The 60,948-nt window shown below is 44.4% G+C and overlaps 1 protein-coding gene across 2 annotated transcripts; it reads left to right on the top strand.

The window, feature by feature from the left end:
- Positions 1 to 408: 408 nt before the first annotated feature.
- LOC139406529 (leucine-rich repeat and immunoglobulin-like domain-containing nogo receptor-interacting protein 3) lies at positions 409 to 44,446 on the top strand. Of its 2 annotated transcripts, none has more exons than XM_071149208.1 (2): positions 409 to 829; positions 39,118 to 44,446. In XM_071149208.1, the coding sequence occupies exon 2, from the start codon at positions 39,168 to 39,170 to the stop codon at positions 40,986 to 40,988; it is 1,821 nt and encodes a 606-aa protein (XP_071005309.1). In that variant the 5' UTR covers positions 409 to 829; positions 39,118 to 39,167; the 3' UTR covers positions 40,989 to 44,446. The 2 variants fall into 2 exon arrangements, with proteins under 2 accessions (XP_071005309.1, XP_071005310.1); XM_071149209.1 differs by lacking the exon at positions 409 to 829 and adding an exon at positions 30,437 to 30,484 and having other exon boundaries at positions 39,118 to 41,800.
- Positions 44,447 to 60,948: the final 16,502 nt, after the last annotated feature.

Raw genomic sequence — 60,948 nt, 5'->3', positions numbered from 1 at the left:
CCTGGAGGTAAAGTTATCTCCTCATTCTCAGCTTCTGAGCTCCCAGGGGGCATAAAATGTGACTCCTATGTTGCTTGTCTGGGGTTATGCAGAGGATCAAGAAAAAAGTATATTTCCATGTTCAAGCAATCTCAAATGCAATGTATTGAACCTCTCTATCTTCCATCATTCCATTGCCATCTGGCCCTTTGTGGATGAGCTAAACCTTTTGTCTATGTTTTTCCTGTTTTCCAGACTTTTGAGATGATCCCTAAGCCGTTAGTTGGCTAGCAGAGTGAGTTGTGAAGCTGAACAGCCGGAGTAGTGGAGAGGCAGCAACAGCACAGATGTGCTCCACTGAACAGCAGCAGCAGGGCTGTCTCTCTCCCTCACACACACATGCGCACACACACACACTCACATGCCCCTGTAGTGAAAGAGCACACCATCACCAGCTCAGGCTGTCACAGTGGCAGAGACACAAAGCCCTGTGCCCAATGGGAACCAGAAGCTGACTCTGGAACACAAAGAAGAGAGAGAGAGGGGGAAAGAGACTTCAGTTGCCTTTTCATCTGCAGAGGCAGAGGGAAGAGGTTGATGCACTATAGATAGCGGGAGCGAGGGGGAGCGAGAGGGGGAGCGAAGCAATTGCAGTCAGGCTCAGTTGCTGCTGTCAAAAGCTGGAGGCTCAGTGAGTATTATCATAGGGAAGCTGGTGGAGCAACATCACAGTCCAACACACACACTCTCTGGACAGACGGACCGCAGAACCAGAGACGCACAGGCAACACACACACACCGAGTGAGGACCAGGCTTGCGAACGTGGATGGACCACCGGTCAAGATCTGGGTAAGACAACTTCTACCATGCAAAAGCCACACATTCACACAGGCATGCACCCAGCACAGACATTGAACACATGGGATCTCCATAGCACTTGGGACAGGACTCCCTGTCACTGACATCCACCTGTAATCAACTGAAGGTGTAATAGCATTAATTCATTAGGATGTAACACCACATATTAGATTGGAGCTAAGTGAATGGATACTGTATAATCATCCTCTTTTGTCTCCCTGCCTTGTGGATTTTTGTGCGATTTCCTATCACATCAGTGTCATCCCATTCCCAACCCTTCTGTTATCACTTCCAGAGGCTCTGTGTGTTGCTTCTCCATCAGCCTCAGGTCAAAGTGGGTTTGTGCAGTCATAACAGATTGTTTTCCAAGGAGTTAGACAGACATCTGATGTTATTATCACTTTGGGTGGGTATTTTCTCTCTGTCCCTAAAACGTGTCTTCTGTATTTGCTTCCTCTGTACCACCACATTCTGCCCGTGTCTTTGCTCATCCTCACACAATTAGAGCTTGATTACCAGGACAGAGAGGAGGCTGCACCCGGGATCGACCCCGCAGGCGTCTCACTGTGAGGGGGATGTGTTGTTGGACTGACTCCCTGTCCTGCCACAGTCAGACTGACTGGCTTAGTGGGACTGACTGAATGACTGACTCTGGAGCTCTAGGGCTTCCAGCCGCCCTAGTCAGACAGACAGACATGCAGTCAGACAGACAGACAGACATGCAGTCAGACAGACAGACAGACATGCAGTCAGACAGACAGACAGACATGCAGTCAGACAGACAGACAGACATACAGACAGACAGACAGACAGACAGACAGACAGACAGACAGACAGACAGACAGACAGACAGACATGCAGTCAGACAGACAGACATGCAGTCAGACAGACAGACATGCAGTCAGACAGACAGACAGACATGCAGTCAGACAGACAGACAGACATGCAGTCAGACAGACAGACAAACATGCAGTCAGACAGACAGACAGACATGCAGTCAGACAGATAGACAGACATGCAGTCAGACAGACAGACATGCAGTCAGACAGACAGACATGCAGTCAGACAGACAGACATGCAGTCAGACAGACAGGCAGTCATGCAGTCAGACAGACAGACATGCAGTCAGACAGACAGACATGCAGACATTCAGACAGAGACAGAGACAGACAGACAGACAGACAGACAGACAGACAGACAGACAGACATGCAGTCAGTCAGACAGACATACAGTCAGTCAGACATGCAGTCAATCAAACAGACATTCAGAAAGACATGCAGTCAGACAGACATGCAGTCAGTCAGACATGCAGTCAGTCAGACATGCAGTCAGTCAGACATGCAGTCAGTCAGACATGCAGTCAGTCAGACATGCAGTCAGTCAGACAGACATTCAGACAAACAGTCAGACAGACAGTCAGACAACAGGAACAATAGCTGCTGGTGAAACAGTCTAGTTCTCCTATCCAATCTGCCTGCCTGTATGCCTGGACTTATTTCTGATGCCCGTTTTTATTGGTTTTCCTGATGGATTTTTATGTGAGAGATGAGATAAGATGCAATGAGACAAGATGATACTTTGTCTGTTATGGGATATTGGATGGGATATTGGTTAATCAGAGACAGGAGAGCACCGGTAGCAATTGCACTTATAACCCTCAGTCAATTGCGTTTAACAGCACCTAGCCACAGGATAACCCTGCCCATCCATAATGAAATGGCCTAATGAATTGTTATGGCACCCATGGTGCCTCCAAGTGCAATGTATCCATTACGCCTACGGATCTCTGCCATCTCCCGCTGTTGCATATAAAGCTGTCCACTGTGTTCAAATGTGACATTACATCTCCTCAGCACTGGCAGAGCCGAGCCTCATTGTTTCCCAGCATGGCTTTGAGGCCAGTAAAACAGCCATGCATCCCCTGTAAGCAAACTTAGAGCACCACTACTGTCACAGTGGGCAGAAGAGAATGGGGGAGTGGAAAAGTGGTGGAGGACAGCAGAACACTGCCCCTGTGTGCTGTCAAACGCCTGAGGGCTACTAGTAGCATGTAAGTGGCAATAGTGAAAATATCCAGTTCGCTCTTGAAATATGGGCATTCCGCTTTAGTTGACTTCCCACTCTCTCACCTCTTCAGCTGCATAATGAATGTTCAGAATGACCTGTCCTGAACCAACTGCAGCACTGTGAGTCGGCAACATCAATCATACCTTAAGAACATCAAACCTGGTTCACAGCTCATAGAGGTCATTGAACAGATAGGCTCCTTTCAACATTTTTATTTAACCTTTATTTAACTAGGCAAGTCAGTTAAGAACAAATTATTATTTACAATGACGTCCTACCCCGGCCAAACCCTTATCCGGATGACGCAGGGCAAAATGTGCGCCGCCCTATGGGACTCCCAATCACGGCCGGTTGGTATACAGCCTGGAATCGAACCAGGGTCTGTAGTGACACCTCTAGCACTGAGAGGCAGTGCCTTAGACCCCTGCGCCACTCGGGAGCCCAATATTGTCAACCTCTGTTACAGTTTTACGTGTCAGATTGTCATTTACTACATTGCCTTGTTATGAAGGTGTAATACGTACAATAGAGATGTAGTGATTGGAATTAGCACCATTATGTAACTTCATTCGGTATTGTACTATGATGTCTTTGGATGTCCACCAGCTGGTGACTAAAGCCAATAAAGGAGATTACAGAAGGAGCCCTGCTTGTGTTCGCAGGCAATATTCCTCAGTTTTGTCCCACCACCACAAACCATCATACCACACCTATCCACCGGTCATTCCACCTCCTCCAACCATAATGCATTTCCTCTGTTCCCGCTTTGAGCGGAACCCTTGTAACAACATGGCCGGTTCATTTGGCATCTGAGCTAATGAGTTTGCCTGTGACCCCTTTGTAGCACCCAGAGCATCTGCCAACGCAGATACTACAATAGCAGGTCAGAACAGAGGAGAGAGTGAGACAGGGATTTGTATTCCTTGGGGGCAGCGTTTTGATGTCTTTCTGGTCTTGGCATGAAAGAGAGTGGAATGAACTAGTCATGTCTTTACAATAGGGCTAAAAGAGAGAGCTAGGATTGATTTGTAGTGGTTTGTATGCTTTAGCTGGTTCACTGTAGCTGGTTATCATATCTATAGGCTATTTCTGTTCCATGGTCAATGTAATTAATCTGCTACAGCCTGGACTGTTAATCGCTGATAAGTAATTTGTTAATGGTTGGTTTCTCATCACATTTCAGGGATGTCAATTATTGGTCAACCATAAACTTCATTCCTTACCCAAACACAGCCTTTAAAAACAAATAACTAATCCTGTTGTTTTCAGAAGGTTTACAAAATGGCAGAAGATAGAGGCATGGAAGTGTGAGAGGCTGACAGTTAAAAACATGAACCTGTAAGTGTAACTGAGCGTGGCCGCAGAGCCGGTAAATCACCTAGTGGGCAGTGGGGAGCCGGAGGAGGGGGTCAGGGGCTGTGAGTTCATTTCATTTTATGTATTTTCTTTGCCTGGCAGCTCGACTTGAAATAGTGTGACTTGCTGGCCATAAAATATATCTCTCTCCAGTATGGATGTACATGAGTGGGTTGTGGGGGCAGCAGGGTGAGTTATACAGGCTCTATGCTACAGTAGCTGTATCACTCATCGTAGGCCATAGCCCCTCTGGCATTCCTGTATTAGAATACCTGTTTACTGTGGCCTTTGGGGGACAATGGCTCAGGTTCATCTTTGTCTCTCAGTGGGCCTGTTGCTTGGGCCCGCTCTTTAATTACAAAATGAATGGTCTAGTCATCAAACAAGCCACAAGCTGATTGTACCATTGTGCCATAATCTGATTGATGTGAGGGCACAGGGTATCTGATTACCCTACCCATGGTCTGCCCACCACTTGTCAGCTGCAAGTGGCCTTAATTTGATAGATTTGTGTTTGTCCAAAATAGCTATTTTATTGCTTAAATGTTCCCACACACAGCCCCGACCCTGGCGAGAAGTTATAATAGAACCCTTTTGTCTGGTGTGACCAGACTTAAACCGATTGCTGGTCTGATTAATCGCTTTTCTTATGAAGCATTTTGCGCACGTTAGTTAATAGTTTACAGGGTATTAGACTGAGCTGACTGAGCTTGGGACCGGCAACCTTCAGCAGGGGAGCTGAGTAAGTGTGATGATGAAAGGTGAAGATGGATGATCAGTCAGATTGTGCTGGAGCTCAGCCATCCACCAGCATTCTCCTCAATCAGCCTCTCTGTCCAATGCATGACTCTTATCTATCATCTAAAGCAGGAGATCATGGTATCAGTTCAGAAGCATGCCATCTTTCCTCTGTGTTAAATAATAATGAGTCAGTTCCTCAAATCGTCTCCGGAGGAGGCAGCAGATACAACAGCAGCAGGAGAGCAGAGCAGGCACAGCTATATAGCAGCAGGATGTCGGGTACATTTATATTTCATATAAGTGCTATGGCAGAGTGTGGTAGTGAGGACAGCTAATGATGGAAACTGAACCCAGCTATTTCCTTCATTATGCCGGGTTAATGTATATGTGTGGGGCGGAAGGCAGAAGGAGAGATGGAAGGCAGCCTCCTCGTCTCCCTAAGTGTCCCAAGAGTTGGAGTGTATTTTTAGGGTCATGTTTTTTACAACTCTATCTGTATCTGTGTCATTTTATAAGGCTGCTTACGAGCAGGGGGAAGGGACCTATACCATTCTCCAATTCCAGTTCTTTCTGGATGTTTTGAACGAAGAAATCAAATGTGGTCCTTTGTGTCTGTCTGTACATTTTGGTGACATTTGGATGGTGAGAACCTTCTAAGCATTTTGATGACAGTTGGATGGTGAGAACCTTCTAAACAGGCTGCCTCATCCTCAGGGAACATGAATTCAGCTCAGAGAGAGTGAGTGGAGAGAGTGGAGCTGTTTGATCAGAAATATTGTACCTAGGCTTTTTCATTTCCTAGGCTTTTTTTATTTGTATTTACGACAGCAGGCAGCAGCTACAGTCGTGGCTAAAAGTTTTGAGAATGACACAAATATACATTTTCACAAAGTCTTCTGCCTCAGTTTGTACGATGGCAATTTGCATATACTCCAAAATGTTATGAAGAGTGATCAGATGAATTGCAATTAATTGCAAAGTCCCTCTTTGCCCCAAAAACCTTTCCACTGCATTTCAGCCCTGCCACAAAAGGACCAGCTGATATCATGTCAGTGATTCTCTCGTTAACACAGGTGTGAGTGTTGACGAGGACATGGCTGGAGATCACTCTGTCATGCTGATTGAGTTTGAAAAACAGACTGGAAGCTTCAAAAGGAGGGTGGTGGTTGGAATCATTGCACTTCCTCTGTCAACCATGTTTACCTGCAAGGAAACGCGTGCCATCATCATTGCTTTGCACAAAAAGGGCTTCACAGGCAAGGATATTGCTGCCAGTAAGATTGTACCTAAATCAACCATTTATCGGATCATCAAGAACTTCAAGGAGAGCGGTTCAAATGTTGTGAAGAAGGCTTCAGGGCGCCCAAGAAAGTCCAGCAAGCGCCAGGACCGTCTCCTAAAGTTGATTCAGCTGCGGGATTGGGGCACCACCAGTACAGAGCTTGCTCAGGAATGGCAGCAGGCAGGTGTAAGTGCATCTGCACAAATAGTGATGCAAAGACCTTTGGAAGATGGCCTGGTGTCAAGAAGGGCAGCAAAGATGCCGCTTCTCTCCAGGAAAAACTTCAGGGACAGACTGATATTCTGCAAAAGGTACAGGGATTGGACTGCTGAAGACTGGGGTAAAGTCATTTTCTCTGATGAATCCCCTTTCCGATCGTTTGGCATCCGGAAAAGAAGCTTGTCCGGAGAAGACAAGGTGAGCGCTACCATCAGTCCTGTGTCATGCCAACAGTAAAGCATCCTGAGACCATTCATGTGTGGGGTTGCTTCCCAGCCAAGGGAGTGGGCTCACTCACAATTTTGCCTTTGAACACAGCCATGAATAAAGAATGGTACCAACACATCCTCCAAGAGCAACTTCCCCCAACCTTCCAGGAAGAGTTTGGTGACAAACAATGCCTTTTCCAGCATGATGGAGCACCTTGCCATAAGACAAAAGTGATAACTAAGTGGCTCGATATTTTGGATCCATGGCCTGGAAACTCCCCAGACCTTAATCCCATTGAGAACTTGTAGTCAATCCTCAAGAGGCGGGTGGACAAACAAAACCCCACAAATTCTGACAAACTCCAAGCATTGATTATGCAAGAATGGACGGCCATTAGTCAGGATTTGAGACACTTTGAGACAATGGGAATGACAGAACGGACTCCAACCCAGGGTTGAACTCGTGGTCCAGTCAATAACGGGGTTGTGGTTTTAGAGCCAAGAAAAATCCCAAAACAACAGGAACATGGGAGAAATCAATGAGGAGAAGCTGTATAGCCTCACTGTGATTTCCTGAATCCCGCAGATTAACAGGAACAGTGCTGTGGGTAACTCTTCCAATAGAGCGGCCGTCCAGTGCCCTAGCGTCCATGGGAACAGAGAGGAGTTGAGTGGGGATACCTAACTCAGAAACTAGGGTAGCGTCCATAAAACTCTCATCCGAAAACAGTTGGAGCTCATCCTACAGGAACATTCCCTAGGCGATAATCCAGCTCTGCCCAGTTGCACAGTCTCAGGAGTAACCGACTCACTCATCGCCAATGATTCTCGAGGGAACTCGGGTGGCTTCGGTTCTTCTCGGAAGTGCACACTTCGGGGACCTCCGGATTCCTTCAGAGGTGAGCAAGCAGCAGCGGATGAACAAATGTTCCCGAGACTCAACCTCCTCTCACTCCGGCGTTCTCGTAGACCCCCATCAATCCTAATCGTAATGGCGATGAGGGAATCGAGGTTCAATGGTAGCTCCTGCGCTGCGAGCTCATCTTTTATTTCCTCCGACAGTCCATGAAGGAAGACATCGAACAGAGCCTCCAGATTCCAGGCACTCTTGGCGACCAATGTGCGAAACTCTAGCGCGTAGTCTGTCACACTACGGGAGTTCTGATGTACTTTCAGTAGTTTTCGTGCCGCCTCTCTCCCTGGCACCGGCGAATCGAATACCTTCCTCACCTCCACAATGAAATCTTTCAGGTTATGGCAAACGGTGGATTGTTGCTCCCAAACAGCCGTCGCCCAGGAGAGTGCCCTTCTGAACTTTAACGTAAGTATTTAAAGCTATCTTTGATCGATCCGAAGCCAGCATATTGCTCCGAAGGAGGTTAAAGGGGTCCTCGGGGAGCCGGGGTAGGCTGAACAAACCCACCACTAGTAGGGAAGTTACTGAGTGGCTGGGAGGTCTCAGGTGTGGCATGCTGCTTGCGAGCTAATTCACGGAATTGCTCTGTTAATGCCTTGAACCCCTGGTCGTGATGTTCCGCCAGAGATCGGAACCCCTCCATCAGGTTCGGAAGTAGCTTCTCCTGTCTCTTAATGGTAGTTCCCTGCAGGGAGACAGCGTGATGGAGCTGGTCCAAGTCTGCTTGGTAAGTCATGGCCAGTTCGTACTATAACGACACAAGGTGAGACCCAGATGCAAATACAGGAGGCAGATGGTTTGAGCTCTGATATTTATTAGAATCTAAGGGTAGGCAAAAGGCGTGTCGGGGACAGGCAGGAGTTCATAGCCAGGGCAGAGTCCAAAACGGTACAGGGCGGCAGGCAGGCTCGAGGTCAGTGGCAGGCAGAGTGGTCATGCAGGCGAGCTCACATTTAGGACAGGCAAGGGTCAGAACCAGGAATGACGAGAAAAAGAGAGACTGGGAAAAAACAGGTGCTACGAGAAAAACATTGGTTGACTTGTCAAACAAGACGAACTGGCACAGACAGACAGAAAACACAGGTATAAATACACAGGGGATAATGGGGAAGATGGGCGACACCTGGAGGGGGGTGGAGACAGCACAAGGACAGGTGTGACAAGATCATTCATTTAAAAAAAATTGAATCTAAAATATTGTTCGGCACCAACAGTGCACACACTGCATATTTATGTTTGCCAACACACATGAGAGAATTTGACTTCACTGACTGCTTATACAGCAGAGTAGAGTGAGGAGAATACTTTGGTTCTGGAGTGTGTGTGTGTGTGTGTGTGTGTGTGTGTGTGTGTGTGTGTGTGTGTGTTTTTCTTGGATGGCGTTCACTGTTCTCTCTGTTTGACAGGTGTACTCTCGTCTGTGTGTACTGGGTTGCCACACTCTTAAGGTTAAGAGGACAGAGTGCCTTTGGACCACTGGGATATACTATGAATTTATCATGCACAAGTGCCTCTCTCCACTCCAGCATGTCATTGGTTGAAATGAATTATTCAGCTTTCTTAGAAATACACAACCATCACAGATTCATAGATTGGTCGGTTGTATGGCAGTAAACTGTCAGAACCTATCCTGTCATCTTCTCCAATCACCCCCTCTCTCGCTCGCTCTTTTTCTCGCTCTCATCTCAGATCAGTTGATCTCTCGTCCTTCGGATGAAGAACTACCTTTCTTCCAAATGTGGTGAAGGCTGATTGGTGGATGAGTCGGGATAAACATTGTGTGATGGCATGGAGTTTGCTGTTTGTTTGTTTGTGTGCTTGGCTGTGCTGTTTGTTGACACTAACTGCCTGTGTGCTTTTATACAGCATACTGTTTTATCCCTGCCCCAGTGAGTTCCTGTGTGATGTCAGAAGAGATCTGCATTTGATGTGCAGCACCCAATTACCCAGAGATCTCATTGTACAGAGTGGACCATGGCATGCTGCCTAGCCAAGCCTGTGGGAGGCTATGAAGGGAATATGGGATCTCTGTTAGCAGCTGCCCCAATCCAGGGTCAGTGAAATTACATGCTTAGACTGGTTTAGTGTGATTTCAATAGACAGTTTTCGTTTTACTCTGCTGTGGGCATAGCATTTAGTTGATTATCATAGCGCTAGATATGCTACAGACTGTCACCATTGTTATTTGAGACTCAATTGTTGGCCTTTTGCTGGCATTTTCTATAAGGCAAATACTCAATAATATATGATCTACTGTATGTTGCAGATTAAAATGATATATGATTGTAAAAACATATGATACACGTCACATAGTACTATTCCTGTTCCTGTTGGGAGGCAGGACCAAGGTGCTAGGGTAGGAATCACATACTGAGAGAGAGAGAGAGCGAGAGAGCAGCTGAGTCCTCCTAAGCTTTCATCTGGGAGAACTCAGAACCTCTGTTATTTACCACGGCTCAGTGTTACCTCTCCATGGAGCATTAGGCAGACTTTAGTATGGCCACTGCACAGTGGGGTAGGATTTCTCTCGAGCTGAGATTTACACCAGAGAGACAGGAGAGAACACCTGTCAAATACCCATCCAGCCACACACGTCTGCACTCTCTGCCGCGCTTCAATTTAGACAAATCCATTTCTTCCACTCTCTCCTTCCCTGGTTCTATCAAGTTGTATAATCCCTCAACTTCCTTTAAATCAGGGGTGGGGAACCTTTTTGCCATCAAGGTCCATTTGGATACTTGTAAATTAATTTGGGGGCCATATTATTAAAATGTGCTATTTTCTGCTTTATTCATGTTTTAATGTGACTTTAATCACTGACATTGGTTGTATAGTTTAAATATGATGTTGCTTGTGCCCTTGAGTATTTAGACAAGTGCTAGTCCTATTTAAATAAATATTAGCATTGTAAATGTTGTTGTTATTATGATTACTTGTTCAAACTCACCTCTAATGCGATGGCTGAAACTGATTATCTTTGACGATCGTATGATGTCAGCTGGCAGTGAAGATGACGCTACTCTCAGCCGAGAATTAGTTTGGAAAAGAACTTCTCACAGCAGTAGGTCGTCCCGAACACAGGTGCACATTTAAGTGCATGTCTTCTCAGAACAGGAAAATACTCAGCACTAACATACATTTTGTAGAACTCAAGGAGAGGGAGGTTGTTGTACCTGGCTTTGAGCTCGTCATTGCTTTGCAGCTCAATGACTTCGTGTTGTAGGCCATCCTGCACATCCGCTGGTTCGACGTTAAACGGGGTTGCAAATATGTTCATCTCCAGTTGTTTACTTTTCACATCCTTATACTGCTCACAAAATGCGTTCGCAAGCTTTCCACATTCACCAGCATATTCCGACGTAATCTCAGGCTCTTGTCCTTGCAGAGTAGGAAAATGCACTGTGTTACCCCTTTCTAGTTGGACTTGCCACAGCTTTAATTTCGCTTTGAACAATTTCACGTTTGACAGCAGATCGCTGAGAAGCTGCTTCGGCTAGTGAAGCTTCAAGTCAGACAGATACTTGGTTATGTCCACCATGAAGGCCAAATCACACCACTTGTCATCACTCAGTTCTGCGACAGGTTTCCCCTTCATCTCCATGAATTGTTTTACTTCCTCCTTCAGTCCGTAAAACCGTGAAAGCATGTTTCCACGGCTCAACCATCCACGGCTCACAGTGGTAAACCACATCACCATACTCCGATTCAAGATCAATCAATAGCTCCTTAAACTGGTGGTTGTTCAGCCTTTTGCTTTTGATAAAATTGATGATCGACACTACAGTTGCCATTACGTTGTTCGGCTTCAGGGGCTGTGCACATAGACTTTCTTGATGTATGATGCAGTTGCATACAATTAAATCACTTGGATCAAGACTGAGGCAACTCATTTATTTTTTCACTAATGCTGTTAACCCCTTTTTTGAGCCAACCATGGCTGGCGCTCCATCTGTAGTAAGGCCACTTAGTTTTTCAAACTGTGACTCAAATTTGCTCATGGCCGAGACAAGTATCTCAAACAAGTCCTTGCCTCTGGTGGTGCCCTGCATGGCTTCCAAAGACAGCAATTCCTCCCTTGTGTAAAACTCAGCGGTATTCCCACGCACAAAAATTGCAAATTGGGCAGTATTTGTTATGTCAGTTGTTTGATCACATGCCAAAGAGAAAAACTCAAAATATCTTTGCGGAGTCCGTCAATGTTTTTTCGAAATCTTGTGCCATGTCAGTTTATCCGCTCCGGGACGATTCTTCGAGACAAACTGACACTTTGGAACAATTTAACTTTGTCTGGTGCTAGCAACTCTGCAGTGGCAAGGAGACACTCTTTTACAAATTCTCCTTCTGAATGAGGCTTTAGTTTCTTTGCGATAAGCTCACTCACTACAAAACTTGCTTGCATAACATTTTCCCCATCCAAACGAGTTTCCGTAAAGGCGGCTTGTTGGGCACCCAAACACTGCTGAAGAGCAATGACTTCATCCACATGAAGTTGTCCTTGCAACTCATTCAGTTTAGCATGTTTCGAGCTGTAATGACGCTCCAAATATGCCTTTTTCATTACTGCAAGTGCATCCCCACAAACTAGGCATACAGGTTTGCCTTTCACTTCGACAAAAAAATATGAATTTGTCCATTTGTCTTGGAAAACGCAACACTCTGCATGCACTTTTCTTGTCTTTACTGTAGCCATTTTCTGATGTACAGGGGCTTATTCTTGTGGAAAAACGACATCTAGAGCTTTTTTTAATATAAAAAATGATATTTATGAATTGGCTCGAGGACCTGATCAAACGTTCTCGTAGGCCGTATAAGGCCCGGATGCCGGACGTCCCCCACCCCTGCTTTAAGCCCTCTCTCTCCTATTCTCTTTGTTTCTTCAGTTGTTTTTATTATTTCTTTCTTCGGGAAAGACTGCTTTCTCTCTTCCTCTCTGTCATCCTGCAGGCTTGTCTCTTTTCTTACCCCTTGTTGAAAATGTTCCTTTTGATTTTCACTGGATCGTTCATCTGTTGTTTACTCTTCATGGTCAATCGGTCTCTCCACACCTCTATTTTCTCTTCTCCTATTCTCTGTAACAAGAGGCGGTATCAAATGGTGTTAAATGTATTTCTCTGTAGACGTGGCCCAGATACTTCATTTGAATTCACTCCTCCGCAGTAGCGGTGCATGGGTAAAATCACTGGGGAAACCAAGCCAGAAAAAAAAAACATATTACAACATGTGTTGTGATAATTGCGTTGTTTGCTCTATAACCTGTTAGTTCATATGCCTTGCGACAGTATGTGCCAAAGGCCGAGACAATAAGAAGAGACAGTGGCAGAATAAATTCAACCACAGCTTTTTGTTTCATCAAAAACCAGAGAGCAACCAGGAGATGCCTCCACTATTCCAGCAAGTTTCACATTTTAATGTCACATGCACAAGTACAGTGAAATGCCTTTTTTGCAAACTCAAAATCCAACAAATGTAATAATCAATAACAATGTAATACCAGAAGAAAAACACACGAGAAATAAGAAATATATAAGAACACAATAAGTAAGTAAGTAAGCATACTATAATACAGGGTCAGTTCCAATACCATATTTAAAATGTGCATGGATACTAGAGGGATGGACGTAGATATGTACAGGGGTAAGGGGACAGGGATACTAGAGTGATGGAGGTAGATATGTATAGGGGTAAGGTGACAGGGATACTAGAGTGATGGAGGTAGATATGTATAGGGGTAAGGTGACTAGGCAGCAGGATATAAGATAAACAGAGTAGCAGCAGCTTGTATGTGAGTGGGTGTGCGGGTATGTAGAGTCAGTATAAATGTATGTGCATTATTATGTGTGAGTGAGCAGATGATGTAGTGAGTGTGTGTGTGAGTGTGTAGCTCCTTGGTCTTACTGACATTGAGGGAGAGGTTGTTGTTCTGGCACCACACTGCCAGGTCACTGACCTCCTCCCTGTAGGCTGATTCATTGTCACCGGTGATCAGGCCTACCACTGTCGTGTTGTCAGCAAACTTGATGATGGTGTTTAAGTCATGTGTGCGTGCCCACACAGTCATGGTTGAACAGGGAGTACAGGAGGGGACTAAGCACACACCCCTATGGGGCCTCTGTGTTGAGGGTCAGCGTGCCTGAGGTGAAGTTGCCTACCCTCACCACCTGAGATCGGCCCATCGGGAAGTCCAGGATCCAGTTGCAGAGGGAAGTTGTCCCATCCTAAGCTTGGACGGGACAATGGTGTTGAATGCTGAACAATAGTTAATGAACAGCATTCTTACATAGGTACTGTATTCCTCTTATCTAGGTGGGTGAGGACAGTCTGGAGAGCAATTGAGATTGCGTCATCCATGGATATGTTGGGGCGGTAGGCAAATTAGGTGGGTCTAGAGTGTCTGGGATGGTGGAGTTAATGTGTGCCATAACCAGCCTCTCAAAGCACTTCATGATTACAGAAGTGAGTGCTACAGGGCGGTAGTCATTTTGTCATGAAGACAGAAAGGATGGTAGTCATCTTAAACATGTGGGGATTACAGACTGGGACAAGGAGATGTTGAAAATGACTGTGAATATGTCTGCCAGCTGCTCTGTGCATGCTCTGAGAACGCGCCCTGGAATACCGTCGGGTCCTACGGCCTTGTAAGTGTTGATCTGATTAAATACCATTTCCACGTCGGCCTCGGCGAGCGAGATCACCCAATCAACTAGGTCGGGGACGGCCCTCACCCCCAGCACGATGTTGTTGTTGAAGTGTGCATAAAATGCATTGAGCTCGTCTGGTAGAGGGGCATCGTTGGGCAGATTGGGGTTGGGTCTTTCTTTGTAATCCATAAATGGACTGTAGCCCCTGCCACATGCGGCGGGCATCGGAGCCTTTGTAGTATGATTCGACCTTATTCCTATATTGTCCTTTTGCTTGAGTGATTTTTTAGTGATTTTTTTGAGTTTGATGACTCTGCGGAGGTCATAGTGGGACTTCTGTACTTATTCCTGTCCGCGGCCGTAGCCTCAGGGATGTCTATGATAGCTCTCTGTGCGGTAGCCCTGTTCTTTAGATTAGCACCAACCTCTGTGTTAATCCAAGGTTTTTGATTGGGGAAGCGGCGAACCCTCACCGTGGGGACAACGTTGCCGATACATTTTTTTAATGAAGCCGGTGATGGAGGTGGATAGCTCGTCAATGTTATCGGCAGAGTGTTTTAACATATCCAGTCATCACTAGCAAAGCAGTCCTGTAGCATAATCTCTGATTCTAGTGACCATTTCTCAATGGCGCGAGTCACAGGTACTTCCTGTTTGAGTTTCTGCTTGTAAAGAGGAAGCAGGAGTACGGAGTCATAATCTGATTTGCCGACACAGGAGGGGCCTTGTATGCTTGCTTGTGGGTAGTATAACAGTGGTCTAGGACTTCTTTGACCTTAGTGGCAGAGACATTTTGATGGATGTTGGAAATCACATGTCTTAGTGACAAGGAACTAAAATTGCTGGCGACCAGAAAAGCAACCTCTGGATGTAGGTTTTCTTGCTTGTTTATAACCTTGTTCAGTTTGTTAAGTGCCAGCTAGTTTTTTTTCTTATCCTGAGGTGGAATGTAAACAGTCACAATAACAGCTGAAAACTCCAGCGGGTCGACACTGGAGTTATCACACCAGTTGGAGCTGATGTAGAGGCAAACCCTTCCCCCCTCGATTTCTCCGACTCCACTGTCCTGTCTGCCCTGTCCGAAATCCTTGTTTCAGAAAAGCAAAGAATATAGCATTTTCGAGAGTCCCGTTGGTAGCAAATCCACGATCGGGGGTCATCCATCTTATTATCGAGTGACTGTACATTAGCCAGTTGAATAGAGGGAAAAGGTGGCCGGTGTTCCCTTCGCCTAAATCCCACCAGGCCCCCCCCTTTGCCTCTGTAACGCCGGTGTTTTGTCTTGGGTAGGACCATTTCAACTTCAACATTTCACCATCATCAAATCACCTATGTTTAGTCTAACACAGTGACAACTAAAAGATACCAAAAGAAATTTAGTCCAATCAATGTCAGCTAAATGATGTGGCTGTCCGTGGTTCGATTTTTGTGTGTGCACATTCATGCAAGTTGAAAAAACATGTTGACTCACCCTACTTGTAGAGAAACGCCAATGCCGTCCTCTCTTTCAGGTTGACGAAACAGTCTATGACTGTCATATAGTACATGCTTTTATTTTGTTGTCCTAAGCTTCCTGGCTAAAATGCTTGCTCGCAAGCCTAAATTCCTTTCATGGGCAACGTTAGCTAGTTAACATTAGCCTTCTACATCTAGCTAGATATTGAACTTCCATCCTCTCAGGCCAAGGGCAAAATGCATTTTATGGTTGAATCAGAATCGCTGTTATAATCATTGGCCAGTACGGAGAATTAAGTAAAGTCCAAATCCCAATCTCCAGCCATGGCTAATTTAGGAAAGGGACTATTTTAGCTTGCTAGCTAACCACCGGAGGACAACACAACAAGATGTTTCTATCAATGATGTATTTCTCTGTGATAGGAGTGAAGCCAAATCCAAACTGAATTTCCTCAACACCTTTTTTTGTGTGTGCCAGGACCATTCACATTTGAGCTCACTCAGTTTAGCTCAATGCTGATTGGCTACTATTTTATACTTTTATCAAGAGAGCCCAAATGCTCGCTGGCTTCCCTTGCATTCAGTACTACGGGCAGCAACAATGACCAGACACTCTTTATGACCAGACCGCATCAAATAGATGGCCTACACATGGAGAGACAGAGGGGCGCTGTTTCGCTCTTTCGGATGCTTTCTCCAGTGATACATTCAGTCTCTTGCAAACTGAAAGAAAATTATGAAAACACAGAGAAGAAAGATACATCATTTAAAATAAAATAAATTGATTGGTAAATTTTTTTAAGGAGGCCTGGCTCCCCTTCACATCCATGAATATATGCCACTGCTCCTCCATAGCCCTTTTACCAGATGGGTTTTCCTCTGAAATATGTTTTCCTCTCATTTGTGTATTTGGCTAAGCATGTAATAGATACAGTAATTATGTTTGCAGATTAATTACCAATCACTATCTATGATGTAATTAGAGATTTTCTTCCCTATGTGCCTTGAGAAAAGTTTGCGAAGGTTTTCTGTGGCGCTTAATTGCATTAGCAGTCAGTGTAATTAACGTAATCTTGTCAAATAGCATTGGCATGAAGACCTCATTATTTGGCATTATCAAGACATATATGTTATTAACACTCAGAGTGTAGCTCACTAAACAAATACATAAATAATCCAACAGCATTACCTCATAGCAAAATATTACATCAATGCTGGACTGTGAAGCGGACCATATTCTGCCTTTTTGGTGAACAAACAAAAAGCAAAATGCAATTTCCTTTACAACTGCACCTCAATACTTACCTGTTGTGTTTACTGTGGCCTGGACTGTACTGGAGTCATTTTGGATCAGTCCAAACTAGGCTCCACCCAGCTCAACCAGTTTACATCAGACACGTCTCTCCCTGCGTACCTTGGTCACAGTGCTACGTGTCCCTTGTGATTGAATGAGGGGAGTTCCCCAAGGGATTTACAATGATACCATCAACTTAATTCTCCCAGACGTCAGAATTTTGTGGCCTTGTGACCCACTAGATACATTGTGCTGGCTGGTGTGCATGAGATGGGGAGAACAGAGATGAACCAGTCAAGTAGCTCGTGTAAAGCTAAGTTAGCGAGTGTGCAAAAATAGAGTAAGGGAATGGAGACGCTAGCTAGACACAACGATGATTGTTTCCGGAGTGGAGGAATATGGGAGGTGGATGGATGAACTTGAAAATGGTGAAAGAGAGTAGAAACAAAAAGGGCTAAAGTTGTAAATGAACATAGGTTTTTGATTGGATTACGATACACTAATGATGATGCTTTTTTTGGGCGATCCGTTTGAAGTATCTAGGATGCATTAGGAAAGCTGGAGTTCGGTCAGAGTGACTAGAAGTGGTTTAGTTTGGATTTGTTGTGTGTCAAAAGAGCAGAAGCAGAAGGCATTATGGCTCTACAAACTACTGACATAAAAAGTGGTAAGTTTAGATTGTGGGGGCAGAACACAGATAAAAGGTGTCATCTCTGGCGTCACGTTGGATGTTGAGGCCTCGTGGGTTACAAGGAACATACCAGGAGTAGTTGAAGCATCTGAACCGTGTAGTGGAAAGCCTGCCGGTGTCATTGATGTTGGATGAACAGTATCTCCTTTATCATGTGAAGCTGGGATATGTGAGGTACGCGGTGAGTTTTCAAGTCCAAGCCATTTTGCCGGAATTGCAAAAGGTATGGCCATGTATCAAGTGTGTGCCGGAAGGAATATTGTTGAATTCCCAAGAGTGCCCGGTTAGGGTAAAGGAGTATGAAGTGACAAGGGTCAGGGCCGTACAGCAGGTCTCCTACATGGAGGCACAGGAAGTAGTTAGAGGAGCGAGTGGAGCTGAAGATAATAGTGGTGGATGCCCCACAGCCTGTGGAGATTAAGGGTTGTTCAACAGCTGAGGGAAAGTGATCAAGAAGAAGGTGGATATTGTGGCATTTTATTGCGCATGTGATTAATTGTACTGCCCAAACGAACCAGAAGTCCCAGAAACCGGCTTTACTTTTATCTGCGGCTTCTCAGGCCCTAGAGCCTGTTGACATTTGAATCTGACTAAAGGAGAACATTGATTTATTTTTTGTTTATTTTGTATTTTCCTGAATATACACCTGTAAAAATATAAATGTTATCTTTAATAACACCCCATACAATACAGTGGGTGGTGGCAGGCACCTCTAACATATGTTTCTGGACAGCAATAATACCATAATCCCAAACTGTCCTGTCACTAGGGGGGCAGGCAGCATAGCAGAGACACAATTTTGGATATTTAACCTTTTGTTCCAGTGTTTAGACAGTTTTCTGTGTGTGTCATTTTCCTAGAGGCTGCCAGCTGTCCACAATAGCTGTCTGTTTTGGCAGCGGTGAGATTACTAGGGGTGTAGAAGGCAGAGTGGGCCGGGCGGAAAGAGCACCACCGGATTAGACGGAGTACATTGAAGTAGGCCAGGCAAACATGCCGAGGCTAAAATATGGACAACAGAGCCCGACATTCCATCACAATAACATTATATAATAATCCTTCTGTGTGCCTCAGATGTGTGTGTGTGTGACAATTTTAAATAATTGGTCAGTAGTAGTTATTGTCTGAACTGCAGATTTTGCTGTTTAGAATTAACATTTAGAAAAAAAATTATATGATTACATTTTTATCTCAAGGGTAAAGACAAAGCTCAAAATAATGAATCATATTGTACATCTGTAACGTCCTCCGTATGGAATTGTGCAAAAGAAAAGTAAACAAAAACCAATCCCTCTGAATATAGACTAAAATAGCCGCCTGTATCTCATGCTGTTGTCCTGTCATTATGCTAACTAGGAGTAGGCTATTGCTTGAGAGGGGCAATCAGGTGACCTATTCTGCTTTGGTTTTTGAGCCCTACTGCGCAAGCAGGCTGTGAGAGAGCCTTTCATGTGGGTGAGGGCCGGAGTATCAGGTGTTCCCTATGTTGTTGGTAATGAGAGCCCAGGCTCAGCCTCAGTCTGTCAGCACCTCTGGTGCAGTGGTGACCCATTCCCTGGGGCCCCCTGTTGTCCCCTGTGGCCTTGTCCACCTCTTGTTGGCCCTTTACTCTTCCACTCTGCCCTTCAGTCACCTTCTTCCTCCTCCTCCTTCTCTCCCCCTCCTTCCACCCTCATCACCCCAGGTCAGTACTGCAGGGGGCCAGTCTGCAGCAGGATTGCTGTGTCCAACAAGCCACTCAACCTTGACAACCAAAGTCACTTCACCAACATGTGCCATCAGTGGACACGATGTAAATGTCACTTTACCTCTTAAAAAGGATGTTTTTGACATAGTTTGCTTGAATTTTCTTTAGCACCTTGAAATTTGAGTTTTGCTCAATAAGCAACCTGACATCTGGTCCTCTTTGGAAATAGAGCAGTGTAAGACCATTAATTTAACTTGGAGGGTACTTCTGTTCTCTCAATTAATGGCTTTCCAATTCAGTACTGGTACATGAGAGTGTATGTGGATGGCTGTTGTGAGTGAGATCGTTTATTGTTCAGTTTAAAGTGCTATGTATTTTCCCTAAGTGTCTTTGGCATGAGTTTGTGGATTACGACTAATATGTTTTATCCAGCTGAGTGACTTCCTGTGTCACTTCAGAGGGAAACGGCATCATCTGTAATATATTTTATATTTCATACTCTGAGAGCCAGCCTGATCAGGTTGGGTAACCATAGTACCTTTGTAAATACTTAGATTTTTCTTTGCAGTTCCCTTTAGGCTTCATAATAAAGACAAAACCACTCTCCTCTTAAAAGGGAAAGGGGATACCTAGTCAGTTGCACAAATGAATGCATTCAAGTGAAATATGTGTCCAACATTTAACCCAACCCCTCTGAATCAGAGAGGTGCGGGGGCTGCCTTAATCGATGTCCACGCCATCGTCGCCTGGGAAGCAGCTCTTGTTGGGGGTTAACTGCTTTGCTCAAGGGCTTAACTGCTTGCTCAAGGGCAGAACGGCAGAGTTTTCCACCTTGCGTGCTATTACAATGTTGGAATGCGTTGCATGCACAAGTAGCAGTGAAATACAGATCTTACTGAAACTAGATCAATATCTCTGTGAGCTCAGTTAAGCTTAGAAGTCTGATGGACAAAAGAGTGGCGTATAGACTTTAGGGAGATTGACTGTAGCTCCGATAAGTGGTCTTTTCCTACACTAAACGGATGGCTGAGCTTGATAAGGCTAATGGATAAGCAATAGACATATTTATATACGGTCTTGCTGGCTCCTTGTCACAGTGGAATTACTTCAGCGTTCTCATGAGAACTATTCTCACCAGAGCATTTGATTGGACTTCCTCTTCTGGAGATGTCTTTGCATGGACTATTATACTGAGCTTTCACATTGCTTCTGAGAGTTTGCATCCCCCAGCATTTGCCCGAGCAAGAGGAAAGGGATTAATTTACATACCACTCCCTCTCTGGCAGACCTCTTCCTCAATGAGGTTTAAATGCAGTATTGGATTGCCTGAAATACTAGCCTGCCATTCATCATAGCAGTTTGAGAAATGGGCATGTAGCAACTAGTTACTGTAAATTTTCTCATGTTACTGACTCTCTATTTGACTCCTCCACTCATAGTTCTCAATTTACTGACAGAAGCTAAAGGAAGAGCCGGCCGTAACCCTCACAGATGCTCAATGTCTCCTGTTAACTGTGCTTAATTGCCCCTGTTGATTTGCTTGCAGTGAAAGCTATAGACTGAATGACGGAGAGTCCGAGATACTCTTAATGGACGCGATGAGAACGACACCGAGCGCCTGTGGGTCCCATCCGATTACATAATCTGTTACGTGTCACTGAACTGTCCTTGGCACCAATTAGAACCCAGAGAATGCAAAGAGAGTGTTCTGGCATTCCAGAATCCCAACTTCATTAGCTCAACATGGATCTGTTTGCAAACAAGGACTCTTCCTGTGACCCCGTGTGTACTCTCTCTGCCTGCAGACACTAGACACTGACCTTTAGAGGGAAGTGTGTGGAGATGGAGATGGTGTGTGTTTGACTGTGTGCGCGTGTGTTGTTGTGTCTCTGTCTTGTCATTAAATGGGAAGACTGTTATTTTATCATATCAATTCTCTATATGTAATTATTATTCCGTGATTAAACTAATCATGTACATTTTAATTAACTAGGAATTAACTAGGAAGTCGGGGCTCCAGGGGGAAATGTTTATAAAGTTTATATCCCGAATCGACTCTAAAGATGTTTTCATATATTATCAAGTACAGTCTCCTATTAATTAATTATTACCTTATCAGTTCTCATTCCAAACGTCGTAAAATTCTTGGTTGTCTGCATGGACCCAGCTTTTACTTATGAATCATCTATACACAAATTGCCTAAAATATTTATTTACTAACTAATTAAACAATTACAGAATATACAATACATAATAATAATATACAGTAAATACCATCCCTAGTGGACTAAACAAAAACAGTTTGGTTATAACATGATGGATTCAGAGAGAAGAGAAGGGGGTTTCGGAAGGAAGAATAAGGAACATGGGTCTCTATCGGACCTGGGAAGCTATTCTCACATAAATACATAAGCCACTAACGATCGCTCAGTTGGAAATGCAATGCATTGTATTTACGTGAAACTGGCTTCGATAGTTGAGCTGGTGTTGTGAGGCTCTGGTTTGTCCAGTTGATGTCCCCCTCGTCCTTTGTGGAATCTACCGGGTCGTCGAGTGAAAGGTTCACATGGTCTGAGAGGTCCATCTCACTCTGGAGATGCTTCCTCGTCGGTCATTGTTCTCGTACTAGATTTGCGCATATGGTCAGCTGCAGTCTGATATACAGTGGAAGTCGGAAGTTTGCATACATTTTGGTTGGAGTCATTAAAACTCATTTTTCAACCACTCCACAAATGTCTTGTTAACAAACTATAGTTTTGGCAAGTCGGTTAGAACATCTACTTTGTGCATGACACAAGTAATTTTTCCAACAATTGTTTACAGACAGATTATTTCACTTATAATTCACTGTATCACAATTCAAGTGGGTCAGAAGTTTACATACACTAAGTTGACTGTGCCTTTAAACAGCTTGGAAAATTCCAGAAAATTATGTCATGTCATAATTGACAACATTGGAGTCAATTGGAGGTGTACCTATGGGTGTATTTCAAGGCCTACCGTCACACTCAGTGCCTCTTTGCTTGACATAATGGGAAAATGAAAAGAAATCAGCCAAGACCCCAGAAAAAAATATTGTTGACCTCCACAAGTCTGGTTCATCCTTGGGAGCAATTTCCAAACACCTGAAGGTACCACTTTCATCTGTACAAACAATAGTATGTGAGTATAAACACCATGGGACCACGCAGCCTTCATACCACTCAGGAAGGAGACGCGTTTTGTTTCCTAGAGATGAACGTACTTTGGTGTGAAAAGTGTGAATCAATCTCAGAACAACAGCAAAGTAACTTATGCTGGAGGAAACAGGTACAAAGCATACTTCCAAAGGTGTGGCAAAATGGCTTAAGGACAACAACGTCAAGGTATTGGAGTGGCCATCACAAAGCCCTGACCTCAATCCCATAGAAAATCTGTGGGCAGAACTGAAAAAGTGTGTGCGAGCAAGGAGGCCTACAAACCTGATTCAGTTACATCAGCTCTGTCAGGAGGAATGGGCCAAAATTCACCCAACTTATTGTGGGAAGCTTGTGGACGGCCACCTGAAAAGTTTGACCCAAGTTAAACAATTTAAAGGCAATGCAATCAAATACTAATTGAGTGTATGTAAACTTCTGACCCACTGTGAATGTAATGAAAGAAATAAAAGCTGAAATAAATAATTCTCTCTACTATTATTCTGACATTTCGCATTCTAAAAAATAAAGTGGTGATCCTAACTGACCTAAGACAGGGAATTTTTACTAGGATTAAATGTCAGGAGTTGTGAAAAACTGAGTTTAAATGTATTTGGCTAAGATGAATGTCAATTTCCGACTTCAACTGTATGCTAGTTTAGTATGCACTTCTTCTTTAGATGATAAATAGTTCAGAGTTCATACCATTTCACATGTGGCGCAAGCTCTCACGTTTCCTGTCCGGAAGAGTTGAATTTAGCCCTTTTCAACGTGGAGGACAAGTCCTCCTGTTATTTGGAACTGAGGTGACTTTTCGTCACGGAGGATTTTATTCAGTGGAAAAGGGGTTGGTTCATCATTGCCAAGCACTGTCTATTGACTTGGGCGTGGCTACTGACTTAGTTAAACTTTACATGGAGGCCAATTATCTCATTTTAAAGGTTAACAGCACATTACATCATTTCACAAATAGTTTCATCTTTACTCATTCATTTTATACAAGAATTAGATGCAAGCCTCATAACTGAGGAACCTGTATAAACAGAGTTAGGATAATGTGCTTCTACACCTGCATTGCTTGCTGTTTGGGGTTTTAGGCTGGGTTTCTGTTCAGCACTTTGAGATATCAGCTGATGTACGAAGGGCTATATAAATAAATTTGATTTGATTTGATTTAATGTGGCTGTATTGTCTTTCATGAGGTCACAAACATGAAACAAAATGGACCGGGTCGTAGCTGGCTTCTCCACCGACCGTTTACACATTCTCTAAAATAGGAATATTGTTCAATTCTCAAATTCTGGGATGTAGTAGAATTTGGCGGGAGAGTTCCTTTGTTCTAAATCAAGTAACATTTATTTATATAGCCCTTATTACATCAGCTGCCTTACTACATCAGCTGCCTCAAATGTATTTATAAGCCCTTATTACGTCAGCACCCTCAAAGTGCTGTACAGAAACCCAGCCTAAAACCCCAAACAGCAAGCAATGCAGGTGTAGAAGCACGATGGCTAGGAAAAACTCCCTAGAAAGGCCAAAACCTAGGAAGAAACCACCTACAGAGGAACCAGGCTATGAGGGGTGGCCAGTCCTCTTCTGGCTGTGCCGGGTGGAGATTATAACAGAACATGGCCAAGATGTTCAAATGTTCATAAATGACCAGCATGGTCAAATAATAATAATCACAGTAGTTGTCGAGGGTGCAACAAGTTAGCACCTCAGGAGTAAATGTCAGTTGGCTTTTCATAGCCAATCATTGAGAGTATCTCTACCGCTCCTGCTGTCTCTAGAGAGTTGAAAACAGCAAGTCTGGGACAGGTAGCAGGTCCGGTGAACAGGTCAGGGTCCCATAGCCGCAGGCAGAACAGTTGAAACTGGAGCAGCAGCACGGACAGGTGGACTGGGGACAGCAAGGAGTCATCATGCCAGGTAGTCCTGAGGCATGGTCCTAGGGCTCAGGTCCTCCGAGAGAGAGAAAGATAGGAAGAAAGAGAGAATTAGAGAGAGCATGCTTAAATTCACACAGGACACCGGATAAGACAGGAGAAATACTCCAGATATAACAGATATAGCCCCCCGACACAAACTACTGCAGCATAAATACGGGAGGCTGAGACAGGAGGGGTCAGGAGACACTGTGGCCCCATCCGATGATACCCCCGGACAGGGCCAAACAGGCAGGATATAACCCCACCTACTTTGCCAAAGCACAGCCCCCACATCACTAGAGGGATATCTTCAACCACCAACTTACCATCCTGAGACAAGGCTGAGTATAGCCCACAAAGATCTCCGCCACGGCACAACCCAAGGGGGGCGCCAACCCAGACAGAAAGATCACGTCAGCGACTTAGCCCACTCAAGTGATGCACCCCTCCTAGGGATGGCATGGAAGAGCACCAGTAAGCCAGTGACTCAGCCCCTGTAATAGGGTTAGAGGCAGAGAATCCCAGTGGAGAGAGGGGACCCTCTATTGTGACCCTCTCTCTCCCATACTGCATGGTCAGTATGAGTCTCTGAGTCTCTGCAAGGAATTTACGATGTGGTTGTAAAGTCTTAAAACTGCCCACTGTTAGGAGGGGAGGGTGTTGTTCACATCTCAACTAGCCAATTCACCGAAAGGGTTAGGATCATGAGAGTGTGTGCAAGTGTGAATGACTGTGCATTTGTGTATTTGCACAAGTATGAGTGTTAATGTGAGTGTGAGTGTGGATGGGACTGTTTTCTGTCCTTTTCTGTCTGTGAATATGTGTAATCAAGTACTCTAGTGGCTTTTTTGCCCCAACTCTGTTTGCATCAATTCTAATGTGATGCCAAGTGAAGCAAATGGGCAATGCCCAGCCCGGGTGAAGTGATGACTCTTGACAGGGGATTGAGGCCAGCTGAGGAAGGCTGAATGCCAAGCAAGATGGCTGCTCTCACTCACTTTCACCCTCTTGCCTCCAAGCTATCTACAGTGAACAAAAATATTAACTCAACATGTAAAGTGTTGGTCCCATGTTTCTTGAGCTGAAATAAGAGGCCATACACACAAAAACATCCCTGTTAATGAGCATTTCTCCTTTGCCAAGATAATCCATCACCTTGACAGGTGTAGCATATCAAGAAGCTGATTAAACAGCATGATCATTACACAGGAAACAGCAGAGGGAGCACCCCCCCCCCCCCCATCCACATCAAAGGGACAGCAGTGGAGAAGGTGGAAAGTTTTAAGTTCCTCGGTGTACACATCACAGACAAACTGAAATTGTCCACCCACACAGACACTGGCGAAGAAGGCGCAAAAGCACCTCTTCAACCTCAGGAGGCTGAAGAGATTTTGCTTGTCACCTAAAACCCTGATAAACTTTTACAGATGCACAATCTAAAGCATCCTGTTGGGCTGTATCACAACCTGGTACGGAAATTGCACCGCCCTCAACTGCAAGGCCCTCCAGAGGGTGGTGCGGTCTGCACAACGCATCACCGGGGGCAAACTACCTGCCCTCCATGACACCTACAGCACCCAATGTCACAGGAAGGCCAAAAAGATCATTGAGGACAACAACCACCCGAGCCACTGCCTGTTCACACCGTTACTATCCAGAAGGTGAAGTCAGTACAGGTGCATCAAAGCTGGGACTGAGAGACTGAAAAATAACTTCTATTTCAAGGCCATCAGACTGTTAAACAGCCATCACTAACACAGAGAGGCTGCTGCCTACTTACAGACTTGAAATCATTGACCACTTTAATAAATGGAACACTAGTCATTTTAATAATGCCACTTTAATAATGTTTACACATCTGGCATTAGTCATCTCATATATATATATACTCTATTCTATACTACCTATACTATCTATTGCATCTTAACCTATGCCTCTGTCATTGCTCATCCATATATTTATAAGTATATATTCTTATTCCATTCCTTTACTTATATTTGTGTGTATTAGGTATTTGTTGTGGAATTGTTAGACATTACTTGTTAGATATTGCTGCACTGTCAGAACTAGAAGCACAAGCATTTCGCTACACTCGCAATAACATCTGCTAACCATGTGTATGTGACCAATACAATGTTATTTTAATTTGACAGGTCCACCCTTGAGCTTGGGACAATAAAAGGCCACTCGAAAATGTGCAGTTTGCCACAGATGTCTCAAGTTTTGAGGGAGTGTGCAATTGGCATGCTGACTCCAGGAATGTCTATCAGACCTGTTGCCACAGAATTGAATGTTCATTTCTCTACTATAAGCCGCCTGGCAGTAAGAATCTGGCAGTACGTCCAACAGGCCTCACAACCACAGACTACGTGTAACTACGCCAGCCCAGGACCTCCACATCAGTCTTCTTCACCAACAGGATCGTCTGAGACCAGCCACCTGGACAGCTGATGAAACTGTGGGTCTGCACAAACTGTCAGAAACCGTCTCGGGGAAGCTTATCTGTGTGCTCGTCGTCCTCACCAAGGTCTTGACCTGACAGCAGTTCTGCGTCGTAACCGACCTCAGTGGGCCAAATCTCACATTTGATGGCCACTGGTACGCTGGAGAAGTGTGCTCTTCACAGATGAATCCCAGTTTCAACTGTACCGGGCAGAAGGCAGACAGCGTGTATGGCGTTGTGTGGGCGAGTGGTTTGCTGATGTCAACGTTGTGAACAGAGTGCCCCATGGTGGCAGTGGGGTTATAGTATGGACCGGCATTAGCTACAGACAATAAACACAATAACATTTTATCAATGGCAATTTGAATGCACAGAGATACCGTGAGGAGATCCTAAGACCCATTGTCGTGCCATTCATCAATCAACATCACCTTATGTTTTAGCATGATCATGCATGGCCCCAAGTCGCAAGGAACAGTACACAATTCCTGGAAGCTGAAAATGTCCCAGTTCTTCCATGGCCTGCATACTCACCAGACATGTCACCCATTGAAAATGTTTGGGATGCTCTGGATCAACGTCTACGGCAGCGTGTTCCAGTTCCCGCCAATATCCAGCAACTTCGCACAGCCATTGAAGAGTGGGACAACATTCCACAGGCCACAATCGTCAGCCTGATCAACTCTATGCGAAGGAGATGTGTTGCGCTGCATGAGGCAAATGGTGGTCACACCAGATACTGACTGGTTTTCTGATTCACACCACTACTTTTTCTTAAGGTATCTGTAACCAATCTGTTGTCCCAGTCATGCGAAATCCACAGATTAGGGCCTAATGAATTGATTTCACTTATTTCTTTATGTGAACTCTAACTCAGTAAAATCTTTGAAGTTGTTGAATGTTGTGTTTGTATTTTGGTTCAGTGTATGTTAAGGTCCTGCACTGTACAGTGCACTCTGTCCCTCTGCCAGAAATCAATGGACATCCTTATGCAGGTATAAAGCTCCTGCTGTTCATCCTCAATGTCATCATGTTTTTCTACTGGCTGAAGATTTACTACCTTCAATTGTTAGCCATTATTCTGCCACATATTATAGGCTACAAAACTAATTTTAGTTTTCAATTCCTCGACAGGAAATGGAATGAAGGTATTTCAGGGTGGTTGAACAGGTACCATGTATACATAAACAATCAGAGCACTTCACAAAAATCATGCAGGGTCAAGGATGTCATTAAGTCATTACATTTGGTAATTGATGACCGTACTTTTCAAGAACAGACATTTATGTCATTTAGCAGATTCTCTTATCCAGAGTGACTTACAGTAAGTAGTGAGTACCTACATTTTCATTCTGGTCCCCCGTGGGAATACAAACCCACAACCCTGGCATTTCAAGTGCCATGCCCTACCAACTGAGCTACACAGGACATCCAAGTCCATTGAGTTCTTTCCAAATGGATTTTCTACAATGACTTCATAATCAAAGGCTATAAGAGGATATATTTTCTGGTTTTATACTGCAAGTTGCTCAGACAACTGTGTAATACAGTGGGGCAAAAAAGTATTTAGTCAGCCACCAATTGTGAAAGTTCTCCCACTTAAAAAGATGAGAGAGGCCTGTAATTTTCATCATAGGTACACTTCAACTATGACAGACATTATGAGAAAAAAAATCCAGAAAATCACATTGTAGGATTTTTTTAATTAATTGATTTGCAAATTATGGTGGAAAATAAGTATTTGGTCACCTACAAACAAGATTTCTGGCTCTCACAGACCTGTAACTTATTCTTTAAGAGGCTCCTCTGTCCCCCACTTGTTACCTGTATTAATGGCAACTGTTTGAACTTGTTATCAGTATAAAAGACACCTGTCCACAACCTCAAACAGTCACACTCCAAACTCCACTATGGCCAAGACCAAAGAGCTTTCAAAGGACACCAGAAACAAAATTGTAGACCTGCACCAGGCTGGGAAGACTGAATCTGCAATAGGTAAGGAAGCAGCTTGGTTTGAAGAAATCAACTGTGGGAGCAATTATTAGGAAATGGAAGACATACAAGACCACTGATAATCTCCCTCGATCTGGGGCTCCACGCAAGATCTCACCCCGTGGGGTCAAAATGATCACAGGAATGGTGAGCAAAAATCCCAGAACCACACGGGGGGACCTAGTGAATGACCTGCAGAGCTGGGACCAAAGTAACAAAGCCTACCATCAGTAACACACTACTCCGCCAGGGACACAAATCCTGCAGTGCCAGACGTGTCCCCCTGCTTAAGCCAGTACATGTCCAGGCCCGTCTGAAGTTTGCTAGAGAGCATTTGGATGATCCAGAAGAAGATTGGGAGAATGTCATATGGTCAGATGAAACCAAAATATAACTTTTTGGTAAAAACTCAACTCGTCGTGTTTGGAGGACAAAGAATGCTGAGTTGCACCCAAAGAACACCATACCTACTGTGAAGCATGGGGGTGGAAACATCATGCTTTGGGGCTGTTTTTCTCCAAAGGGACCAGGACGACTGATCCGTGTAAAGGAAATAATGAATGGGGCCATGTATCGTGAGATTTTGAGTGAAAATCTTCTTCCATCAGCAAGGGCATTGAAGATGAAACGTGGCTGGGTCTTTCAGCATGACAATGATCCCAAACACACCGCCCAGGCAACGAAGGAGTGGCTTCGTAAGAAGCATTTCAAGGTCCTAGAGTGGCCTAGCCAGTCTCCAGATCTCAACCTCATAGAAAATCTTTGGAGGGAGTTGAATGTCCATATTGCCCAGCAACAGCCCCAAAACATCACTGCTCTAGAGGAGATCTGCATGAAGGAATGGGCCAAAATACCAGCAACAGTGTGTGAACACCTTGTGAAGACTTACAGAAAATGTTTGACCTCTGTCATTGCCAACAAAGGGTATATAACAAAGTATTGAGAAACTTATTATTATTGACCAAATACTTATTGACCAAATACTTATTTTCCACCATAATTTGCAAATAAATTCATTACATTTTTTTCTCATTTTGTCTGTCATAGTTGAAGTGTACCTATGATGAAAATTACAGGCCTCTCTCATCTTTTTAAGTGGGAGAACTTGCACAATTGGTGTCTGACTAAATACTTTTTTGCCCCACTGTATATAGCTAGACACACACACCTACTATTTTCACATATACTCTACCACTTGTCTTTGTCTGATGAAGATGTAGGGTTGCACTACTAGTGCGTGGTCATCCCTCCACCATGTCTGTGATGTTGTGTAACGGGTAGACGATAGGGTCAGGGAGAGGATGTTCATTTAAGAGTCCTACTGCCGGTGGCTGCGCCTACATGCCTCAGGTGCCACATATGCTTATTTACTGTACCACAGCCCAGTCCTCTGTTTCCCTGTCTCTGTCTCTGGACGACCCTCTGTCACTAACTACAACGCTCCTCGCCTTGTCCTGCCTGCCCACACCCACATCTGGAAAGCACAGCCACCCCACTGGACAAAAACTGGTTGAATCAACATTGTTTCCAAGTCATTTCAAAGTCATCAATGTAAGGGCATTTCGTCTTACTTTTTTTACCCCACTTTTAACCTAAATCCAATGACATGGTGAAATGTTTTGTTGATGTCACAGGGAATTCACGTTAGTTGACAACTCAGGCAAATGCAAATCAAAACTAGACGTTGAACACTGCCTAGTGAGACAGGTGTCTCAACCCTCTACATTTACAAATGGCCTAGAGTGAAATCTGACACTGGAGGTAATTTACGAACGCACCCTTTATAGCATGCGAAAAAATATGTATTGCATTGAGTCATTTCAGAGTTGAATTATGTCCTTTATATTGTGGGAAAGAATATTGCTCCAAAAGGTTTTTAATAACAACAGAGAGATGAAACCACAGTGAGGTGATAATGAAAGAGCTACGATTTAGATGGAGGTTGGTAGTTGGTAAGACAACATCATTGGGTGCACAGCCTAGGAGGTTGGTAGTTGGTAAGATAACGCCATTGGGTGCACAGTCTAGGAGGTTGGTAGTTGGTAAGATAACACCATTGGGTGCACAGTCTAGGAGGTTGGTAGTTGGTAAGATAACGCCATTGGGTGCACAGCCTAGGAGGTTGGTAGTTGGTAAGATAACACCATTGGGTGCACAGCCTAGGAGGTTGGTAGTTGGTAGGATAACGCCATTGGGTGCACAGCCTAGGAGGTTGGTAGTTGGTAGGATAACGCCATTGGGTGCACAGTCTAGGAGGTTGGTAGTTGGTAAGATAACACCATTGGGTGCACAGCCTAGGAGGTTGGTAGTTGGTAAGATAACGCCATTGGGTGCGCAGCCTAGGAGGTTGGTAGTTGGTAAGATAACAACACCATTGGGTGCACAGCCTAGGAGGTTGGTAGTTGGTAAGATAACACCATTGGGTGCACAGTCTAGGAGGTTGGTAGTTGGTAAGATAACACCATTGGGTGCACAGTCTAGGAGGTTGGTAGTTGGTAAGATAACGCCATTGGGTGCACAGCCTAGGAGGTTGGTAGTTGGTAAGATAACACCATTGGGTGCACAGCCTAGGAGGTTGGTAGTTGGTAGGATAACGCCATTGGGTGCACAGCCTAGGAGGTTGGTAGTTGGTAGGATAACGCCATTGGGTGCACAGCCTAGGAGGTTGGTAGTTGGTAAGATAACACCATTGGGTGCACAGCCTAGGAGGTTGGTAGTTGGTAAGATAACGCCATTGGGTGCGCAGCCTAGGAGGTTGGTAGTTGGTAAGATAACAACACCATTGGGTGCACAGCCTAGGAGGTTGGTAGTTGGTAAGATAACGCCATTGGGTGCACAGCCTAGGAGGTTGGTAGTTGGTAAGATAACAACACCATTGGGTGCACAGCCTAGGAGGTTGGTAGTTGGTAAGATAACGCCATTGGGTGCACAGCCTAGGAGGTTGGTAGTTGGTAAGATAACACCATTGCATGCATTTTAAAAGCCACCCTGGCTTCCTGGCATCATTGTGTGCAACTAGGGGAGGATATTTCACATAGCATTACTGTGATGGAGTGTGGGTCATTGGAGGGTGACATTTAACTTAATGTTCTTTTGAGCAACAACTCTGTGGCGTTAACTCAAACTGACTTTGCTTAGACGGATAGATTGTTTGGAAGTGTTTGTCAAGGACCTCACCCAATCCCGGTTTAACCTCGGAGCAATGCTGTCTGAATGCTGCTCATACAAAATGTCAGCTTACCATTTGTCACCCAACAATGAGGTACCGTTTATAGTCAGTCAACGTAGTCAATACAATATTTTGTTTGTAAAAACAATGAAGAAAATAAAGATAAGACAATGGTTGCTGGTGAAGGGGCTGGTCTGGACCATTGTCTTGTCTATGGATCTAGTATCCATACGTTATCCATAGCCACCCATCTATCGTAGATTGTGAATCAGTGGTGGTAGTGGTATGGGTAGATGGGGGGTCTAATGACGCAGGTAAGGTTATGTCACTGTCAGTGTGTCATGACCGTGGACTGTGACATTTTTTCATTTGTATTATTCAGCGGCTGTTTCGAGAACCCCTCACATATAGAGTAAGGGTCTTTCTATAAACTAGGGTACCAGTGAGGATTTTCCTTGTTACAGCTGTTGATAAGTCATTGATAATTAAATCAGCAAATTGTTTTAATGTCATTACATTCAGATTACAACTTCACACATCATCATCTAATCTAGGAAGGAATTTTCCTAATGACAGTCAAGTGATGAACAGCTGGTGCGTGAAACAACAGTGCTGGAAATAAGGTGTTTGCGAGTAATGTCCAGAATATTTTGGAGTCTCATTTGTTAAGCCGGTGAAGACAGTTGTGCCTCGATCCACGTTGGATCTAATACTCCTAGCAAATGGATGTTGATAATCTGTTGTCTGCTTGATTTACAGGAGGGTCTCGTTTGATTTAACAGAATAAGCATCAAGGTAATAAGTTCATGTTTTCATATGTTTTTGTGTCACGAAGTGGACAGGATAGACTACCCAACGCTACGCTATCCTACACAAAGCTATCCTATAATGACAATGGATTACATGGCCTAGTGGGCTTCTTCACAACATTATCTGGTAATGAAATATGACAAATACATTTTGCTTTCCATGTTGCACCTGCAATTTGAAACAATATAAGGGGCTTGAAGTAGCCTACTTTACTTGAACTTGAATGTGGAGCTCAGAAATTCAAGTATTGGAAAGGCCTACCTTGAAAATCAGACATTTCCTCAATTCGGTGATTGAAAATGCATTGCAATTATTGTAGCCAATTTAGAAGATATCATTCTTGATCCATTTTTGTGAGAAATGTGGCCCCTTTCATTTTGTTTCCAGCTGCTTCAATTGAAGGATGTTGTACTACTCTGTAGCATTAGTGGCAATATGTATGTAACTTTTTGGGCAACCTAAATTCACATAGACATATGAGTTATAGATCTATTAATCTATGCTTACCGTTCTTAAGTTTTGTTTTTGCATAAACACCAGCTTCAAACAGCTGAAACAACAATATTTTGGGGGTAATGGAAAATATATTTCACAGCGGTTTAGATGGTACAATGATTCTCTACACTATACTAGCTTATTTTGTCATACAAACGGAAATTAGGCGAACTATTAAAGTTTCAGCAACTAGGAAATGGCAGATTTCTGCATAGTGCACCTTTAAAACCACGTGTGGTTGTTATGAGGATGACAGTGTTTAATGTTGGCTTCAACTTTGCTTTCCAGAGAAATTCTTCTATTAAAAAAGGAACCTTGTTTTTGGTCAGTTTGTCATTATAAAAACAGTGATGGTGATATTCAAATGGTGAGATGAATACTACCCCTATTCATGGCTTTGTTATGTGTGCCTGCGGCAGCCACATAGACTACAGAAAAATCGCAATGCATGTATCAAATCTATTTAGTCAGGCAATGTCCACATTATTTTTCACATATTTTAGAATGTAATCATATTTTGAATAACAATCCATTGGCAAGGTCCCCAGAAAATGCATTCTTCTCAAATTGGGAATTGCCTACTATTTGGGGAGGGGGGATAAAAGTTAGGCCCTATATGTCAAGTAGTATAAGTTGGCTCCATTATTTATAAAAAAGACCCATAAGCCCCCTCCCATCCCATCCTCTGTGTGCCATTGGGTTTCTCCATACGATACAAAGTAATCACTGATGATTTTAATAGAAAGCCTCTATAAAGCACCTCTTACTCCTCTTTAAAGCCTCTATACAGTACCTCAGTTCCTCTATAAAGCCTCTATACAGTACCTCTTAGTCCCTCTATAAAACCTCTATAAAGCACCTCTTACTCCTCTATAAAGCCTCTATACAGTACCTCAGTTCCTCTATAAAGCCTCTATACAGTACCTCTTAGTCCCTCTATAAAGCCTCTATACAGTACCTCAGTTCCTCTATAAAGCCTCTATACAGTACCTCTTAGTCCCTCTATAAAGCCTCTATACAGTACCTCTTAGTCCCTCTATACAGTACCTCTTAGTCCCTCTATAAAGCCTCTATACAGTACCTCTTAGTCCCTCTAAAGCCTATATACAGTACATCTTAATCCCTCTATAAAGCCTCTATACAGTACATTTTAGTCCCTCTATAAATCATCTAAACAGTACCTCTTAGTCCCTCTATAAAGCCTCTATACAGTACCTCTTAGTCCCTTTAGAAAGCCTATATACAGTACCTCTTAGTCCCTCTAGAAAGCCTCTATACAGTACCTCTTAGTCCCTCTAGAAAGCCTCTATACAGTACCGCTTAGTCCCTCTATAAATCATCTAAACAGTACCTCTTAGTCCCTCAATAAAGCCTGAAGAACACATGAACATAATATGACATCCATTATAGATCAGACAGCAGCCATCATCAGTCACAGTACTTTGCATATCGCCTGAGGACAAAAACACACTTACGTGTGCTATTTACCTCCTTGTCCATCTCCTCCGACCTGCCCTGTCACCATAATGTCCACAGTGGTTCCCCATACCACTCCTGGCCTGCTGTCCTCCAGTGGTGGCTGCGTGTCCTTGCCTGCTGTGGAGGGCCCAAGGCCCAGACTGGTAGTGCAGCAGTGATCCATCATAGGACTATGAGGTGGAAGGTAGAGGGGAAGTCTGGGAAATAGAGCCCATCCAGAGAATCGATTTTCATGCTGGCCTACTATGCCAAGTGCCCACGGGCTTCCCCATGCTGGCTGGGTATTACTACTTCTGATGATGGGACCTCAGAGAGAAGTACTGTGTTTTAGACTGAGGAGGACATGCTTATGTAAAGTGTGAGTGGGTATGGTGGTGGAGCTGAAATCGATGCGAGTCTATCACTTGCAGTGGAAACGCTGGAGAGATTAGATGATGTGCTGCCTGCTGGAGAGATTAGATGATGTGCTGCCTGCTGGAGAGATTAGATGATGTGCTGCCTGCTGGAGAGATTAGATGATGTGCTGCCTGCTGGAGAGATTAGATGATGTGCTGCCTGCTGGAGAGATTAGATGATGTGCTGCCTGCTGGAGAGATTAGATGATGTGCTGCCTGCTGGAGAGATTAGATGTGCTGCCTGCTGGAGAGATTAGATGTGCTGCCTGCTGGAGAGCACTACACACACCCACACCTCTTCCTTGCTACCTCTAAGCAGTATCCAACACCCACATATCCTTAAGTATGATCCCCAATTAGAGACAACGATAATCAGCTGCCTATAATTGGGAACCATACTCAATCCCAAAACATAGAAACAAAATGACTAGAACCCCCCCCCCCCCCCCCCTAGTCACGCTCTGACCTAAACACCATAGAGAACCAAGGGCTCTCTATGGTCAGGGCATGACAACTACTTAAGTCATATTTTGTGGACTCTGTACTTTACTTTACTATTTATATTTTTGACAAGTTTTACTTTTACTCCACTACATTTTCCAAATGCACACTCAATCATTCATGGGGGATGACATGTTTACGTTTGTCTTGTTTGGCAGAACTTCTGCAGCACCCTCTTGCCCTGTCCTCTCTTAATGTCCCTCATGTTTCATCATGTGGAGGCCTCACATTACAGGCCCTCAGGTCAGCCCTTCAACTCCATAACTCTGAATTGGTATCTGTAAATAAGGACAGACATAATTTGGTAAACAGCTCTTCTCATCTACACATTCTCTGAATTTGCCATCCACTTTGTCCGCTAATAGCTGTTATGCAAACACAGGTGAACGAGGAGAAGCGGACAAACGAGGCTGAGGTGAATATAGTGTTGCAAAGATAAAGACACAACCCCCTCTATAATCTAAATCTGTCTCTGTTTCTAACCTGTGCTTGGTACTTTGGAGCTGAAAAGCCACACTTTGCCAGAATCTCTCTGGGTGTTTTCGGGGGCTGCTAGGTAATTCGCTCCGGCCAGAGAACTGATCAAATCAAATTTATTTATATAGCCCTTCGTACATCAGCTGATATCTCAAAGTGCTGTACAGAAACCCAGCCTAAAACCCCAAACAGCAAGCAATGCAGGTGTAGAAGCACGGTGGCTAGGAAAAACTCCCTAGAAAGGCCAAAACCTAGGAAGAAACCTAGAGAGGAACCAGGCTATGTGGGGTGGCCAGTCCTCTTCTGGCTGTGCCGGGTGGAGATTATAACAGAACATGGCCAAGATGTTCAAATGTTCATAAATGACCAGCATGGTCGAATAATAATAAGGCAGAACAGTTGAAACTGGAGCAGCAGCACGGTCAGGTGGACTGGGGACAGCAAGGAGTCATCATGTCAGGTAGTCCTGGGGCATGGTCCTAGGGCTCAGGTCAGTTGAAACTGGAGCAGCAGCACGGCCAGGTGGACTGGGGACAGCAAGGAGTCATCATGTCAGGTAGTCCTGGGGCATGGTCCTAGGGCTCAGGTCCTCCGAGAGAGAGAAAGAAAGAGAGAAGGAGAGAATTAGAGAACGCACACTTAGATTCACACAGGACACCGAATAGGACAGGAGAAGTACTCCAGATATAACAAACTGACCCTAGCCCCCCGACACATAAACTACTGCAGCATAAATACTGGAGGCTGAGACAGGAGGGGTCAGAAGACACTGTGGCCCCATCCGAGGACACCCCTGGACAGGGCCAAACAGGAAGGATATAACCTCACCCACTTTGCCAAAGCACAGCCCCCACACCACTAGAGGGATATCTTCAACCACCATCCTGAGACAAGGCTGAGTATAGCCCACAAAGACCTCCGCCACGGCACACTCAAACATATGACCCACTGAAGAGATGAGTCTTCAGTAAAGACTTAAAGGTTGAGACCGAGTTTGCGTCTCTGACATGGGTAGGGTCACTGTATCCACACACTCCACGGTCTGTGTTCATCTGGCTGGCGCTGTACTGTATAGTATGGTCTCTTTAGGAGAAATGGGAGAACTATTGTTCTTGGCTGTGTGCCCCCCATAAGTACAATGACTTAATATATTATTCATTCGTTTTTACATCGACCCATGCCTGGGGAATTGCCATATGATATTACACTCCCATTGTTTATTCAATACCTCTGCAGCTTAAATTTGATGAATTTCAAAATCGCACAGGGCACATAGAAAGATATGCTAACAAGACCATCAAGTAGACCATCATTTTATTTTGCTCAAAATGACCTTGTATGGGCTTTCCAGGAAGATACCTTAACATTTAAAGGGCAATTAGATTGCATTGTGTGGTCCTTAAGCCTGGCAAAATAAATCATTGAAATCGATAGCATTTGCATTTCCTAAATATGCCTGACATGCATTTCCTGTGTCTCTTCAAAGCTGTACTGCACGAATGCATTTATCCCTTTAAACTGATCAGAAGACATTATTATCAGCTAGTTTTAGGCTGTGACAGGTCGACTAATGGGTATACTTATTCCTATGTCTCAAGATCAATTTAAATCAGAGCGTGTAGATCTTAGGAACATGAAAAGAATGTTTAAATCATCCGTGGGAGTTGAAAATCCTCAGACATTTTCTGTTTCCTCTCGAGTGTCACGGGTCCTCTCTGATCACACCCTGTGTTGTGTGTGTGAAGGTGTGAGGGGGTTGGGTGTGTGCATACCATATTGTGTCAGAGGGGAGGAGACTATAACACAGTGTTAGAGTTCTCAGAATTCTTACTAATAACCCCCCAAAGGAAATTACATTAATCTGGGACTTTAGCAGCATTTCTGTCTAATTGATTCATACATTTATGGCACACTGTGTAGAGTGCATATTTCATGAGGCGTTGCTATGTTTAACCATTCTAGGGCATGCTCCTCTGTTCAGGATTTCACTGTGTTCATTTATGGCCTGTAGTAAGTAGAGTATCTGTGTGCTCGGGTGACACACAGAACACATGGCTCGGGGACTTCCTCATGCATGAACTAATGGGAGTGACAGGTCTCATGGGGTTTTAATACATTTACTCCTTCGTAAGCCCACCATTTAATGAATATGATGTTATGGAACGCGTTAATCCTGGGATGTTTCATGTCAAAGGTATAAACTGGAGAAAATGATGGATTGAGGAAGGGATTAACGCTCTGATGCAGGTGGTCATTATCCTGTGGAGTGGTCTGTTATATGAGATCCAGGCAGAGTTCTTTCAAGCTTCAGAGAGACAATATGGAGATGTAATGGAAGTATTATAGTGTTGTGCGCTGGGTCGTAGCCTTGTGTGATGGGTGACGTTGCCTGAGAGCTACACTAAAGAGTCAGTTGAACACTATAACACTCGCTCCCGGATTGAACACTAGATTTTCTGCCCAGCGGTATTGCTTGATGTTGGAGCATGAAGGCATGACAAACAGGGTATGAGTCAGTTAGACAGAGTCTTGGTGTGATCTTTAGATCTTTAGATCACACCATTGTTTCTGACCTATTTATGATGAGTAAATGAACTTTTCACTCATTATCTTCTGGGGTCCTTCCTCTAAACAGAATAATAATTTACTGGGAACTCAGACCGGGTTTCCCATGGTGTGTAACCCTCTGAGACTTGACTCAGAGCACTAGCTGTAATTGTACTTCAGTGCGAAGTTAATTAAAACCAGTAATTGTAATTTTACTCATTTACAGGGTTTGATCTCAACTGTTGGAGGGGATATACATGCACTGATTTGTCTTTGTCTGTTTCATTCTCTCTCTTGGTCTCTGTGGACAGGTGTCTGGTGCAGTGATCCAGCCCCAGTGGTGCAAAGGTAGTGAGGGGACATGGCAGCCGTTCCAGGCCTGGGGTGGCCTGGCCTGCTACTGTTGCTGCTGACTACTGTGGCCTCCACTCAGAGCCAAGGCTGTCCCCAGCGCTGTGAGTGCATGGCCAAGCTCAAGTCTGTGGCATGCCAGGGCAAGCGCCTGTCTGCCTTCCCCGACGGCATCTCCTCGGACACACGTCTGCTGGACCTGAGTGGGAACAGGTTTCGCTGGGTGGAGCATGGCGACCTCCTCTCCTTCCCTCGGCTGGAGGAGCTGGACCTGAGTGAGAATATCATCACCGTCCTGGAACCCAACGCTTTCTCCAGCCTGCAGAGCCTGAGGGTGCTGTCGCTGAGGGGGAATCAGCTCAAACTGGTCCCCATGGGCGCCTTCTCACGCCTCACCAACCTCACCACACTGGACCTGAGCGGGAACAAGATTGTCATCCTGTTGGACTTCACCTTCCAGGACCTGAAAAGCCTGAGGAACCTAGAGGTTGGTGACAACGACCTGGTCTACATCTCCAACAAGGCCTTCCTGGGCCTGGTGGGTCTGAGGGAGCTCACCATTGAGAGGTGTAACCTGACCTCCATCTCCAGCCAGTCTCTGTCCTACCTCCGCAGCCTGGTCACTCTGCGCCTGCGCTACCTCAGCATCTCCTCCCTGGAGGACCAGAACTTCCGTAAACTGGCCGGGCTGCGGGGGCTGGAGATCGACCACTGGCCTTTCCTGGAGCACATCTCCCCCCACAGCCTCCAGGGCCTTAACCTGTCCTGGCTGTCGATCACCAACACCAACATCACCTCCGTGCCCACGGCCGCCCTGCGCAGCCTGCCCCACCTCATCAGCCTCAATCTCTCATACAACCCCATCTCTGTGCTGGAGTCCTGGGCCCTGAGGGACTTGGTCCGTCTAAAGGAGCTGCACTTGGTCAACACCAACCTGATGACGGTGCAGCCGTATGCCCTCGGCGGCCTTCGGCAGATCCACCTGCTCAACCTGTCCACTAACGCCCTGGTAACCCTGGAGGAGGGTGCCTTCCAGTCCGTCAATACCCTGGAGACGCTGCGTGTGGATGGGAACCCTCTGTCCTGTGACTGCCGCCTGCTCTGGATCCTCCAGCGCAGGAAGACCCTCAACTTTGAAGGGAAGTCCCCAGTGTGTGCAGGCCCCATGGAGGTGCAGGGCAGGGCCCTCAGCGCATTCTCAGACTCTGCCCTCTTTGACCACTTTACCTGCCAGAAGCCCAAGATACGCAACAGGAAGCTGCAGCCAGTGACTGCCAGGGAGGGCCAGGTGGTGTCTTTTGTGTGCCGGGCGGAGGGTGAGCCCACACCTATCATCTTCTGGGTATCTCCCCAGCGCCGCCGGATCACTACCAAGAGTACTGGACGTGTCACCGTCCTACCCGAGGGAACGCTGGAGATTCGCTACGCCCAGCTGACCGACACCGGCACCTACATCTGCATTGCCAGCAACGCCGGGGGCAATGCCACCTACTTTGCCACGCTGACCGTGAGTTCACTGCCTCTGGACGCTGCACTCATGGCCAACCGCACATACTACACAGGTGACCTCAACGAGACCAATCTGAACGACACCAAGGTCTTCCTCAAGTTCACCTTGGACCTCAAGACAATCCTGATATCCACAGCCATGGGGTGTTGCTTGTTCCTTGGCGTGGTGGTTTTCTGTTTCCTGATGCTGTTCGCATGGAGCCAGGGCCGGGGACAGCACAAGAATAACTTCTCAGTTGAGTACTCTTTCAGAAAGGTGGACGGCCCTGCAGCCAGCGGTGGACAAGGAGGGGCCCGCAAGTTCAACATGAAGATGATTTGAGTCAGAAAACGGCTCACTCTGTTTACTAGTAGACTCAGATGGGGACACAATAATAACTTTGGACTTTATGATTCGGATCCCTATTGGTTCAGAAATCAACACATTAGGTGATCTAAGACAATGTACTAAAACTTTGTTTTGTATTTGTAAATGTCTGTATCAACAAAAAGTAAATAGGTAAATGGATTTGGTACAGACACATTTTTTCTCATTTGCTATTTGTGTATTGTGGTTTATCTTGTGCAGAGGAGTCTGGATGATAGTTAAAGATGTCACTAAATCCCATTGACTGTTAAAATTCTAAACACAACACCCCTGCACAGCTCCATCTGTCTCTCTGCAGTGCACCCTCCCCTTTTAAGGTTCTTAAAAGAGGAGGGTGACCTGGGGCTCTGAGGTATGGGAACGCATGAAAAAAATGACCTTTATGTTAAAGCATCACCGCTTTTGCTTCCTGGCATAGAGCAGTATAGTAGAGGCACTTGTAGAAGTTGCACACATGGGGCAAACATTTGTAGTCTAGGGTCTGGGAAAAATGTGGCCTTTTATATTTCTTGCAATTCTACATAATTTTAGATGACTGGAGACTAGCAGAATATTTTTTATACCTCACAAATGATTAAATTGTCAGGCTACTTTGACACTTTGAATCTGAGATCAATAAAAACGACCTTGTCTTGAATCCATCAGTAGCCTAGGCCTAGGTTTGTGGAGACACATATTGTACAATATGAGGAGGAAAATATAGTCATAAAAAGGTTTCCAGTTTCACTGACTCAACCAATGATGAGCAGCTCACTCATGGACATGGCCGATGCGCTCGTGCCAAAAGCTTGTCCCTACAATCAGATTAGTATTGTCTTTTCGGCAGGATCCCTTTCATTTCCAACCTGTGTTTTCTCGCGATGGCATTTTAAATATTGCGAAAGGCCTGTTTTGGCTGCATGCTGTTCACTGACAGATTTGCCTCGCGTTCCTGACTCTCAGCATGCCTTGTGATTGGGCTACACACAATCCACAGCAAGGCTATTTAAAAAAATAGAAAAATATATTGATTCTCTGTAGCTAAATTATAGTCCAACTCCTGATGTAGTATTCAGAATTTTGTCATTTCTTTCTGAACATGGAGGTAATTCTATTACTTTGGCAAATGTATTTGAATTCATCATGGGTGCTGTGGCACCTTCAGCACCCCTCCTGCGTATATGATTCTATAAGGAAATAAATGATGAAGTGCAACTCTGGAGAGATGAGAGTTGAGAGGATCATGTCTATCAGAACAGGGAGAGGGAGAGAGCTCATAGAAAGTGAATCTCATTCTAGTTATGTGAGGGATAGATGCTGTCTTCTCTCTCTCACCGCAGCTCTGGCCATGCGTTGGTGTATAAAGGTTACAGTGTTGCGCCAACCATAAACCCCCGCCTGCCAACACAAATCAATTCTTAGAATATTAGGCACATTTTAACATTATGTTTTTCAGGGGGCAGCCAGGAGAATTACAAAGGAGAACTTGAATTAACTCTGATAGCTTTTATTAGGATTTTTACATTTCAAATAGTGAAAATGATTTGTCATGCCACGAGAGGTACCGGATCCTGATAAATGGGTTCTGGAAAGAAGCAGTCAAAAACTGAGAGGTGCCGGCTCGCTCAAATTACGCCCTGCTTAACAGTATTTTATATTGTACACTCCCAAGCTAAAACCATACAGAATGACTCCAAATGCAAACTACATTACAGGAGACGTCCAACCTCATCTGTCATTCAACAGCATTAAATGCTGCTTCACATTTGACTAGTTTCATTTTTCAAATGGATTTGTTACGTAAAGTACCCTGAATGACCAAGTGAAAAATATATAAACCTGGTGTACAGGTGAGTGATCACAAACAAAACCAGACACAATTTGCTATGGGATCAGATGGTGGTGGTGTATTTAGCAATAGTGACATGCCCTCAGACTGCACCCCATCTGAAAATGTATACAAAATGTTTTGTGTATGTATATTGTTGTTGTTGGGTGTTCAGATTTGTTGTCTCAGTTTCTAAATTACTTGCTATATAACCTTTGTTAATTCGTCATTGTCTGATTGCAACTCAATATTAGGCATGTGTTCTTAATGTTTTGTACCCCCAGTGCATTTTGTAATCTTTAAAAGCTTTTGTGGTTGATCATAATGTGTTGTAAGTCAGATTTTATGTGGATAATTCTAAGTATAATTTCCTAACTGGTAATACCCAGTAATTTAATTATTATCAGACACAGATTGCCTGGCACAGAGATTTGCCCTTTCTGTGCTTTCTAAACAACTTATAAAGGGCAAGCGTGCAGTGTATTTGATCAGTTTCCTCTTTTAGGCTTAGGAAAGCAGTGGGAAGCCTGGTGACCAGCAGTGACAGTGTTTCTCATCAGGACCCAAGTCTCAGAGATATGCAGGAAAATGCTAATGTGACAGAGACCTTGGATGCTGGAAGAGAGGTCACAATGGAATGGAGCTAGGCTGTGCTAGAGGGCCTTCCGTGCCCAATCACAAGGGCTGACATCATTTGCGTTCTGCAGATTAATTAGAATAGGATCAGAAAGTAGCAGTATTTTGTATATTTTGGAAGAGCAGTTATAGCTAAGGTTTTTTGAACCAGTAATAGGCAAAACTGTTTAATCATCCCTCTTAGCACTTTGTGCAGGTTCCTAGCACATACTGTAGTCAACATCCGTATTAGCACTGTGCAGCTGCTTAACACATAATCATTATTCTCTTTCCACACTACAGGAGAAAATTCGTATTGGGATTTAGGGTGCTAACGTAGCACGGGATGTGTGAAGCTTACTTCTCAGCCTGAAGTGTCACGATTTGCGCCAGCGAATAACTAGCATTTCGCACGGCGCTGACTTTTCAGGAGGACGGTCACGTGTGCTAGCAAGGCAGAGGTCCTGAGTTTGCGCCAGGTATGGACCAAATCGTGAGAAAGTGGTACTTGCTAAGCAAGCAGCGTGACATCCTTTACACACTAATTTCTGGTCCGTCATCGGGCTGATTTAAAGTTAATATCAACATCTGCCTGTCTATCTGTGGTTTGGCACTATGGCACGCTAGTTCACTGGCTCCATAGATCGTTCCCTCACTCAATGTCCCATTGCCAACAGTCCCAATAGTTTACCTTTGCAGCCCTCTGCTGGAAGAAGCGTAATCTACAGCATCGTCACTGTAGAGAGGTTCACTTCATTCTGAATATATGTACAACAACATGTAGAACAGAGAATCATGTCAGCTCTTCATTGCATTTCTATCTGCAATGTTCAACAACTTTTGGCAACTGATCCTGGACCTGAATGCACTGCACATTTAGCATCAGACCTTCATTGAATACTAATAATAAAATAACTACTTTTGTGTTCTGGGAAAAATAACAATATGATAAACATTCCTGCGCTTCAGCATCCTAAAGATTACATTGGTGTGGTTTACATTGTCCTGCAAATGTTGGGAGAATTTTGTATATTACTGTATGTTTCATATAAAAAAATACCCCAATTCAATTAAGCACCCTGTTTGTAACATATACAGTGCTTCCGAAAGTATTCAAACCCCTTGACTTTTTCCATATTTTGATACGTTACAGCCTTATTATAAAAAGGATTAAATACATTTTTGTAATCAACAATCTACACACAATACCCCATAATGACAAAGTGGAATCAGGCAAAATTTATATTAAAAAAACAACAACAACTGAAATACCTTATTTACATAAGAATTCAGACCTGTTGATCTGAGACTCGAAATTAGCTCAGGTGCATACTGTTTCCATTGATCACCCTTGAGATGTTTCTACAACTTGATTGGAGTCCACCTGTGTTAAATTCAACTGATTAGATATGATTTGGAAAGACACACACCTGTCTATATACGGTTCCACAGTTGACAGTGCATATCAGAGCAAAAACCTAGCCATGAGGTTGAAGGAATTATTCGTAGAGCTCCGGGACAGGATTGTGTCGAGACACAGATCTGGGAAAGGGTACCAAAAAATGTCTGCAGCATTGAAGGTCCCCAAAAACACAGTGGCCTCCATAATTCTTAAATGGAAGAAGTTTGGAACCACCAAGACTCTTCCTAGAGCTAGCCTCCTGGCCAAAAATATCAACCGGGGGAGAAGGGCCTTGTTCAGGAAGGTGACCAAGAACCCGACCGGCCACTTTGACAGAGTTCCAGAGTTCCTCTGTGGAGATGGGACAACCTTCCAGAAGGACAGTCATATTTGCAGCACTCCACCAAGTAGGCCATTATGGTAGAGAGAACAGACAGAAGCCACTCCTCAGTAAAAGGCACATGACAGCCCACTTGGAGTTTGCCAAAAGGCACCTAAAGGACTCTAAGACCATGAGAAACAAGATTCTCTGGTGTTATGAAAGCAAGATTGAACTATTTGGCCTGAATGCCAAGCGTCACGACTGGAGGAAACCTGGCACCATCCCTACACTGAAGCATGGTGGTGGCAGTGTCATGCTGTGGGAATGTTTTTCAGCAGCAGGGACTGAGAGAATAGTCAGGATCAAGGGAAAGATGAGTGGCGCAAAGTTCAGAGAGATCCTTGAAAACCTGCTACAGGACCTCAGACTGGGGGAAAGGTTCACCTTCCAACAGGACAATAATCCTACGCACACAGCCAAGACAAGGCAGGAGTGGCTTCGGGACAAGTCTCTGAATGTTCTTGAGTTTCCCAGCGAGAGCCCGGACTTGAACCCGATTGAACATCTCTGGAGAGACCTGAAAGTAGCTGTCCAACCGGACAAAGTTTGAAAGGATCTGCAGAGAAGAATGGGAGAAACTCACCAAATATAGGTGTACCGAGCTTGTTGCGTCATACCCAAGAACACTCGTGCTGAAATCGGTGCCAAGGGTGCTTCAACAAAGTACCGAGTAAAGGGTCTGAATACTTACAGTACCAGTCAAAAGTTTGGACACACCTACTCATTCCATGGTTTTCTTTATTTTCACTATTATCAACATTGTAGAATAATAGTGAAGACATCAAACTATGAAATAACACATATGGAATCATGAAGTAACCAAAAAAGTGTTAAACATATCAACATATATTTGAGATTTGAGATTCTTCAAAGTAGCCACCCTTTGCTTTGATGACAGCTTTGCACACTCTTGGCATTCTCTCAAACAACATCATGAGGTAGTCACCCGGAATGCATTTCAATTAACAGGAGTGCCTTGTTAAAAGTTAATTTGTGGATTTTTTTTCCTTCTTAATGCGTTTGAGCCAATCAGTTATGTTGTGACAAGGTAGGGGTGGTATACAGAAGATAGCCCTATTTGGTAAAATAACAGCTCAAATAAGCAAAGAGAAATGACAGTCCATCATTACTTTAAGACATGAAGTTCAATCAATATGAAAAGTTTCTTCAAGTGCAGTCGCAAAAACCTTCAAGCGCTATGATGAAATTGGCTCTCATGAGGACCGCCACAGGAAAGGAAGACCTAGAGTTACCTCTGCCGCAAAGGATAAGTTCATTAGTTACCAGCCTCAGAAATTGCAGCCCAAATAAATGCTTCACAGAGTTCAAGTAACAGACATATCTCAACATTAACTGTTCAGAGGAGACTGTGTGAACCAGGCCTTCATGGTTGAATTGCTGCAAATAAACCACTGCTAAAGGACATAAAAAAATAAGAAGATACTTGCTTGGGCCAAGAAACACGAGCAATGGACATTAGACTGGTGGAAATCTGTCCTTTGGTCTAATGAGTGCAAATTTTAGATTTTAAGTTCCAACCGCCATGTCTTCGTGAGACGCAGAGTAGGTGTACGGATGATCTTCGCATGTGTGGTTCCCACCGTGAAGCATGGAGGAGGAGGTGTGATGGTGTGGGGGTGCTTTGCCGGTGACACTCTGCAGTGATACGCCATCCCATCGGGTTTGCGCTCATTCGTTTTTCAACAGGACGATGACCCAAGACACCTCCACGCTGGACAAGAAGTAGAGTGATTTGACCAAGAAATAGAGTGATGGAGTGCTGCATCAGATGACCTGGCATCCGACCTCAACTCAATTGCGATGTCTTGGGATGAGTTGGACCGCAGTGTAAAGGAAAAGCAGCCAACAACTGCTCAGCATATTTTAGAACTCCTTCAAGACTCCTTCAAAAAAAATTACAGGTGAAGCTGGTTGAGAGAATACCAAGAGTGTGCAAAACTGTCATCAAGGCAAAGGGTGGCTACTTTGAAGAATCTAAGTTTAACACTTTTTTGGTTACTACATGATTCCATTTTTGTTATTCCATAGTTGTTCCATTGTTATTCTACAATGTAGAAAATAGTAAACATAAAGAAAAACCCTTGAATGAGTAAGTGTGTCCAAACATTTGACTGGTACTGTACGTAAATGTGATATTTCAGTTTCTTATTTTTAATACATAAATTTTTTTGTATATATATATGTTTTTGCTTTGCAATTATGGGGCATTGTGTGTAGTTTGATGATTAAAATATTTTATGTAATTCATTTTAGAATAAGGCCGTAACGTAACAAAATGTGGAAAAAGTCAAGGGGTTTGAATTGTTTGCCACTTTTCTACATAGGCCTACCTGTATTTGCGCAGTGCCTTCTGGTTAGATCAGAGCTGCCATATGATGTAGTGTGGGGAGGTCTCACTATTCCCTCTCCCGTTTTTATTATTTTAATTCCCCTGATAAGTTATGCAGTCTTATCCTACTTAAGGCAAAAACAGATGTATGCTGGTTGGGCGGGTAGGTGTATAAAGTGGAAAGGCATCACGGACAACCAACTTTTTGCCGCCAAAAAACTCTAACGTCCAAAAGAGAACACTGGAACAATATTCCTATCATCCAAATGTGGGGAATGATGAGAGGTGGTCTATGGAAAACTACTGTCTATTTTGTGATGTCATTAAAAATGGAATAAAAATGTTCTAACAAAAATATTGTAACTTGAACAGTATACACGCTGTACAAAGATGATGCGAGTGTTTTTGTTAAGATAGGAATTAAATGTTAGTTTTCAAACGAGATCATAGTTTTGATGATACTTTGCTCCAGTAAGTAGCCACATCCGAGGGAGCTCAGAGAGCGTGTCAGCATGACGGAACATCCCGTTTTTACCAGAGTGTATAAAGGATGAGTTAAGAATTAACATATCAGACCAGAAGGACTCAAGCTACAGCTTAGGTCTCTATTGGTTACAACCCTGAAAATCAACACGAGGTGAAGACGACAAAGTAGCCTCTCTAACAATCAATGTTACGGCTGAGTAGCTGTTCTAAGTACTGTATCTAAGAAAGTGAATTTAAGTAGGACCATCCTGTTACTCTCTTCAAACCATCGTCTACTACACTGCTCTCATCACCCTGCTGGGGATCATCGACCTGGCTGATGAGCTGTCTTCAGTGGACCACTCTTCCAGAACGAGGGAAATTAAACACCTACCTGTTAGTTCTGCTTCAGACTACAGGACAAGGCATTGAAGCCACAGCCAACTAAGAAGAAGGACATTATGGCCTCTTGTGGACAGTCAGAGCCTTACACTTAAGAGCTCAGGAGAAGGCCCAAAGGAACCCTTTCCACAAAGGCCTGGGCCCAACAGAGATAAACGGCAAAGGAAGACATTCAAACACGTAAATATGTTCATGACTTCTTATTCCAAATTGGCGGCGGTTCGGGGGCAAAGTATTGTGATTACTGTGAGCATAGTTCCAATTGTATTAGTGTTTTCTCTCTTTCTCCATTTTCCCCTCTCTTTTGATAAACAATCTGTCATGTTGTTGTTAGTCCACTAGGAACCTGTTTCCATCGTATGATGTTTCTATTCAATAACCTATATTATGTGTGTGTGTATCCTGTGTTATCATTTAGTTAGTTAGGAAATAAATAATAATAATAATAAATCAGTTTGTGTGGTACAGAATGATCAGTTAAGCTGGGGTTTGTGCAGATGCAAGAAGTACGTGACGTTCAGGATTATGAGACTGATATGAGGTAATGATTAGTAAATTACTGTTGTCAATATACAGTGCCTTGTGAAAGTATTCGGCCCCCTTGAACTTTGCGACCTTTTGCCAAATTTCAGGCTTCAAACATAAAGATATAAAACTGTATTTTTGTGAAGAATCAACAACAAGTGGGACACAATCATGAAGTGGAACGACATTTATTGGATATTTCAAACTTTTTTAACAAATCAAAAACTGAAAAATTGGGCGTGCAAAATTATTCAGCCCCTTTACTTTCAGTGCAGCAAACTCTCTCCAGAAGTTCAGTGAGGATCTCTGAATGATCCAATGTTGACCTAAATGACTAATGATGATAAATACAATCCACCTGTGTGTAATCAAGTCTCCGTATAAATGCACCTGCACTGTGATAGTCTCAGAGGTCCGTTAAAAGCGCAGAGAGCATCATGAAGAACAAGGAACACACCAGGCAGGTCCGAGATACTGTTGTGAAGAAGTTTAAAGCCGGATTTGGATACAAAAAGATTTCCCAAGCTTTAAACATCCCAAGGAGCACTGTGCAAGCGATAATATTGAAATGGAAGGAGTATCAGACTACTGCAAATCTACCAAGACCTGGCCGTCCCTCTAAACTTTCAGCTCATACAAGGAGAAGACTGATCAGAGATGCAGCCAAGAGGCCCATGATCACTCTGGATGAACTGCAGAGATCTACAGCTGAGGTGGGAGACTCTGTCCATAGGACAACAATCAGTCGTATATTGCACAAATCTGGCCTTTATGGAAGAGTGGCAAGAAGAAAGCTATTTCTTAAAGATATCCATAAAAAGTGTCGTTTAAAGTTTGCCACAAGCCACCTGGGAGACACACCAAACATGTGGAAGAAGGTGCTCTGGTCAGATGAAACCAAAATTGAACTTTTTGGCAACAATGCAAAACGTTATGTTTGGCGTAAAAGCAACACAGCTCATCACCGTGAACACACCATCCCCACTGTCAAACATGGTGGTGGCAGCATCATGGTTTGGGCCTGCTTTTCTTCAGCAGGGACAGGGAAGATGGTTAAAATTGATGGGAAGATGGATGGAGCCAAATATAGGACCATTCTGGAAGAAAACCTGATGGAGTCTGCAAAAGACCTGAGACTGGGACGGAGATTTGTCTTCCAACAAGACAATGATCCAAAACATAAAGCAAAATCTACAATGGAATGGTTCAAAAATAAACATATCCAGGTGTTAGAATGGCCAAGTCAAAGTCCAGACCTGAATCCAATCGAGAATCTGTGGAAAGAACTGAAAACTGCTGTTCACAAATGCTCTCCATCCAACCTCACTGAGCTCGAGCTGTTTTGCAAGGAGGAATGGGAAAAAATGTCACTCTCGATGTGCAAAACTGATAGAGACATACCCCAAGCGACTTACAGCTGTAATCGCAGCAAAAGGTGGCGCTACAAAGTATTAACTTAAGGGGGCTGAATAATTTTGCACGCCCAATTTTTCAGTTTTTGATTTGTTAAAAAAGTTTGAAATATCCAATAAATGTCGTTCCACTTCATGATTGTGTCCCACATGTTATTGATTCTTCACAAAAAAATACAGTTTTATATCTTTATGTTTGAAGCCTGAAATGTGGCAAAAGGTCGCAAAGTTCAAGGGGGCCGAATACTTTCGCAAGGCACTGTACCTTGCTTGCTCCTCAGTGAAGATGCTCTCATCTCTCCATCTGAGGTGAGAGACGATCGTTGGGACCACTCGTAAAATAATCCTTGATTAACTGTAATTCAGATAATAGTGGCAATTTTGTTCGAAATAATGACAACTAAGTAGCTAAATAAAACAACAAGCAACATCACTCCCGAGTGGTGCTGCATTCTTAGGCACTGCATATCAGTGCAGGAGGTGCCACTACAGTCCCTGGTTAGAATCCAGGCTGTATCACATTGTGATTGGGAGTGATTGGGAGTCTCATAGTCTGGCCCACAATTGGCCCAGCGTCATTGCAGGCCGTGGTAGGCCGTCATTGTAAAATAAGAATTTGTTCTTAACTGGCTTGCCTAGTTAAATATACAAAAATGAATCTGAGAAGTCAGCTTCAACGATGTGACCACGTTTACATGCGCACCAATATCCTGTTATTATTCAGAATACTCGAGCATTCTGTTTTTGTGTTGACGCATATAAACATCATATCCCGTTTACAATAACTTGAAAAGCTTGTGTCCCGGTTATGTGAAACCAGGATAAGATGCCTGGGATATGATGATCTTAGACGGGATACTGTGGCATGCAACCATCTTATCTCGTTTACTGTTTTTGTTAACAGTCTGCACAGGCTCAGAGGCACATATCATGGATGTTTTGCAGTCTATGGGGTTGTGTTACGAAATTTTCATCTGATTGTCAAACAAATCACTTCCAAAAGTAGGCTACATGCGCAGTTCTTTCCACCATAATAATTCCATAATAATTTATTTTTCTTATACTCCGTACTTCACCGTATAGCACAATGACTACTTTCACAAGTTTCTGCTTAAAATTCCCAACATTTGTTAGGCCATATTATAATTTCTGACATTTGGTAGGCCTTTTGTTTGTCAACTATAGTTAGATATATGCAGTTTCTCTTCTGTCAGGACTTGTTGCCCCAGAAAACTGAATAAAGTAGTGCTCACCAGAAAATTGTCTTACTTACATCAATAGAATGAATGCATTAATCTAGTTAACAAGTTTTTTTTTTTTTTTTTTACGAACCCGAGAGAAAACTCAATAACTCCAAAACAGTGGTAAGATTGGAAAATGTCCAATGTCATCAGTTTGACCGATTTTAAAACCATCAGGATCCTTAGAAACCGAATTGCCACCAACCAAGTACACCTTACTCAATTGTCTAAAAGATTGAATGACAAAATCTGGATGCTATCTTGCTAAGACCTACTACTAAGGTGACAAAGGTACAAACAAGGTTCTAGTACATGATGGTAGCACATTTCTCATTAATGAGAGGTCATAGAAGTCCAAGTATGACTAAGTGAGATGAGGGGGAGAATACCACCGCGACATGGAAGGAGATTAACTTCAACAGAACTAGTGATACATTCTGTGTATAATACAGATGTGACAACTTCGTGGTTAGTTAAATGTTACTGCTGTAACCACCAGAAAGACGCTTAGCCACATAACGGAATGGGGTTGGGGTCTCTATGAGTCACAGGCCAAGTTGTTTGTCTTTTAAGACCCCCTGATCAACTTCTAATGCTTCTTACTGTAGCCTATGTCTCAATTTCTGTCACAGAATAGAACAGTGACATCCCACTGGGCACAGAAGTCTATTTTAGATTTACATTTGGTTGAGTTGTCATTCAACTAACATGAATTCAACATGAAATCAACGAAAAAATTCACCATGACATTGGATTTAGGTTCAAAGTTGGGTGAAAAAAAGATGAAATTTCCTTACGTTGATGATTTTTTGCAAATCCAATCAACATCATCACATAGAATCATTTTGTTTAAATTACGTGGAAACAATGTGAAACCAGAATAAGATGCCTGGCTTTGCTAACTTTACTTGCTAACAATACATTTTTTTCCACCATGTCTCGATCATCAAAATGACACATCTCAATTGACTCGTCTTGCCAGTAGCTATCAAAGAGAAAAAGTCAAATTCATGATAATGTTAATTTTGAGGGTTATTTTGAACATGGACTATTTAACCTTAAAGTAAACAATGCATGTGAAAAACTTTTCGAATTGCTTTATTTTCGAATCCGAGCAAAGTATGGTGTTCTGTATTAAATGTTACTGTACTGCAATTTAAAGAAAAAGTGAATTGTCCCTCTATCAGAATAATGGCTTCAGTCAAACCTTGTCATCCCATCCCACTGGGAAAAAACTGTTTGAATCAATGTTGTTTCCATGTCATTTCAACAAAACAATTCTATGTGATGCCTTTGAATCAACATGGAAAACTAATTGGATTTTCAAAAAGTCATCAACATAAGGTAATTCAGTATTTTCTTCATCCAACTTTTTACCTAAATCCAATGTTGATTTAATATTGAATTCACCTTAGTTGAATGACAATCCTATGTTTCACAGAATCGTGGCTGAATAATGACATGGATATTCAGCTAGCGGGATATACGCTGCACCGGCAGGATAGAACAGCACACACCCTAAGACGAGGGGGGGGCGGTCTGTGCATATTTGTAAACAACAGCTGGTGCACGAAATCTAAGGAAGTCTCTAGATTTTGCTCGCCTGAAGTAGAGTATATTGTGAGAAATTGCAGGCCACACTACTTGCCTAAAGAGTTCTCAACTATACTTTTCATGGTTGTTTATTTACCACCACAAACAGATGCTGGCACAAAGACCACACTCAGTCAGCTGTATAAGGAAACAAGCAAACAGGAAACCACTCACCCAGAGGCGGCGCTCCAAGTGGCGGGAGACTTTAATGCAGGGAAACTTAAATCAGTTCTACCAAATCTCTATCAACATGTTAAATGTGCAACCAGAGGGGAAAAACATTTCTAGATCACCTGTACTCCACACACAGAGACACGTACAAAGCTCTCCCTCGCCCTAAAAATCCGACCACAACTCTATCCTCCTAATTCCTGTTTACAAGCAAAAATTAAAGCAGGAAGCACCAGTGACTCGGTCTATAAAAAAGTAGTCAGATGAAGCAGATGCTAAACTACAGGACTGTTTTGCTATCACAGACTGGAACATGTTGTCACCTTCTGACCATCGTTCGTGTGTGTTTTCCTTGTTTTAGTGTTGGTCAGGACGTGAACTGGGTGGGCATTCTATGTTGGATGTCTTGTTTGTCTATTTCTATGTCTGGCCTGATATGGTTCTCAATCAGAGGCAGGTGTTAGTCATTGTCTCTGATTGGGAACCATATTTAGGTAGCCTGGGTTTCACTGTGTGTTTGTGGGTGATTGTCCTTAGTGTTAGTTTGCACCAGTTTAGGCTGTTTCGGTTTTCATTACGTTTATTATTTTGCACTGTTTGTATTTAGATTCGTGTTGCTATAGTCACAATAAACATGGACTGCAATCTACACGCCGCATTTTGGTCCGACTCTCCTTCTCATACAGAAAACCGTTACAGAATCACCCACCACAAAAGGACCAAGCAGCGTGTCAACAGGCAGGAGCAGCGCGAGGAGACGCGCAATAAGGATTTCTGGACATGGGAGGAAATCCTCGACGGGAGAGGACCCTGGGCTAAACCAGGGGAGTGTAGCCGCCCAAAGGTGCAGCAGGAGAAGAGGCAACAGGAGCAGCCCAAAGAGGAGGTATGGACATGGGAGGACGAATTAGAAGGAAGAGGACCCTGGGCTCAGCCAGGAGAATATCGCCGCCCCAAAGAAGAACTGGAGGCGGCGAAAGCTGAGAGGCGCAGATATGAGGAGGCAGCACGACGTAGCGGATGGAAGCCTGAGAGGCAGCCCCAAAAATTTCTTGGAGGGGGGCTAACAGGGAGTATGGCTACGTCAGGTAGGAGACCTGGGCAGACTCCCTGTGCTTACAGGGGGGCTAGAGAGACCGGACAGGCACCGTGTTATGCAGTGGTGCGCACTGTGTCTCCAGTGCGGGTGCATAGCCCGGTGCGGTATATTCCAGCTCCGCGTGTTGGCCGGGCTAGATTGAGCGTCGAGCCTAATGCCATGAAGCCGGCTCTACGCAGCTGGTCCCCAGTGGTCTCCTTGGGCCGGCTTACATGGCACCAGCCTTGCGCTCAGCGCTGCCGGAGTCTCCCGCCTGTTCAGAACTGCCAGTCTGCAAGGAGCTGCCAGTCTGCAAGGAGCTGCCAGTCTGCAAGGAGCTGCCAGTCTGCAAGGAGCTGCCAGTCTGCATAGAGCTGCCAGTCTGCATAGAGCTGCCAGTCTGCAAGGAGCCGCCAGAGCTGCCTTTCTGCAGGATGCCGCCAGAGCTGCCAGTCTGCAAGGAGCCGCCAGAGCTGCCAGTCTGCAAGGAGCCGCCAGAGCTGCCAGTCTGCAAGGAGCCGCCAGAGCTGCCAGTCAGCATGGAGCAGCCAGGGCCGCCAGTCAGCATGGAGCAGCCAGGGCCGCCAGTCAGCATGGAGCAGCCAGGGCCGCCAGTCAGCATGGAGCAGCCAGGGCCGCCAGTCAGCATGGAGCAGCCAGTCAGCATGGAGCAGCCAGAGCAGCCAGTCAGCATGGAGCAGCCAGAGCTGCCAGTCAGCATGGAGCAGCCAGTCAGCATGGAGCAGCCAGAGCTGCCAGTCATCATGGAGCAGCCAGTCAGCATGGAGCAGCTAGAGCAGCCAGTCGACCAGACTCTTCCAGATCTGCCAGTCGACCAGACTCTTCCAGATCTGCCAGTCGACCAGACTCTTCCAGATCTGCCAGTCGACCAGACTCTTCCAGATCTGCCAGTCGACCAGACTCTTCCAGATCTGCCAGTCGACCAGACTCTTCCAGATCTGCCAGTCGACCAGACTCTTCCAGATCTGCCAGTCGACCAGACTCTTCCAGATCTGCCAGTCGACCAGACTCTTCCAGATCCGCCAGTCGACCAGACTCTTCCAGATCCGCCAGTCGACCAGACTCTTCCAGATCCGCCAGTCGACCAGACTCTTCCAGATCCGCCAGTCGACCAGACTCTTCCAGATCCGCCAGTCGACCAGACTCTTCCAGATCCGCCAGTCGACCAGACTCTTCCAGATCCGCCAGTCGACCAGACTCTTCCGGATCCGCCAGTCAGCCAGGATCTTCCGGATCCGCCAGCCAGCCAGGATCTGCCGGATCCAACCACCTGCCTGAGCTTCCTCTCAGTGCTGAGCTTCCTCTCAGTGCTGAGCTTCCTCTCAGTGCTGAGCTACCCATCAGTCCCGAGCTACCTCTGTCCCGATCTGCCCCTCTGTCCCGAGCGGTCTTTAAGGAGGGTAACCTATCTAGGGACGCTAAGGAGGTGGACTAAAACTGTTATGGAGTGGGGTCCACGTCCAGCGCCAGAGCCGCCACCGCGGACAGATGCCCACCCACACCCTCCCCCATAGGTTTAAGTTGTGCGTCCGGAGTCCGCACCTTGGAGGGGGGGTACTGTCACGTTCTGACCATCGTTCGTGTGTGTTTTCCTTGTTTTAGTGTTGGTCAGGACGTGAACTGGGTGGGCATTCTATGTTGGATGTCTTGTTTGTCTATTTCTATGTCTGGCCTGATATGGTTCTCAATCAGAGGCAGGTGTTAGTCATTGTCTCTGATTGGGAACCATATTTAGGTAGCCTGGGTTTCACTGTGTGTTTGTGGGTGATTGTCCTTAGTGTTAGTTTGCACCAGTTTAGGCTGTTTCGGTTTTCATTACGTTTATTATTTTGCACTGTTTGTATTTAGATTCGTGTTGCTATAGTCACAATAAACATGGATCGCAATCTACACGCCGCATTTTGGTCCGACTCTCCTTCTCATACAGAAAACCGTTACACATGTTCCGGGATTCTTCCGATGACATTAAGGAATACACCACATCAGTCACTGGCTTTATCAATAAGTGCATCGAGGACGTCGTCCCCACAGTGACTTTACGTACATACCCCAACCAGAAGCCATGGATTACAGGCAACATTCACACTGAGCTAAAGGGTAGACCTGCCACTTTCAAGGTGCGGGACTCTATCCCGGAAGCTTACGAGAAATTCCGCTTCGCCCTGCGACGAACCATCAAACAGGCAAAGCGTCAATACAGGGCTAAGATTGAATCATACTACACTGGCTCCGACGCTCGTCGGATGTGCAGGGCTTGCAAACTATTACAGACTACAAAGGGAAGCACAGCCGCGAGCTGCCCAGTGACACGAGCCTACCAGACGAGCAAAATCACTTCTATGCTCGCTTCGAGGCAAGCAACACTGAGGCATGCATGAGAGCATCAGCTGTTCCCAGGCGACTGTGTGATCACGCTCTACGTAGCCGACGTGAGTAAGACCTTTAAACAGGTCGACATACACAAGGCTGCGGGGCCAGACGGATTACCAGGACGTGTGCTCCTGGCATGTGCTGACCAACTGGCAGGTGTCTTCACTGACATTTTCAACATGTCCCTGATTGAGTCTGTAATACCAACATGTTTCAAGCAGACCACCATAGTCCCTGTGCACAAGAACACAAAGGCAACCTCCCTAAATGACCACAGACACGTAGCTCTCACGTCCGTAGCCATGAAGTGCTTTGAAAAGCTGGTAATGGCTCACATCAACACCATTATCCCAGAAACCCTAGACCCACTCCAATTTGCATACCGTCCAAACAGATCCACAGATGATGCCATCTCTATTGCACTCCACACTGCCGTTTCCCACCTGGACAAAAGGAACACCTATGTGAGAATGCTAATCATTGACTACAGCTCAGCGTACAACACCATAGTACCCTCGAAGCTCATCACTAAGCTAAGGAACCTGGGACTAAAAACCTCCCTCTGCAACTGGATCCTGGACTTCCTGACGGGCCGCCACCAGGTGGTCAGGGTAGGTAGCAACACATTTTCCACGCTGATCCTCAATCCTGGAGCTCCCCAGGGGTGCGTGCTCAGTCCCCTCCTGTACTCCCTGTTCACCCACGACTACATGGCCAGGCACGACTCCAACACCATCATTAAGTTTGCAGGCGACACAACAGTAGGCCTGATCACCGACAACGACGAGACAGCCTATAGGGAGGAGATCAGAGACCTGGCCGGGTGGTGCCAGAATAACAACCTATCCCTCAACGTAACCAAGGCTAAGGAGATGATTGTGGACTACAGGAAAAGGAGCGACAAGCACGCCCCCATTCTCATCGACGGGGCTGTAGTGGAGCAGGTTGAGAGCTTCAAGTTCCTTGGTGTCCACATCAATAACAAACTAAAATGGTCCAAACACACCAAGACAGTTGTGAAGAGGGCACGACAAAGCCTATTCCCCCTCAGGAAACTAAAAAGATTTGGCATGGGTCCTGAGATTCTCAAAAGGTTCTACAGCTGCAACATCGAGAGCATCCTGAATGGTTGCATCACTGCCTGGTACGGCAATTGCTCGGCCTCCGACCGCAAGGCACTTCAGAGGGTAGTGCTTACGGCCCAGTACATCGCTGGGCCAATGCTGCCTGCCATCCAGGACCTCTACACCAGGCGGTGTCAGAGGAAGGCCCTAAAAATTGTCAAAGACCCCAGCCATCCCAGTCATAGACTGTTCTCTCTACTACCGCATGGCAAGCGGTACCGGAGTGCCAAGTCTAGGACAAAAAGGCTTCTCAACAGTTTTTACCCCCAAGCCATAAGACTCCTGAACAGGTAATCAAATGGCTACCCAGACTATTTGCATTGTGTGCCCCCCCAACCCCTCTTTTACGCTGCTGCTACTCTCTGTTTATCATATATGCATAGTCACTTTAACTATACATTCATGTACATACTACCTCAATTGGGCCGACCAACCAGTGCTCCCGCACATTGGCTAACTGGGCTATCTGCATTGTGTCCCACCACCCGCCAACCCCTCTTTTTATGCTGCTGCTACTCTCTGTTCATCATATATGCATAGTCACTTTACCCATACCTACATGTACATACTACCTCAATAAGCCTGACTAACAGGTGTATAACCTTGCTACTGTTATTTTCAAATGTCTTTTTACTGTTGTTTTATTTCTTTACTTAACTACACACACACACAAACCTTTTTTTCGCACTATTGGTTAGAGCCTGTAAGTAAGCATTTCACTGTTGTATTCGGCGCATGTGACAAATAAACTTTGATTTGATTTGGCAACTGAAATAAATGTAAATCAAAAATAGACTTCTGTGCCCAGTGGGATGTCACTGTTTTATTCTGTGACAGAAATTGAGACATAGGCTACATGTCTTCCCCCTTATAATGTTAGTCACTCTGTTAGCTCTTTTCTCGAAGAACAGGCCTGTAAAAGCTTTCTAGAGAGGAAGCTACTTTGTCATTTCACAAAGGTGAAGATTCAACAAGTCAGTCAGTGACACTCAGAATTCATGTCAGTACAAAAGGTGAGCGATGAAGATGTAGCTACTGTGATGCACAGTGGTTGTATTGAAATAATGTCGATTCCACCTTGGTTCTCATCTGTTGGTAACACCAAAAGATGTTGGCTGACAATGTAGTGGGACAAAAAAACATAACTTGGCCTGTGACTCATAGAGACCCCAACCCCATTCCGTTATGTGGCCAATCATCTTTCTGGTGGTTACAGCAGTTACATGTAACTAACCACGAAGTTGTCACATCTGTATTATTCACAGAATGTATCACTAGTTCTGTTGAAATGTATCTCCTATGTGAAGTTGGTATTCTCCCCCTCATCTCACCTAGTCATACTTGTACTTTTCTGACCTCTCATTAATGAGAAATGTATTTGTATTTATTATGGATCTCCATTAGCTGCTGCCAAGGCAGCTGCTACTCTTCCTGGGGTCCAGCAAAATTATGGCAGTTTATACAATTTTAAAAACATTACTATACATTCACAGATTTCACAACACACTGTGTGCCCTCAGGCCCCTACTCCACCACTACCACATATCTACAGTACTAAATCCATGTGTATGTGTGTGTATAGTGCGTATGTTATCGTGTGTGTGTATATGTGTGTGTATGCATGTGTCTGTGCCTATGTTTGTGTTGCTTCACAGTCCCCGCTGTTCCATAAGGTTCTTTTTTAGTCCTTTTTTAAAATCTAATTGTTCTTCTTGCATCAGTTACTTGATGTGGAATATAGTTCCATGTAGTCATGGCTCTATGTAGTACTGTGCGCCTCCCATAGTCTGTTCTAGACTTGAGGACTGTGAAGAGACCTCTTGTGGCATGTCTTGTGGGGTATGCATGGGTGTCCGAGCTGTGTGCCAGTTGTTCAAACAGACAGCTCAGTGCATTCAACATGTCAATACCTCTCAGAAATACAAGTAGTGAAGAAGTCAATCTCTCCTCCACTTTGAGCCAGGAGAGATTGACATGCATATTATTAATATTAGCTCTCTGTGTGCATCCAAGGGCCATCCGTGCTGCCCTGTTCGGAACCAATTGCAATTCTCCTAAGTCATTTTTTGTGGCACCTGACCACATAGAGCAGCACCTTATCATGGACATACTTTCCCCATCTTAGCTACTGTTGTATCAATATGTTTTGACCATGACAGTTTACAATCCAGCGTAACTCCCAGCAGTTTAGTCACCTCAACTTGCTCAATTTCCACATTATTTATTACAAGATTTATTTGAGATTTTGGGTTTAGTGAATGATTTGTCCCAAATATAATGCTTTCAGTTTTACAAATATTTAGGGCTAATTTATTCCTTGCCAACCACTCTGAAACTAACTGCAACTGTTTGTAACGTGTTGCAGTCATTTCAGTGTTGAGTCATCCGCATACATAGACACTCTGGCTTTACTCAAAGTCAGTGGCATGTCGTTAGTAAAGATTGAAAGGAACAAGGGGCCTAAACAGCTGCCTGGGGAATTCCTGATTCTACCTGGATTATGTTTGAGAGGCTTCCATTAAAGAACACCCTCTGTGTTCTGTTAGACAAGTAACTCTTTATCCACATTATAGCAGTGGTTGTAAAGCCATAACACATACTTTTTCCCAGCAGCAGACTATGATCGATAATGTCAAAAGCTGCACTGAAATCTAACAAGACACAATCATTTTATCATCAATTCCTCTCAGCCAATCATCTGCACTTGTTGAGTGTCCTTCCCTGTAAGCATGCTGAAAGTCTGTAGTCAATCTGATTACTGTGAAATAGCATTGTATCTGGTCGAACACATTTTTTTCCAGAAGTTTACTAAGGGTTGGTAACAGGCTGATTGGTCAGCTATTTGAGCCAGTAAAGGGGGCTTTACTATTCTTGGGTAGCGGAATGACTTTAGCTTCCCTCCAGGCCTGAGGGCACACACTTTCTAGTAGGCTTAAATTGAAGATGTGGCAAATAGG

This window comes from Oncorhynchus clarkii, chromosome 4, assembly GCF_045791955.1.
Source record: "Oncorhynchus clarkii lewisi isolate Uvic-CL-2024 chromosome 4, UVic_Ocla_1.0, whole genome shotgun sequence".
Lineage (NCBI taxonomy): Eukaryota > Metazoa > Chordata > Actinopteri > Salmoniformes > Salmonidae > Oncorhynchus > Oncorhynchus clarkii.
This window is presented reverse-complemented; position numbering and strand designations above follow the sequence as displayed.

Coding starts and splice junctions, on each gene's coding strand:
- LOC139406529 (XM_071149208.1), top strand. CDS start 39,168: ATGGCAGCCGTTCCAGGCCTGGGGTGGCCTGGCCTGCTACTGTTGCTG.